Source organism: Staurois parvus, unplaced genomic scaffold (assembly GCF_062004578.1).
Source record: "Staurois parvus isolate SC_StPar_1 unplaced genomic scaffold, SC_StPar_1.0 ptg000402l, whole genome shotgun sequence".
NCBI lineage: Eukaryota > Metazoa > Chordata > Amphibia > Anura > Ranidae > Staurois > Staurois parvus.
Genome location: NW_028318198.1, coordinates 8,289,367 through 8,361,455, shown reverse-complemented (window position 1 = coordinate 8,361,455; position 72,089 = coordinate 8,289,367). Strand labels below are relative to the sequence as shown.

Below are 72,089 nucleotides of genomic sequence, written 5' to 3'. Positions count from 1 at the left end.
AGGGTCTGGGCAGGAGAAATCAGCAAGGTCAAGAGCAATCCGGGTCAATAACTTACAGTATACAGGTTCACAGGATCAGAAATGCAGGTAAGACCAGAAGGCAACGAAATGACAGCTCAGGGACCTTTAAATATCCCGCCCTGCGCTGCCATTGGTGCCCAGCGGGCGGCCGCGGCTTCTACTGCGCATGCGCGAACTCGAACGCCGCGGCCGGCCCGGACCTAGTGCCCGTGTACTGGGAGGAGCAGTGCGCCTGCGCCGGGACCATCGAGGGACGGATCGCGGGGATCCCTGACAGGTGCATTCCCCTCCCCTCTGAAGCATGCACACATCACTCCCATACTTAAAAAAGCCCTCCCTGGACCCCACCGACCCGAACAACCTTAGACCCATCTCCCTACTGCCATTTACATCCAAACTCCTTAAACGCTTAGTCTATACTCGCCTAAGCTCCCACCTCAATGGCAACAACCTCCTCGACCCCCTACAGTCCGGCTTCCGTCCCCTACACTCCACCGAAACCGCCTTACTCAAACTCACAAACGACCTGCTAACCGCCAAAGCCAATGGCCACTATTCAGTGCTCCTACTCCTCGACCTCTCCGCGGCGTTCGACACAGTCGACCACCCCCTCCTCCTCAAAAAACTACACTCCCTTGACCTCGGAGACTCCACTCTATCCAGGCTCTCATCCTACCTATCACAACGCTCCTTCAGCATTACCTATAGCACTACCACCTCCCCCCCACTCCCCCTCTCTGTTGGGGTCCCTCAAGGCTCTGTTCTTGGGCCCCTTCTCTTCTCCATCTACACCTCCTCCCTTGGCCAACTGATACACTCTCACGGCTTCAACTACCACCTCTATGCCGACGACACGCAAATCTATCTCTCGACCCCTCGCCTCACCTCTTCAGTCTCCGCCCGAATCACCAGCCTACTGAACGCCATATCAGATTGGCTGTTGCTCCACTTCCTTAAACTGAACCTCTCCAAAACCGAGATCCTAGTCTTCCCCCCAGCCCGCGCACCCCCCCCCCACTGACTTCTCCATCACATCCAACCATGCCACCATCAAGCCCACCCCGCAAGCCAGAGTACTTGGTGTCATACTAGACTCCAATCTATCCTTCCAGCCCCAAGTCCAATCGTTAACAAACTCATGCAGACTCCACCTCCGCAACATCGCCAAAATACGCCCATTCCTAACCCCAGAAACCACTAAACAACTCATCCACTCTCTCATCATATCACAACTCGATTACTGCAACTCCCTCCTCACTGACCTGCTTCACCACAGGCTATCCCCACTTCAGTCGATCCTGAATACGGCGGCCAGACTCATCAACCTTACCAACCGCTCCGTTTCCACCAGCCCCCCTCTGCCAATCCCTCCACTGGCTTCCGATTGCCCAATGGATCAAATTCAAACTGCTAACACTGACGTACAAAGCTGTTCATAATTTTGCCCCAAACTACATCACCGACCTAATATCCAAATACCACCTAAAACGCACTCTCCGCTCATCACAAGACCTCCTTCTCTCTAGTTCCCTGATCTCCTCCTCCATTGCCCGCCTCCAGGACTTCTCCAGGGCATCACCCATCCTCTGGAACTCCCTACCCCAATCCATCAGACTATCACCCACTCTCCTCTCCCTTAGGCGCACCCTAAAAACCCACCTCTTCAGGGAAGCCTACCCCACCCTCTGCTAACTGCCGATCTCCTCCACTCTTCCTACCACTCCATCCCCCACAGCTTTTCCTCCTGTACTACTATCCCCTCCCTCCTAGATTGTAATCTCCAAGGAGCAGGGCCCTTGCACCCCTCGTGTTTCGCACTGTATTGTTATTGTACTGTCTCATGTATTGACCCCCATTGTAATGTACAGCACTGAGCAAACTGTTGGCGCTATATACATACTGTATAATAATAACTTCCTGTGTCATTCCCAGGTATCCCTTGTGATTCTGATGTGCTTCCTGTTAAGTTCTTACTTTTTTGCCGCTGGTATCTGCAGGTGAAATAGTGCACTGTGATTACCTGCGTTTATGTACAGATAGCTGCAATAAACGGCCCTGGACGCAGACAAATTTATTTTTTCTAAATGCACATAACTGCACGTAATGAAACCGTTGCTAAAAGCAGCTTGTGAATGGGGCCATAGGAATGCATTGTCTGCATTTAGCTGTGGTAAATAAGTTCCTCTAACCACACCTTAAAGCTGAAATCTGACTGCCCCAGTGAACGGGGCCTTACTATGTAAAAAAAAAAAAACATCCCTTGGAAACACCTGCTTACATTGAAGTTACGCCAAGTGTGTGGTGGCTATAGCAAGAGCAGACAAAAAAAAAATAGGCTGGTCTAGCAGCTAACCTTGCAGAGGCTTCAGCTCATGGATGCCTCTATAGTGAATACAGCCCTGTCTTCTTTCATTATAAATAACAGATTACAGCAGGCGTATTGTGGTATAAAATTCTGTCAAAGCTTTTAGCAAAAAAAACAGTGGAATATTTCATTGAATTAGTGAAATTCACAAAACTGATTACTGTAACAGCACATCTCCTTCATCTCACAGGTATGTGATGACTTTATTCAAAATTGCTTCTACAATGGATGACAATTCACATTAGCATGTGAATGAGCCACTTAGTATAGGTATATGTATGCCCTGTATTATGAGCCTGTTTGCATACAATCTGTTCTCTGCCATTAGGAACACCAGGATAATAGAATAATATTTTTAAGCAAAATTAACTGAAGAAGACTATGACACCTTTTTATCAGTTCTGAAGAGCAGTATAATGTGAAAATAAATCTGTTTTCAAAATGTTTGCATTTCTGCTTATTAAAAGGATCACATATTAAATAAATGAATTAAGAGCATTGAATAATGGTTTGGAGATTTTCTAATTGCTTTGTCTATTTCTCACACATAATTTTCCTTTAACATCTAGGCGATCAATGAAATACATAATGAAAATTACATCTGCTGTAGAAACAAAACACCTTTCATTAGTATTGGGTAACTCCCTCTCTTAATGAGCACAGTCTTATACAGCAAGGAGTGAAGCTGCCAGATCTAAACTCAAAAGTGTATACCATGCACATAGCAGATCCACCATATACCTTTAGATCACAGCTGGAATTTCCCTGGAATCCTGAGACCTGCAGAAATCTATGATCCCTATACTGAAAGTCAAGCTCCATTCCTCCTGTGCCTCATTATTTGTGCAGTGCTGTGATTGGCAGCCTCATTTACCAATACTGGGTTGTCAAAGAAAAGAAGGAACTTGATTACTGTTTGAAAAACAGCATCCAGGTTTCAGGCACTCCAGCAGTTGTATGTTGTAGGCCTCTGAGGTTAGTGTGGTTGCTTTAGGCCAGTGGTGGGCAACCTTTTTTTTCAACTGAGCCAAATCTCGCCAAAACCACGATTGAAACTTATTTTGAGAGCCACATTTTTAAAACTGAAAATACATAGGATGGTACACTGTTTTTAGTTTCAATAAGTTTTTATAGTAATTCATCCCCCATATAGTAATTCATCCCCCATAGTAATTCATCCCCCATATAGTAATTCATCCCCCATATAGTAATTCATCCCCCATAGTAATTCATCCCCCATATAGTAATTCATCCCCCATAGTAATTCATCCCCCATATAGTAATTCATCCCCCATAGTAATTAATCCCCCATATAGTAATTCATCCCCCATATAGTAATTCATCCCCCATAGTAATTCATCCCCCATATAGTAATTTGTCCCCCATAGTAATTCATCCCCCATATAGTAATTCATCCCCCATAGTAATTCATCCCCCATATAGTAATTCATCCCCCATAGTAATTCATCCCCCATAGTAATTAATCCCCCATATAATAATTCATCCCCCATATAGTAATTCATCCCCCATAGTAATTCATCCCCCATATAGTAATTCATCCCCCATAGTAATTCATCCCCCATAGTAATTAATCCCCCCTATAGTAATTCATCCCCCATAGTAATTAATCCCCCATATAGTAATTCATCCCCCATAATAATTCATCCCCCATAGTAATTCATCCCCCATAGTAATTCATCCCCCATATAGTAATTCATCCCCCATAGTAATTAATCCCCCCTATAGTAATTCATCCCCCATAGTAATTCATCCCCCATATAGTAATTCATCCCCCATAGTAATTCATCCCCCCTATAGTAATTCATCCCCCATATTAATTCATCCCTCATATAGTAGTAGTAAGTAAGTAGCAAGTAGTAAGCCAAGTCCCCTCTGTGTCAATTCACTTACCTTTGCTCCGCGCGTTCCTCTCGCCGTAATCCCGCGCCGTTCCGGTCTTCAGGGCGGACTGTGAGAGGAGCCTAGCTCCTCTCACGTTCGTCACGCTGCCCCGCCTACACACATCCTGACAGCCAATCACTGGCTATCAGGATGTGAGTGGCAGCGAGACTGGCCAATCATTGCATTTGAGCGCGCTGCCCTGGCTGTTTTTTTTTGGATCACGCTGCAGAGTCCCTGCCGCCCGAGAGGAGGGAGGGGAGCGGGCGCCCGGCACACAAGAGCCGCATTAAAGCGTGTAAAGAGCCGCATGTGGCTCGCGAGCCGCGGCTTGCCGACCACTACTTTAGGCAATTACTGGTTTCCTTAAAACTATATTTTGTATTGTTAGGATGCCTCTCTCCTTTCTAGAATTTCACTTAAAAGGAACTTGGGAAGGGTTAGTCATATTTGTTATTCAATGAATAAAGCTGAAAGACCATTTATTTTGGTATGTAGGAAGTTTTATTCATTCTTTTCATTATTACAGTGTGTCCATAGGAAGACTATCATAAGTATTCAACATTCTTCCATTTTTTTTTTCCATTTCCATTTTTTCCATGAAATCATAGACTACTACCTCTGGCAGCAGTGTATTGGGAGTGAAACAAACCATTGTTCCTAGTTCCTGTGAGCAGAAATTCATAATCTTATAATGTGGAAGTATCAGAACGCCAGTCGTGACACACTTATGATGGGTATTTAGAATGTAACTATGAGCTTTTATTTGCCCTACATTGGGAAAGCACCAGTTCACTTTATTGCAGCAGTCCTCAGCAGCATATACTCATCTTCTACTCACTCTCCCACTAATTCATTTAGCTGCTGGGAGTGAAATAAAAATAAAACCCTTTGTAAGCAACAAGTCATCGGACTTTCCATGAGACAGAACACTTATTGGAGGGCGGCGGCTAATTCCAGATCTCCCACTGCCCACCGCTATTAAGCTCCGCATACAGCCCACTCAGCAGCCTAATTCCACCAGCGGTGATGCCGCAGAAGAAGGGGGACCCATAGCACTCCTCAGTCCACAAAAGCTTGGAAGGGCAGCATTGTCCCTTTCCTCACTGGGCCGCGGGCAGGAGATCCAGCCGGCGGCATTTTGGAGGAGCCTTCCCCTTCACCCCTGTCTGCAAATCCACCAGCAATCCTTGGAGAGGATGTGGACATGTAGGCCACACTACAGGGTGAGTCTCTATCTCCCTCACCATCCTCCCCTGCCCACACAGCGACATGGAAAAGCCCAGGACAACATTCTCCGCATCCCCAGGATCCTGGTTGGGACCTGAAACAATATCTTAGTGAACTCCCCACTAAGGCTGATCTTACAGTTTTCTTCCAACAGATTAAAGATACTTACAAAGCAGGCCTCCAAGAACTCAACGCTGATGCTATGTAGATAGGTTCAAGAGCTGAAGTCCTTGAAACACAACAAAGTGTGTCCCTGAACGCAATCCTTTCCCTGCAGAAGGGATTGGGTCAACAAGATCGCAAGCTTGAGGGTTTGCTTTCTCACTTTCCAAGTGTGCTGTCTGTCTTTATAAAAATTTGTGGAAAAACCCCTGATTTACCAATTGAAACAGAACATGCGCACAGAGCCCTAAGTCCTGTAAACCACACTACCAAGCCTAGAGATGTGATTTGTAAATTGCTGCATTACCAGGATAAAGAAGCTATCATGTGGGGTATGCGTAAGCGCACTTGTCTGGAATTTAAGGGTTTGCAGCTGTATTTTTTTCGCTGATTTATCCCGTCGCACTCTAAAGCTGAGGAAAACCTTACATCCTCTTTTGGTCTCTCTCTGCAATGCAGGCGCAACATACGGCTGGGGTTTCCCATTCAGGCTTACAGCTAATAAAGATGGGATCTTGGCCACTCTTCCTGACAAAGATGACTTGCCTCAATTTCTCCAAACTCTCCACCTGTCTGCAGTCGATTTCCCAGATTGGAGGGGCAGAGGGGTCTCTTTGTCTAACCAACTCCAAAAGGAATGGCTGGAACCACGTAGGAAGAGAAAGCAGATCCATAACCCTTCGGGCTCACCCAACTCCAAAGGCAACACTTAAACTTTAGCTTTTGGTTTTTGCTAGTTTTGTTTGTGCTCGATTGGTTCCAATACCCCCTTCTGAGGTTGAAATCCTTTATTGATCCCTTCTGGGCATAAGGTCTGGGTCCCTTTACTTTATACCCGAAAGCCTTATTTTTTTGGGCAAGACAGAATATTCTTTTTTTTTTTTGCTGTAGATCATTGGCTGTGTTACTTGTTTTAATCTTTTATGCCTTTATATTGCCGAGGGTGGTGGGCGGCTACGGCTGGAGTTGCCTCCCTGGCTATGGTTTACACGCTACCCCACTATAGGCTCACCCCGTTCTGTTTCACACGGGGTGCCCACCCTTTTGGGTTGTAGACCACACACTTCCATTGCTATCTGCCCGGAGGCCTGTTATCTACAGTTAGGTTGTATATGGTACTATATTGTAGTAGCTGTTTATAGACATTCTTTGCCTTCTGTTTTCTGTTCTTTCTTCCCTGGTCAATTGCTTACCTGCTTTTATAGGCTTAGCCGTTTTGATTTTTTTTTAAGGTACTATCATACAATTTCAGAGGTTTGAGCTCTTCTTTTAAACAGAGCAGGGCATGGAGGGAGGTGAAGCACAAGCCTTGATGCTACAGGAAACCCATTTTGTATTGGGTTCAGTTCCTAAGCTCCCCCTATATTTGTTCGACAGATGGTTCCAAAGCCCATCCCCTATCAAAAGAGCCAAAGGTGTGGCGATAGCCCTTCACAAGTCCTGCCCCTTTGTTTCTGAATCACACCTAGAAGATCCAGAGGGCAGATATGTGATGGTGATGGGCTCCCTCTATAGTAACCCGTTGGATAACATATACGCCCCAACTCTGGCCAGGTCCTTTTCAATGACAGGGTGATAGGGATTTTACAGAACTTCTCCTCAGGTCTGATGATCTTGGGCGGGGATTTCAATGTATGTCAAGACCCCCGGCTTGATTCCTCTTCAGGTAAATCCACACTATCCTTTTCAGCTAGGAAACATATTTCCAGATCCTTGCGAGACATGCGACTGGTGGACTGCTGGAGAGCTCTTCATGCCAACAACAAAGACTTTTCTTATTTTTCTCAGGTACATCAGTCATGTTCTCGGATTGATGTTCTACTGATTGATCAACCTCATTTAGATTTGGTCTTCTTTGCCAAGATCCATCCTATTACACCCCTGGATCATGCCCCGATTGAATTAGTCCTCCAGCCTCAACCTCGGTCCAGTCAGACATGGACTTGGCACCTTAATGAGAACCTTCCGGATAATGTTGTGGTAGCTGGTGAAATACGCAAGGTGCTACAGCAATATTTTGTAGATAACGAGGTTGAGGGGATCTCCGCGAGCGTTATTTGATAGGCTCACAAGGCCATCATCAGGGGTGCCTTCATTACTCAGGCTACACATTTAAAGAAGCAGTTGATTTCAACCTGACCAGCTTACTATCCCAGATTTCAGACATCTTCTATAGACACAAAAAATAGGTTGAACCCCCCAATTAGGGGTTCAACTTGCGGCATTGAGATTGCAACTGAAGTCACTCCTGGACACTCAATGCAAATGTAGACTCAGATATCTGGCTTACAGATATTATGACCAAGGACATAAACGTGGGAGACTGTTAGCTAGGGCACTTAGGAAGCGAATTTCAGGTTCCTTTGTCCAGCATGTTTGTAACTCCTTGGGTAAGAAGCTACATTTTCCATCCCATGTTGCCAAGTGCTTTCAAGATTTCTATCATTCTCTATATTATCTCAGAGTTTCGGAAGGGGAAGCTGATAAATCCAGATGCAAAGTGTCGATAGATGCTTATTTAGATGATATTTACTATCCGCGACTTCCGCCGGAGGCTATCTCTATACTGGAGAGAGATATCTCGTCAGGAGAAATTATATCCACCGTTAAAGACATGCCATCTGGGAAGAGACCAGGCCCAGATGGGTTTTCGCACCGATACTTCCTTCAGTATTCGGATCTCTTAGTCCCCCATATGGTGTCTTATTTTAATTCGCTTGCAAAGACAGGACGTATGCTGCCAGATGCTTTACGCGCCCACATCACTGTAATATCTAAGGAGAGAAAGGACCCCGCACATTGTCAAAACTATCGACCCATTTCTTTACTGAATTTGGATATTAAGATTTTAGTGAAAATCATGGCCAAATGACTAAAGGGTTCCTGGGTGATTTGGTCCATGCTGATCAAGTGGGGTTTATCCCTGGCCAGGAAGGTAGGGATAACTCCCAGAGGGCTATCTCTTCTGCACTGGATATCTATATCAAAACTCCCTTGTCTTGTCCTCTCCTCCGATGCCCAGAAAGCCTTTGATCATATTAATTGGGTATTTAAGTCACATATTTTACACAGACTGGGACTTGGGAGTAATATGCAATCATGGATAGGAGCCCTATACACCGGACCGATGGCCCAAGTGAAGGACAATCAGACCCTGTCCCAACCGTTTCCTGTTTCCAATGGTACACAGCAGGGATGTCCTCTATCTCCATTACTATTAGCCTTGATTATGGAGGCATTTATACGTCGGATTTGCTATAACCGGGATATTGTCGGAGTTAAAGTTGGATCCACAGAACATAAATTGGCTGTGTTTGTGGATGACGTCCTTTTTTTTTCTTAGCTCTCCCAGGACAACCCTGCCGAATCTTCTAAAGGAAATAGATCAATTTCATAATTTATCTAATTTTAAGATTAACTTAGGGAAGTCAGTTATTCTACCTCTGAATATTTTAAAGGCGGATAGACGCACTCTTGAACGTTGATTCCCCTTCTGATGGTAAGATTCTCCTCTCACTTATCTGGGTATAAAATTGCCTGCTGACCTGAAGAATCTCTATACGGCAAATTTTTCCCCACTCTTGCGTTCTGTCCAAGAGGAATTGCAATCCTGGGAGAAGGTGCAAACCACCTGCTTTGGTAGGATAAGCATATTGAAGATGATGATCCTCCCCAGATTTTTATTTTTTTCCAGACGGTCCCTATATGCTTGCCTAGGGCCTTTTTCCTTAAAGCTCAACAAGAGTTTATTAAGTTTGTGTGGCATGCAAAACCGCCATGCCTCCCATACCACCTCATGTGTCGTACGAAGGCTAGGGGAGGCCTGGACCTACCTGACCTTTCATTGTATTATTGTGCCACTGCCTTGCTTCATATTGCAAACTGGAATTTGCATGCCGCAGATAAACTGTGGGTTCCACTGGAAAAAACAATGGCAGGGAGGAACCTAGCACACGCTCCTTGGCTTCCTAAAACATTTAGAGGTCTGTCAGATGGGGTCTCACCTCTCTTTTCTGCAACACTTTTCATCTGGGATGGTTTACATGGTTTTACACTATTCCGTACTATGTAAGAGAATGGGAGTGGGAGCTGGGCATATCCCGCATATTTCAGGGTGTGTTGGGTAATTGCTGGAGAAGATGCGGGCAGCGAGGCACTTTCCTTCATTTATGGTGGTCTTGCCTATTGTTAGGCACCTTCTAGTCTGACATTCGAATGAGATCACACAATTCCAGATGGCAGATGATCCTTTAACTATGTTATTTGATTACACTGAGCAATTGGTTGGGAGGTATGAACAATTCTTGATGCCACACCTCCTCAATGTCGCTAAATGTCTTATCCCCATACATTGGAAATCTCCTGTGTTGCCTTCAGTCAAGGAGTGGCTGCAGAAGGTTCAGGACATCATGGAGGTGTAGGAGTAGAGGCATCAATGCACATACACTTATGGCAAGCTTTATAGATGCTGGGCCCCCTTGGCTTGATTTTCTAACCTCTGAAAGATATAGTTTAGTAGTAGTTATATCTCTTTTTGATGACCGGGTTTTTGTACTATGCACCTGCTAGAGACCTTTTGACCAAGGTGAATTGTCTATTGTTTCTTCTTTCTTCTCTCTTTACATTCCTACTCAGCTGGTGTGGGTATTCAGACAGTTCAACCAACATATCATTGTTTCTGTTTTCTGTTTTACTTATGCAGTGCCCTGTCTGATCCTGCTACTGGTCATATTATTGTTGTACTTTTGACCGGAACGTTATGGTCTTCTTTGTGGAATGTATGTTTGATCCTTTCATTTTTTCTTTTTCTTTGTTCATTTTTGTATTGTCTTGTGCAACATTGAAGCTAAAATAAAGATTAAAAAAAAAAAAACTTATTGGAGCACTGTCACATGGGGGAGTCACATGCTTCTCCATACCTGGTGCACCAAGTATTTCCTTTGGCTCCCAGTGCTAAGTGGAGCAGAAAAGAAGCAAGCATAAGGAATGCATATTTTGGGGTAGATGCGGGATAAAAAAATAATCTTTTTTTTTTGCCCGGGGACATGGGACTTTCATGTGTTGATGTGTTGGTGCATATCGATGTTGATTTGGAAGATAATATTGCTCTGAGAAGAGGATAAAAGGGTTTAAAGCAGAAGTCTGGTCAAAACCTAACTAAGCTAAAACTTACTCTTACCCCATTCTAAACCCTATGCTAACTACCATGTGAAAGAAAGATGTGTATACTTACCTAATCTAAAGGTGCCGTGGTGTAGTCACATGATTAGGCACAAGACCAGCTTCAATGTAGAGGAGGGACAGTGGACAATGGATACTCCACAGCAAGTCTATGGATGACATCAATGCCCAGGCTCTGCAAAAGTTGTCACCGCTCTCTCCATCCCCTGAAGCCAGCCACTGGGGGGATCACATGACTGAACCAAAGCACACTTAGATTAGGTAAGTATACACATCACTCCTTTACAGGATAGTTAGGATGGGGCTTAGAATGGGGATGGGAGTAGGTTTAAGCTTAGCTAGGTTTTGACTGCACTTCTACCATCAGGTTTAAGAAAAGGCTTGCATAATTTAAAAGTATCTAAAGGCAAATCTTTTTTTAGTTTTGGATAGAGTGGACAGAGATTAGAACACCTGTCACTCTTTATTGCTGTTTGTGCCCCCGTTAGGAAGATTCACCCTCTCTATTTGTCCTGTTTTTTCCATCATCATCAAAAGTGAAAGTAAATGAAAATCCTAACTTTTGGGTTGATACCAGAAAAGTAATAGAGAGGAAATCTTCCAATGGGGACATTAGTTCTGGTTACCCTGGTACAACCTGGGACACACTCTCTGTGAAGGGATTTCTTCTCACTTCCTGTTTTGGCTATGGGACAGGACGTGAAGGGAAATCTCCCCAATGGAACACAGATAGCAAAAAAATCTGATCCTTCCTTCCTTACTTAAAAAAAAGTTTTGCCCATAGTTCTACTTCAATGTAGGGCTTCATAAGCTCTATACATGGCCCTGGCTAGAGACAGCAGTAAAAATGTATTAGTATCGCTTTAAGTGTACATTGCTCTTATAACAAAAATTAAATCATATAAAAATAATATAAAATTAAAGTGCATAATACACAAACTCAAATAAATGTGAGAGTATTAATGGATGATTTTTATGTTTCTGTATGAAGCAGCTGGTTTAATAAAAAGATTTTACACTATCAGATCCATTTTTTTTCTCCTCAGATTTTATGATGATCCTGGTGATACTGTGAAGAAGAAGAGATGTATTCCTGGGTGTTTTATAACCCATTGGGGGATAAGAGCATATAGACCTACTGTTAAGTGAGAGGTCATGGTCATCTGGTGATCCAGTGTGGTGGTGGTGCACAGTGGTGAAGTGAAGCACAAAAGAAATAACTGTTTTAACCACTTGCCAAACGCCAACAGTACTGTGGACAGGCAGCATGTACAAGCAGAGCAACATACTGGTTGTTGCTCTGGCTGTACTAATACGTGCCCGCAAGGGTGTGCAGCGCCCCCCCCCCCCCCCCCACGACCGATGTGTGTCTGGATGCTATGCGATTACATAATCACAATGCTAGCAAAGCTTTTATGAATCAGTCTGATTCATAACAGCTTTGCTTCTCTTCCTGGTAAACTGTGATTGGCCTACAGCACCCTGTACCATGTGATTAGCTGTAGCCAATCACTGAACCCATTTATGACAGTTCAAGAAAGCATTGCATTGCAGGAGCAATAATCTTTATTTCTCCTGCAAAGCAAAGTGTATACAGAAAAAAAAAAATCCTTATCACCCCCCCCCCTTCCCCCCCCGCCAGAGTAGTACAATGTTACTATGGTAACATTGAACTACTCTGATGACAGTACTTACAAGAACAAAATGGTAAAAAATAAATATTGAGAAACCCATTGACGACTGCCCGTGCATAATATGTGGGTGAGCAACGGCTCTGAGCAAATCGGCATACCCATACATCACTTCTATTTCCAGGTTTGAGCACCCCCAATGCCCCTCCTGACGGTCCAGGAAGAGAAGAGAGAACACACTGTGAGTAAAAGAACTACATTTTATGCACACATTTTAGATTAGCACATTTAACCCTTTGATTGCCACTATTAACCTTTTGATCACCCCTGTCATCCAGTCAGTGCCATTAGTACAGTGTCAGTGTATAGAATTTTTCACTGATTATTGTATTACTGCCACTAGCAACATAAGATAATGTCAGGGTTAGTTAACACCCCTCCCAGCCAGGGTTAGCGTTAGATTGCCTGTACACTATCGCACTCATGCTATAGGTCGCTGATCACTGCCATTACTAGTATAGTGTTTGTACAGCTCAATATATTGTTTACGAACAGAACTATACTAGTGTCTTCTTAGTATAGTGTCCCCAAAAAGTGTTAGCAGGATCAGCCCTGTTCGCTGTCTGCACTAGCGTTTATCCCCTCCGCTGTTTTTAACAGAATATTTGTATCACATATTTATTTGTGGACCAAAAAATATATATGCACAACAATTCATTGCCACACACCCAAATTCAGCTCTTGCCAGATAATTTGCATGGAAACCTATCATGGTTTCCGAATTTAAAACATTTTTTGGACCTAACCCATGCCATGGGCATTACAAAAAAGAATGAATTGTGATCATATTGGTACACATACCCAATTCATCATATGCCCATGTTTTCTGCTCTTACATACAGTGTATCCAGGAAGTATTCACAGTGCTTAACTTTTGCCACATTTTGTTATGTTACAACCTTATTCCAAAATGGATTAAATTAATTTTTTCCCTCAACATTCTACAAACAATACCCTATAATGACAATTTTAAAAAAAGCTCGTTTTGAAATCTTTTCAATTTATTAAAAATAAAAAGCGAAAAAAAAAACCACATGTACATAAGTATTCACAGCCTTTGCTCAATACTTTGTTGAAGCACCTTTAGCACCAACTACAGCCTCAAGTTGTTTTGAGTATGATGCTACAAGCTTTGCACACCTATTTTTGGGCAATTTCTCCCATTCTTCTTTGCAGTACCTCTCAAGCTCCATCAGGTTGGATGGGGAAGTCGGTGCACAGCCATTTTCAGATCTCTCCAGAGATGTTCAATCGGGTTCAAGTCTGAGCTCTGGCTGGGCCACTCCAGGACTTTCACAGAGTTGGCCCATAGCCACTCCTTTGTTATGTGGGCTGTGTGCTTAGGGTCGTTGTCCTGTTGAAAGATGAACCATCGCTCCAGTCTAAGGTCCAGAACACTCTAGAACAGGTTTTCATCACGGATGTCTCTGTAAATTGCTGCATTAATCTTTCTTTAGATCCTGACAAGTCTCCCAGTTCCTGCTGCTGAAAAACATCGCCACAGCATGATGCTGCCACCACCATACATCACTGTAGTGATGGTATTGGCCAGGTGGTGAGCGGTGCCTGGTTTTCTCCAGACATTATGCTTGGCATTCAGGCCAAAGAGTTCAATCTTTGTTTCATCAGACCAGAGAGTTTTGTTCTCATAATGTGAGAGTCCCTCAGGTGCCTTTTGGCAAACTGCAGGTGGGCTGCCATTTGCCTTGTACTGAGGAGTGGCTTCTGTCTGGCCACTCTTCCATACAAGCCTGATTGGTGGAGTGCTGCAGAGATGGTTGTTCTTCTGGAAGGTTCTCCTCTCTCTACAGAGAAATGCTGGATCTCTTTCAGAGTGACCATTGGGTGTTTGGTTACCTCCCTGGCTGAGACCCTTCTCCCTCGATCGGTCATTTTGGCCAGACGGCCTGCTCTAGGAAGTTTCCTGTTGGTTCCAAACTTCTTCTATTTACAGATGATGGAGGCCACTGTGCTCAATGGGACCTTCAATGCTGCAGAATTTTTTTGTACCCTTCTCCAGATCTGTGCCTTGATACAATCCTGTCTCGGAGGTCTATGGACAATTCCTTAAACTTCATGGCTTGGTTTGTGCTTTGACATGCCATGTTAACTGTGGGACCTTATATAGGCAGGTTCATGCCTTTCCTAATCATGTCCAATCAACTGAATTTCCCACAAGTGGACTCCAATCAAGTTGTGGAAACATCTCAAGGATGATCAATGGGAACAGGATGCACCAGAGCTCAATTTTGAGTGTCATGGCAAAAGGTTTTGAATACTTATGTACATGTGGTTTTTTCATTTTTTACTTTTAATAAATTGCAAAGATTTCAAAATGAACTTCTTTCACATTGTCGTTATGGGGTATTGTTTGTAGAATGTTGAGGGAAAAAAAATGAAAAGAATCCATTTTGGAATAAGGCTGTAACATAACAAAATGTGGCAAAAGTTAAGCTCTGTGAACACTTTCTGGATGCAATGTATACCCAACATGGACCAGCAATGTACATACTGGCACATTGCTGGACTTTGAATAGTTATACCAGGATAATGCCTGCAGCTACAGACATTATTCTTCTATCAGCTGGTGGCCAGGTTTGTAAAAGCAATCCTAGTAGCTTAGTAGCCACATGGATCGCTTTTGCAAGCAGCTGGAAGGGATGTCCCCCCCCCCCCCGCACCTCCTTCCAAGGCTTTCTCAGGCTCTCCTGTTCTACTGGGGAACCCAAGAATGCAGCAGCTGACCATAGAGCTGATCAGAGACCGGAATGGCTCCAATCACCTATGGTCTATAGTCTAAGAAACTGGAAGCAACGAGCATTTATCATTTGGTTTTGCTGGATATAAACAGCACCATTTTTAAATAGGAAAAGCATCTGATCACACCGATCTTGGTGTGAACAGATGCTTTAAGGGCAGAGAAGAGATCTAGAGTCTAATAGAATCTAGGTTTCTCAGAAAAGTACCTGTCACTGGCTATTGCTCTCACAGGGGATATTTAAATTCCGTGTGATAACAATAAAAGTGATTTTAAAAAGAATGAAAGGGACAGTGTAAAAAAAAAAAAAAAAGCAAAAAAAAAAAATGAAGCCCATGCTCACGTGCAAAGGGGAATGCAAGCATCTGTCCTGTGTCAGTTTGTAAACAGAGATTGCACCATGCCTGTGAGGTATCACCATTAATGTCAGACCAAGGGCAGTAATTCTAGCACTATACCTTCTTTTTAAATCTAAAGTAGTAACCTGTAAAATGTCACCTATGGATATTAAAAATGTACGTAGTTTGTTGCCGTTGCATGGGTGTGAACAATTTTAAAGCATGTCATGTTTGGTATCTCTTTACTCTGTGTAACATCCTCTTTTCTATTGTATCAAATAATTGGGCAATATATTCTGTTTTTGTGCATTAAAATACTGTTTTTTTTACAAATAATTTAAGTTTGAAAAATGATTGCACAATTACTGTGTGACATAAAAAATTGCAACACCTACTGTTTTATTCTCTAGGGCCTCTGCTTTAAATAATATATAATGTTTGGGGGTTCAAAGTAATTTTCTAGCAAAAAAATGTTTTTTTCATGTAAACAAATGCCAGGACAGTTCAAAAACCCAAAATGACCCCTTTTTGGAAATTAGACACTCAAAAGTATTTTATAAGAGGCAAGGTGAGTATTTTTCAAATCTCATTTGTTGCCACAAGTGTTTGGAAAATGAAGAAAGAAAATTAAAATGCATTTTTTCTTTTTTTCTTTTTCAAAACCTTGTGACAAGAAATTATATCTAAAAAATACTCACCATGCCTCTTATCAAATTCCTTGGAGTGTCTACTTTCCAAAAATGGATCATTGAGGGGGTGTTTGTATTATCCTGGCATTTTAGGGCCTCTGAAATTATGATAGGTAGCAAGGAACTGACATGAGAAAATATACCCTTTTAAAGCCTGAAGGTGGTCATTGGATTTTGGGGTCCTGTATGTGGCTAGGCTGCCAAAAAGTCTCTCACATATGGTATCTCCATACTTGAGAGAAGTAGCAGAATGTGTTTTGAGGTGTTATTTCACATATACCCATGGCATGTGTGAGCAATATATAATTAAAGTGACAATTTTGTGTAAACAAAAAGAAATATTCTGTAATTTTACAGAAATTTGTGGCAAAAAAATAAATCTTCCATGGACTCAACATGCAAATTCCTTGGGGTGTCTACTTTCCAAGAAGGGGTAACAGGGGGCTTTTGTACTGCCCTGGCATTTTAGCACCTCAGGAAATTTGATAGGCAGTCAGAAAGTAAAAGCTGCACAAATTCCAATATATATACAGTAACATAGTTTGTAGATGCTATAACTTTCAAACAAACTAATACACATGTACTGTATTGGGATTTTTTGTAACAGACATATAGCAGAATACATTTTGGCCTAAATTAATTACTTAATTTGAGTTTATTGGATATTTTTTATAACAGAAAGTAAAAAAATATAGTTTTTTTTTTATTTTTAGTCTGTTTTCAATTATATCACAAACATGTAAAAATAAATAATGTATAAAAAAAGAAATAAATGTAAAAAAATAAATGAAAAACCCACTGGTTATCAAATACCACCAAAAAAAAAGATCTATTTGTGTGGAAAAAAAGGACATAAATGTTGTTTGGGTACTGTGTTGCATGATCATGCAATTACCAGTTGAAATAGCATAGTGCGGAATAGCAAAAACTGGCCTGGTCAGGAAGTGGGGAAAATCTTCCAGGGCTGAAGTGGTTAAAGAGCTGTTTATGGTGTAATTCATATGTCTATTTTGCACAATTTGCATGGAGCATTTTATATATTATACAGAAGAGGAGAAGTTGCACTTTGGACTTTTTTCAGCACTTTGATGAACAGTTATAATGAGTTTGTGTATTATGCACTTTAGTTTTATATAATTTTTACATGGTTTAATTTTAGATATATGTGTAGTAGTATTCATTTAAGCACAAATTTCTATGATATACATATCATATGATATACAGCTGCTGGAGTATAGGGTATTTTTAGCATGGGTGTTAATGGTTAAATGTATTGCTTGCATCAGTGAAGTACCTGTTTTTACTTTATAAAAGAGTTTTATGTTTTAAGAGCTGAACTCTCTCAAACACATTGTTCTATCTTTCTTATCTTCTTTAAGATTTTACAGTTGTTGGTAAAACTAGGCAGATAAAGTATTCCATATATTAAGTCAGTTTGGTGAGCGCCTCTCAGCTTTGATAATGTGTATTTTACAAGCAGTTGTCACCTAGGTTAAAAGTAGCAATTGTCATGCAATGCAGCTTGTGTCACAGCCTGTCATTTGTAGCTTGGAAGAGACTATTGTACAGAGATGTCTAACAAGATAAAATAACTCTCTCTATTAAGATTAAAGAGTTTAACATCGGCAGCTTCACCTACGCAGTGACAGGCTTTCATGTCTGTGTGTCGTATTTATGGCATTCCTGCTAATGTTTTCCTAAAGTCAATTATTAAATATGAATTCTCTGCTACACCAGAAAAAGAAGAATAAATTGAAATAAGTGTAATAAATGCCTCATCTTTTGCAGTTAAATCGCCGCATTTGATGTGCAAAGCTTTGAAGTTTCTCGGATATGATAGGGAGATGATACTCTTTGCTCTCTTATGAGATGCAGCAAATGTGTTTTTGTGTTTTAGTTTATTCAGTATGGCAATTTAGATAATTGTGTTATGATAATAAGCTGAGCAAAGGCTTATATAAATATAGATATAACTTATTCCTAAAGTCATTCTTTAACCCTTATGTAAATGGAGGACAAAACTGACCTCTTACAGTACAGTTCTAAAAAGTTATATTTATTTTACTATATACTTTTTCTTCAAAGTGAAATGCTATTCAAAACATTTTAGTGTGTTGAACTAAAAACACTGAGGATTTAATACTACTTAAAAGTCTGTTCACATCTTATTTAATGAAATGTCCTCTCACTTCCTTTCCCATTTTCCTTTGACCATTGCCTGTAGGACAGGAAGTGAGATAACACACAATCTGCCCCCTAAGCAAATAATAATTAAAACACATTTTTTCATCCTATGGATCAACTATAGTTTTAAAGATTTGAGTTTTTTTTTTTTGGGGGGGGGGGTTGCTTTGGTTAAACTTAAGTAACCTGTAAGGATTATTGTACCAGTGTACTTGACTTCTGACGCCATTTTAGCCACAACTCTGTCAAAACTTCAGTTTTAGGACCATTAAATTTTAACTTGTTCTATCGGATGTACGTTACAGAAAGTAATGCAATTGAACCCAATCCTTGTAATATGTCCCCCTTTAGATTGTAAGCTCAATGAGCAGGGCCCTCATATTCCTTCTGTACTGAAATGTATTGTAATTGTACTGTATCCTATATATTGTAAAGCGCTGCGCAAACTGTTGGCGCTATATAAATCCTGTATAATAATAATAATGTCTGTAATTTACAGGCTGACCTGCATACATGCTTGATTAGGCAACTACATAAGTGTAGGAAAGCACACAGGAGTTAAACAAAAGATGGGTCCTATGAAGCAGTACATCTATGCAGACCTGCTGGTATTGGAATGAATGGCAGTCCCAGCCTGGGCTCCCGCTGGACACGATGATCCTTGTTCTGGCATTTCTTGTTGTAACCTAAACTGTGGCTGTTAAATGCTGTAGAACTTTTTCCTTTGTTGCTGTTATGTTTTTCTTCTGCAGTATGGACAAGGTTAAATGGAATATTCATTGTAGCAGAAGTGCAGTAGCATTCTTTTGGGAGACCACTTTGTAATTCTTGTCTATGGAGTGTCTCCAGTGCAGGGGGCAACTGCAAACTGCAATCATGGCCGGGTGTGGATCATGCCTGGAAGACAGTGATTGGTTGATGCAACAGAACAAGGAGAAATGTGGTCAGCAGGCTGCTGAAAGGAAAGGAGAGAGGACAGTCTTAAAGCTGGAAAGATGTGGAAAAAGATTGGGATGCTGGCTAAACTGAACACTGCCATAGCTGACCATTGTGTTTTCTTCAAGAACCCCAAACTTGCTGGTCATTTTTTTTTCATAATTCTCTGGCCAGTATGACTGTTATAGCAAGTTAGGACTTTATTAATATACTTTTGCTAGGTAGAATACTGCAGGTGTTTAACTATATCTCTCAGAGTAACATTGTCTTATTGATTGTTTGTACAAGTACACTTGCTAATCCTCTTTTCTTTTAGGCTATGCTTGGCCTATGACATTCTTTGAAATACCTCAAGGTATGTCAGTAAATGCCAGGTGAGTGAGGTGTATCATCTTCAGGTGTGCAAAGAAATTACAAAATAATTAATCAGCTCCATCAGGGATAGCGCTACACTGTTATAGGGACTCTGTATCAGAGTTCTATAGGAAACCATAGCAGTTTCAATACACATTATGCAAGCATGGTGTTAGGATCCGCCAGGGGTGCCTCAGGCTGCCCACTGGACGGACCTACCCAGAGTGTGGAGTCTAAGCCCGGTCTGTGCTTTCGCCAGGGCCCCTGATGGTGGGGATGGACTTGTAACAGACCAGGGCCAGGTCACGACCTCTGAGCAGGCCCACCAGTGGCAGAGGGAGCCTCCAGGGATGTATGCAGGTACCGGGAGAGCCAGATGTGAAGAGGACGGCGGGACCTAGCAGGATGGTCACGAGCCGTGGTTCCGTGGGGTAAGCGAGGTACCGAATCGGCAGGCGAAGAGTAGTCAGGTCACACACAGGGTCAGCAGGATAAGTCAGTCCGCAGAATGGTCAGACAAGCCGGGGGTCAGGATAGGAGAAGGCAGAGTAGTCAGGGCAATCCGGGTCAAGGCACAGGAGAAGGCAGCGTAGTCAGGGCAATCCGGGTCAAATCACAGGAGAAGGCAGCGTAGTCAGGGCAATCAGGGTCACTAAAACAGGTACAGGAACTCAGGATCACAGATAGACCTTGCGGCAATCTGTGACAGTGCAGGGCATCTTTAAATAGTGCGCCCTGCACTGTCATTGGCCGGCCAGGACGCGCCCCCAGGCTGTCATTGGCCGCCCGAGGCGCACCTGCGGCTCCTACTGCACATGCGCGGCGTCCTGTCAGCCGCGGCCCGCCGGGACCTAGTGGCTACGTCCCAGCGTGATCTGCCGCCAGTGCGCATGCACCGGGAGAGGAGCCGCGATCCCTGACACATGGCTAACTATTTTCACCATCAAGAAACCTGTCCTGAGTAGTACTATGCAGTAATTGCTAGAAAGCATGCATGTAGACAGAAAGTGACTGCAAAGAGGCTAATTTAGATCAGCAACACAGAGATGCATCAAAGTATAAAAAAGGGTAAAATAAGTAAATAAGAAAGGCAGTTCTTTATGTTATGCACTGCTTTACCAATCTAAATGCTATTCAGTTAGGAATTACATCTTCTTTAAGGCTAGGGGTCAGGGCTAGGGTTGAATCAAGGTTAGGTTCAGCATTAGAGTTTAGTTTAAGGTTAAGGGTGAGGTTTTAGGAGGAAGAGCATTGGGTAAAATGTCAGGGCTGAGGTTAAGCACTATATTCTCTCTTCACTTACTGAATGCACACCTCTGACAGTCCTAGAGTCTCATCAGTAGTGATGTTTTCCAGTAAATCATGCCCATTGAGAGTCATATTGCCAGTTTATCATGACTCAGAGGGAAGCATCTTCCTAGTCTATGGCAAGCACTGACCAAAGTGGAAGAAATCATAAGAAAATCTTAAATCAGAATACGTACTGTAGGTAGACAGGGGAAGCATAACTCAATTTGGAAAGACGTTGCAGCCAATTTCCCTGTGATGCCAACAATAGTACAAGGTGGTCCAGTAGGAAGTATAGATTAAAATCACTTCAGGATATCAAGATGAATAGTCTATGAAATACAAAATATATATTCCCCAATGTGTCACCGGTCTCCTTATACAATATCATAAAACACCACAGTTTATTTTAAGCATATTACAAATATGATAAATATCATGCAATTCAGATAAAAATGTGATGGATTGAAACCCAGGTTTTGATATATATTATAAATGTGATTCTATTTATGAGCAATTTCATTACTTTTAATAATGAATAAAAACACCTAATTATATAACATAAAACATTTAAGTGCCTGATGAATATATTACTATTAAATACAAATAAATCACTATACAAAGCAGAGGATTATATATCAATTCACCACAACAAATGAATAAACTAGTAAATGCCACAGGCAAAAATGGAAATGATAAAGCCCATACAGAGATTCATAAAAGACAATCTAAATAAATATCTTCAAAATGTCACTGAGTCAATGCTTATATGAGACAAACATTGAGAAGATATACTCAATGTCTTATCAATATGTAATTATACTAAAGATATAAATAAATTTACAAATTGTGGACATTGAAATGATGATCACTGATGATGATCTATAGATACACTATATTGTCAAAAGCATTGGGACGCCAGCTTTTACACGCACATGAACTTTAATGACATCCCAGTCTTAGTTCGTAAAGTTAAATATTGAGTTGGCCCGCCCTTTGCAGCTATAACAGCTTTACCTCTTATGGGAAGGCTGTCCACAAGGTTTAGGAGTGTGTCTATGGGAATGTTTGTCCATTCTTCCAGGAGAGCATTTGTGAGGTCAGGCACTTCGAACAAGAAGGCCTGGCTCACAGTTTCCTCTCTAATTTATCCCAAAGGTATTCTGTCTGGTTGAGGCCAGAACTCTGTGCAGGCCAGTCAAGTTCCTCCACCCCAAACTCGCTCATCCATGTCTTTATGGACCTTGCTTTGTGCACTGGTGCGCAGTCATGTTGGAAAAGGAAGAGGCCATCCCCAAACTGTTCCCACAAAGTTGGGAGCATGAAATTGTCCAAAATGTCTTGGTATGCTGACGCCTTAAGAGTTCCTTTCGCTGGAACTAAGGGATCAATCCCAGCTCCTGAAAAACAACCACACACCATAATCCCCTCTCCACAAAACTCTACACTTGGCACAATGCAGTCAGACAAGTACCGTTCTCCTGGCACCCACCAAACCCAGACACGTCCATCGGATTGCCAAACAGAAAAGTGTGATTCATCACTCCAGAGAACAAGTCTTGACTGCTCTAGAGTCCAGTGGCATTGTGCTTTACACCACTGCATCCGATGCTTTGCATTGCACTTGGTGATGTAAGGTTTGGATGCAGCTGTTAGGCCATGGAAACACATTCCATGAGGCTCTATACGTACTGTTGTGCTATTCTGAAGTCCACATGAACTTTGGAGGTCTTTAGCTATTGACTTTTCAGACAGCTGGCGACTTCTGCATACTGTGTGCTTCAGCATGCGCTGACCCCGCTCAGTCATTTTACATGGCCTACCACTTGGTGGCTAAGCTGATGTTGTTCCCAGTTGCTTCCACTTTGTTATAATACCACTAACAGTCAACAGTGAAATATAGTAGCAAGGAAATTTCACAGATGGACTTATTGCACAGGTGGCAACCTATCACGGTATCACACTTGAATTCACTGAACTCCTGAGAGCGAATCATTCTTTCACAAATCTTTGTAGAAGCAGTCTGTATGCCTAGGTGCTTAATTTTATACACACAGTGATCATGGAAGTGATTGGAACCCCTGAATCCAATGATTTAGAGGGGTGTCCCAATACTTTTGGCAATATAGTGTATATTCTAATAATCTGTCAGTCCCATAATCTGTCAAAACTGCATATGTGAAAGTTCAATTCATTCAAGGTGCACAAACAAATATTGAGGATCAATGTTGTTTTGCTGAAAAATGCTTTTTCAGCGGGGTGTGGTATGTACTAAGTCTTTTTTTTGTACTTTGAGTAATTTTGCCCACACAGCCACATCATTTATTCACAGCAATCTGTGAAATGAATAAACTACAAGTCCTATAAGACTACAAGAAGTCTTGTAGTTCTCAATGAACTAGAAGGGCTCTGATGAGCACTCTTCTAGTTCATTGACACTTCCTCCAGAGTTCTAACAGAAAGCCCATACAGAGATACAGAGAGGTAAGAAAGCTCGAATAAGTGTCTGCAGAAGCTTGACACTGCATCTGTGATCCTCTCATCGCATGTGCAATGCTTTGCAGGCTCCTTGGGGAAAAATAATAAATGCACATTTTTTCTGCAAAAATATGTTTATTTTTTTCCCAAAAGGTAAATTACACACTAATATTCAGCTAGGCACATATTCTGCTAGGCAAGAAATGGTTCCAGAGAGTTACCAGTTACCAGTAGCCCCCCCCCCCCCAACCTTGTTTGCTCCTTTAAGGACCTGTTAATATTTTTTCGATTGTGTGTAGTTGTTCCCTTTTCCACTTTGTTTTCTTTTTTTTTATCACAATGCAGCTGCACTCTGTTCAACAGAAGGGCCCTTGGGACCTTCTGGACTTTCACAAATACAAGGAAGGAGAATCAGTGGGAAAAATCCTGGCACAGATCACAAGCTCACAAATTAACTGCAAAACAGCTTTTTAGTTCAGGGACATAATTTTTTACTCCATTTACTAGTAACGTTAACAACTCTCAGGTAATTGAGACTGAGTTCAGCTGTCAAATATAGCAAAATAACAAAAGAAGCTTCAACCAAAAGGACTTTCCCCTGTTTAATATTAAGATGTAGTTGCCCCAGTGCATGGCTGACTGGTGGAGAGGGATGAGAGAAATTGAGAGCTTTTGCTTGGCAGAAAAATTGGTCAAATTAGGCAAAATGTTGCCAATTCAGTGAAATGTAGGTGGGAAATGTTGTTTGGCCCGAGGGCCAATACTGTAATGATTTCACATTTGTAGCCTGCATATTTAGAAAATTGCTTGTTTGTTACCAATGTGTGATCAGTTTAACCTTTTTTTGCTTATACATTGTAAAATCAATGCTGTTTAGAGTCAGAGCTGTCCATATTATTAGTCTTTAATCCCCAGCAGGCTTCTGACTATCAAAGTACATTACATTACACCTTGGGTTACATACATGCACCCACTAATACACCTTTATTTTGCCATGACAAACTGCATGCACTGCAGTTATTGCTCAGATCTTACTGCAATGCTCATAGTGTGAAACTTTTTGCTCTGTCCCCAATCTCAGGCTCACTAATTTCTAGAAGTGGCTTGGGGAGCATCACAGGGCTTGCAATGCAACACAGGAAGATTTTTTTTAACAGTATTTTATATTTGTTTTTTTAAGTAAACTTATGTAAGCAATGCCACATGGCAAAACTAAAGGCCAGTTTTGACAAAATATGGAAAAAAACGCAAAACTAAAATATTATTACAAATTATAGATTGTTAAGTGGGAAAACAAACAATGAGAATACATTACTGGACTCCACATAACCTCAGAAATGTGCTATATCAGCCAGTATAAATTATTTCAATAGCTAGTTTTAATCAAAGGTGCTTACTGCAAAAAGAGCTCTGCTGATTACCAAAAACTATTTATTTTTCCTAAACCTGTTTTACAATAGGAACTTTGATTAAACACAACCAGCAAATGTGTGCACTATAATAATTAGCATATGTAATACATTAATAACTCTCAACCAGGCAATGCATTATAAATCCTCAGCTCTGTCTTTGGGCTGTCTGAATATCAGAATAAATTCAATTAAATATATTTTGCCCCAAGTAAAATGAAATGACAGCCAGTTATCCAGCTACACACCACTGTTCCTAATATAATTCTCAGCAGACTGGGGGTTGCTTTTTATGGCTTTTAAAAATGATATATGCTATTGGGTAGAACAGTTTATGGAAAACGTTCAGGTATAAAAAGTTGGAATATTTTGCTGTAACGAATGCATTTAGATTTTATAAATGTTTGATGCAAAGATATTTTTGTTAGGAGAGCTTCTAAAGGGGTTGTCTTAAGACCACATATTTAAATTAGATCAAAAACCACTCTCTAAATAAAATTATATAACCACAATTCCCCACAGCACCATCAACACCTTTACCCCAAAAGATGCACAAAAATTAATAAGCAGAAGATGCTATAAAATAAGTCCTCAATAATAAATATACGCATATTTAAATTAAGAGATACTATAAGTCCTTTCTGATTTCGTCGGTGGAATTGGGTGAAGGTGTTAGCTCAATATATTAGTCTAGAAACTCTGTCTTTACATTATACATGCACATTCAAGTTCATCTTTTGTTATATTTTCTATACTGTAATCCATGGAAAAATATTACATGCAGGATGAAACTGATGCCTGATATTCTATATGTGATCAGATTGTGGGCAATCCCACACAGCTGTGCCAGTTTGAAAAGTTACAACTGCTGTGGGGACAAAGAACTGTTCAGGTGTTACATGTTACACCCAAAATACAAGTGCAACATGTTGCTAAAGTGGGAATTATCCTTTAAGGCAGCATGCTCATTATGAATGGGCTGCCAACACACAACAGATCAAAAAACATGATCCTTGGTATATGCATTGTGGTGTCCTGCAGTGCATCTTGCAGTACACTCTTTTTGCAACATCCATTGGGGTTCCATTTTCAATGAATGGCATGGAAAAACAATGTATTGCGCATTAGCTCATGTTTCTGCAACACACACCTTTGGAAACATGTTACATGTTTCACCCATTTTCAGGGTGGAACATGTAACATGTTCCCAATGCTACAGCTGTTGCCCGACCACCCCCCCTCTCTGTAACAGAAGTACAGGGATAAGTTCCCCATACGATCTATCACTTTCTAAAAATAGCGCAGTCGTACATGGCTTCATTCACAATGTCCTACTAGTGGCTGTCAGCTTGTGCTTCTCAATGAACTACCACGGCGCTGTGGAGCGCCATGGTAGTTCATTGAATCTTCCTGTCAGTAAACTGTATCTGTATGCATTTACTGACAGGTCTGCAGGTGACTTGCATGACACCAGTGATCTGCAAATTGCTGGTGCAATGCAATGCTTGCCTGTAGACAAAAATAAGAAATGCTAATTTTTTTTGTGCATTTATTAATTTTGGTCAAAAGGTGAGCTTATTCTTTAACCACTTGGCAATCGCGCTATAGCCAGATGATGGCTACAGCACGGTTGTCCAGCTCTGGCAGGGCGTCATATTACATCCTTTCAGAACGTGCCCTCCTGTGCGCCCCCAGCGGCACGCACCCGGCGATCTCCATGATCGCCCTGTCCTACGGACACAGCTGATCAAGTGATGAGATAAAAGGCCAATCACAGCTGCCTTTTACCACCTGATCAGCTGTGTCCAATCACACAGCAGATCACTGGGTATATGTAGTTGCCGGTTATCGGCTGCATTGTCACAGTGTAAGGAAAATACTGCCGATAAATTGTCAGAGAACAGATCTGCACTGATCATCAGTGCCCTGATGATCAGTGCCCCTCACCAGTGCCCAGCAGTGCCACCCATCAGTGCCACCCACCTGTGCCTAGCAGTGCCACCCACCTGTGCCCAGCAGTGCCACCCATCAGTGCTGCCCAGCAGTGCCACTCATCAGTGCCCAGCAGTGCTGCCAGTCAGTGCCCAGCAGTGCCGTCAATCATTTGCTGTCAGTCAATGCCACCCATTAATGCCCATCAGTGCCACCTATCAGTGCCTATCAGTGCAGCATTATCAGTGTCACCTCATCAGTGCCAGCTCATCAGTGCCAGCTCATCAGTGCCGCCTATCAGTGCTGCCTGTCAGAGCCGCCTATCAGTGCCCATCAATGCTGCTTATCAGTGCAGCCTTATCAATGCACATCAGTGAAGGAGAAAAATTACCTGTTTGAAAAATTTTATAATAGAAACAAAGAAAAACTTTTTTTTTTTTGCTCTTTCTGTGTTTATAGCGCAAAAAATAAAACATCCAGTGACAATTGAATACCACCAAAATAAATCTCTGTTTGTGTGAAAAAAAATGATAAAAATTTCATATGGGTACAGTGTTGCATGACCGTGAAATTGTCATTCAAAGTGCGATAGCGCTGAAAGCTGAACATTGGCCTGGGCAGGAAGGGGGTGTAAATGCCCGGTAGGCAAGTGGTTAATATACTCTGACACAGGGCTCAGCACCACATGGTGCGCTCCCAGCACAAAGACTGGAGTGTCAGTGAAAGCCCCAGGTCCCGTTCTAACAATTGGGACCTGGAACTCCTGATTCTGGGTCACTTGATCGCTGTGAAAACCTCTGATTGGATATCACAGCAATCAGTCACTGTGAAGCCTGCCCCCTTTGTTTTCTCTCTCTGAGGCCTCTATCTGTCCTTTCAGAAAGAAAAAAAAAGTGTTTGTAAAAATAAATAAATAAATTATATAATTAAAATAAATAAATAAAAATACCTAGATCAAGGTGTGATCTAGGTCAGTGCCAGGGTTAGTGTTTGGGTCAAGGTCAGGGTCAAAGTCATGGGTCAGGGTTAGTATTTTTATTTTTTTTGTCAGATTTTTTTGTAATTTTTAAATTAGTATCAGTGTCAGTTAGTGGCAGGATATAAAAAAATCAAACTGCACACTATTGTTTCTGGGCCGTACTACGAGTACAAACAACAACTAACATACACATATGTGGTATCACTGTGATTATCAGCAGCAGGAGAAATAACTTTGGGTTGTTCTTTGGTGGTTGGTTATGATAGTAGCAAGAAATATACAACTGATTTAAAAAAAAAATGTTTTTATTATTTTGGGTCAGTTTTCCATTGATAATAAAAAAAATCAGGAGATACCCATTATGATTTACCACCTAATGAAAGCCCAATTTATCCTGAAAAATAAAAAAAAGGTAAAATCCACCTGGATGCACAAAGTGTCAAGGTCCTACCTTTCCTCAGACCTTGTGCTGCTCCATGTGCTGGCATCCATCTTAGGTGTCTGCAAAGCATTGTGGGATCCTTTATGCTTTCAGCCTCTGAGGCTCCTCCCTCAGGAGGTGGTGGCTTATCACATATAAGTCTGCTGTTTGTGGCTGTCCATTGCATTTGTGTCCTGTCTGTTGCACAACAGCAAGCTGCTGTTTAGCTACTCATTGCTTTCCTGGATACCGACTCGGCTTTGGCTAAGACTCCTCCTGGCTCCTGATCCCAGCTCTGGCGACCATTCTTCCTGGCTCCTGATCCCGGCTCTGGCGACGATTCTTCCTGGCTCTTGACCCCGGCTTTGGCTATGATTTCCGCTGTTGGATTTGCATAGACTCTTGTCTTATTTTTATATTAATAAACCTACCTTTAATTGCACCTCCTTGTGTGTCTGGCTCCTCGCTCCCTGACACTACACGAATGCCACGAATCCTGACGGTGCAGGTGCACCCCCGCTCCCTAAGTTGGTTGCCAGACTTGATCAGCAGGATCTCTTGTTGGCTCAGTTCGCTCAGGCGTTGCAAACGCTGATTGCACGCACAGCACACCTTGCTCCTGGTGCTATTAGGCCGGTTGTCACTCCTGTGGTTGCTCCCGTTGTTGCTCCGGTTGTTGCGCCTACCTCCGCATCTGCTGCCACACCTGCGGTGCCCAGAGGTATGACTGGTTCAGCCCCCCTTCCACAGTGCTTTGGGGGTGAGCCGAGTCAGTGTTGGGGTTTCCTTAACCAAGTGGGCATATATTTTGAATTGATACCCCACGCTTTTCCTACTGAGAGGTCAAAGGTGGGCTTCCTAATCTCGCTGCTCTCGGACAAGGCCTTGGCCTGGGCAAATCCCTTATGGGAGAACAATAACCCTGTGATTCACGAGTTTGCCGGTTTTGTTGCCTCCTTCCGTACGGTATTTGATGTGCCTGCTTGCTCTCCCTCTGCTGTTAAGCTGCTCATGTCCATGCATCAGGGTTCACGAACCGTTGCCGAGTACGCCATAGAATTTTGTACCCTGGCGGCAGAGGTGGATTGGAACAATGAGGCTCTGGTGGCTGCTTTCTCTCATGGTCTCTCAGATGCGTTGAAGGACGAGATTGCAGCCAAAGAACTGCCTGTGGAGCTCGAAGAACTCATTTCCTTCCTAATCCTGATTGACACCAGGCTCAGGGAGAGTCCTTAACTTAAAGAGCGTCTGCGGAGGCCTCCTAACCGATTGGCGCCTACGTTTTCTGTCCCACCCGTTCCTCCTTCTCCTCCCATGCCTCCTTGGGATGGCTTGTCTGGTGGTGAGCCCATGCAGCTGGGGTTTGCTCGCCTTTCCGAGGGGAAGCGGGCCTCTCGGCGTCGGGAGGGTCGCTGCCTGTACTGTGGTCTCGGTGGGCATTTTTGGCAGTCCTGTCCGGTCTGTCCGGGAAATGCTCGCACCTGAGATCCTGTCGGGGGGCAGATCTTGGATGGAGTTTCCTCGTCCCTGGTTTCCCGCAAAGATAAACCGCTAATCACCATTGTCCTCTCTTGGGCGGAAGGCTTGGTGACGGCCCAAGCATTGGTAGACTCTGGTGCTGGCGGGTTGTTTATGGACAGTTTGTTTGCTGCCCAGTACTCCATTCCTCTGCAGGCTTGAGTTACTGCATTGGTCCTCGAGGCGATAGATGGCAGGCCCCTGCAACCGCCGCAGGTTACCCACGAGACCCTGCCGGTGGAAGTAGCTATTGGGGCTGTTCACAGGGAGTTGGCCTGTTTCCAGGTAATTTCTTCCCCGCACTATTCCAAGGTTTTGGGATATCCCAGGCTTCAGAAGCGCAATCCAACCTTTGATTGGCGGTCGGCCGAGATTCTCTCGTGGTCTCCACAGTGTGGGGCCGGTTGCATCCGTGGACCTGTTAAGGTGTTGTGTGCCTCCTCAGACCCACTGACTATGGGGAGTACTTGGACGTGTTTGACAAGGTGCGCTCCGGTGCTCTGCCTCCTCATTGTCCATACGATTGTGCCATAACCTTACAACCCGCTGCCACGCCTCCACGTGGCAGGGTGTATTCTCTTTTGGTTGCGGAGAATCAGGCCATGGAGGAGTATGTTGCGGATGCGCTTTCCCGGGGGCACATTCGCAAGTCTACTTCCCCAGCAGGAGCTGGATTTTTCTTCGTGAAAAAGAAGGGCGGTGAATTGAGGCCTTGCATTGATTTTAGGGGTCTCAATCAAATCACGATTAAGAATGCTTACCCAATTCCGTTGATTGACCGCCTCAAGGGAGCAATGGTCTTTACTAAACTCGACCTTAGGGCTGCGTACAACCTCGTACGGATCAAGGAGGGCGACGAGTGGAAGAACACGTTCAACACCAGAACCGGCCACTATGAATCCCTGGTTATGCCCTTCGGGTTGTGTAACACGCCCGCGGTCTTTCAGGAGTTCATTAATGAAGTCTTTTGTGACTTGTTGCAGCAGTGTGTGGTGGTTTACTTGAACGACATCCTGGTTTACTCTGCGTCCATGGAATCTTATATCCAGGATGTTAAGCGGGTGCTGCAACGATTACGTGAGAACGAGCTTTTCTGTAAGCTCGAGAAGTGTGAATTTCACTGATCCCAGGTTGCCTTTTTGGGCTACATCATTTCCGCTGTGGGATTTTCCATGGACCCTCAGAAGGTTTCGGCAGTTCTGCAGTGGCCTCGTCCCAGTGGTCTTCGGTTCATTCAGCGCTTTTTGGGATTCGACAACTATTATCGGAAGTTTATCAGGAACTTCTCCACGCTGGCCAAGCCTCTCTCAGATCTGACCTAGAAGGGCAGTAATCCCCACGACTGGTCATCCGAGGCCATATTAGCTTTCGAAGCTCTGAAATCCGCCTTCGCTTTGGCTCTGATACTGTCTCATCCCAACCCTGGGTTGCCTTTTGTCCTCGAGGTTGATGCATCTGAGACGGGAGTAGGTGCCCTCCTGTCTCAGTGTCGGTCGACCGATGGACTCCTACTTCCCTGTGGGATCTACTCCAGGAAGCTTACCAGATTGGAGACAGGGAGTTGTTGGCCATTATTCAGGCTCTCAAGGAATGGAGGCACCTGCTCGAGGGTTCTGCAGTTACGGTTCTCATTCTCACTGACCACCAGATACTGACGTATCTCTCGGAAGCTAAGAGGTTGATGCCCCGTCAGGCCAGATGGGCTCTGTTCTTGTCGCGTTTTAACTATGTGGTCTCCTATTTTCCTGGCTCCAAGAATGTCAGGGCTGATGCCTTGTCGTGGCAATACTCTGAGCTGTCCAGGGAGGACTCTGAGCCGACCTCGGTCATACCTCCGGATCAGATCCTGGCTGCCATTCGTACCAGCCTGACTTCTCCCCTTGGGGAGCAGATTTTGGCGGCTCAAACTGATCCTCCCTCTGAGAGACCGGCTGGTAGATGTTTCATACCTGAGGAATTGCGCATTCGCTTGCTGCGTACCTACCATAATTCCAAGACCGCTGGTCATCCAGGGAGGAACCAGTTGTCCTGGGTCGTTTCTCGTTTATTCTGGTGGCCATCTCTCCGTTCCGACATCGCCTCATATGTAGCGGCATGTTGTCTATGCCCAAAATAAATCTCCTCGGCATCTTCCATTGGGCTTTCTGCAACCCATTGCCAATGGGGAGCGTCCCTGGTTACACCTCGGCATGGATTTTATTGTAGACCTCCCTGCGTCTCGAGGCCATATGGTCATTCTTTTGGTCATTGATCGTTTCTCCAAGATGTGCCATAGTGTTCCATTCAAGAAATTGACGACTGCGCAAGAACTGGCTACGGTTTTCGCCAGGGAGATCTTTCACTTACATGGGTTGCCCAAGGTGATTGTCTCGGACCGTGGGAGCCAGTTTGTGTCCAGGTTCTGGTGCGCCTTCTGCTCCCAGTTGGGTATCAAGCTCTCCTTCTCTTCGGCCTACCACCCGCAGTCCAATGGGGCTGCGGAACGTTCCAACCAGGCCCTGGAACAATTCCTTTGCTGCTATATCTCTGACCATCAAGACAATTGGGTCGATCTCCTGCCATGGGCAGAGTTTGCGAGGAACTCGGCTGTCAACTCCTCCTCTGGGATGTCTCCTTTCATGGCCAACTATGGGTTCCAACCCGCTGTATTGCCTGAGTTGTTCTTCCTGGCTCTTGACCCCGGCTTTGGCTACAATTTCCACTGTTGGACTTGCATAGACTCGTCTTATTTTTATATTAATAAACCTACCTTTAATTGCACCTCCTTGTGTGTCTGGCTCCTCGCTCCCTGACACAAAGTAGTTGTGATGATATATACTGTTTTGCTAACACATGTCAAAGTTGCAAATTGTCCTTAGGCGTGAATGGGTTAATGTTGAAAAAAATCAATGATATCCTTGGAAAGCATTCTTCTTTGAGTCCAGGGCAACAAGCCCTTGATGTTCTGAGCTTCCAAGAAGTGAGTTAAATGACACTAGGCATCATTCAACTTGAAAGGGGAACAACACTAAATTGTTGAGTGGGTACGTTTGTGGGAGACAGCATCAGAAAGGAGATTAGTACTGAAGCCAGATCTTTTACTTTAAACTTAAGTGGCAACTGCACTGACATCATTGCACCAACTTTTTCCCTAAATTAGCAACTGAATATTACATTTGTAGGCCAAACCTAGACCAAGACTTCACGAGAAATTAAAAAGAAATGGATCAAGTGTATTATCATGCAGCTTGTATGCAGTGCAGATGTTGTGTCTGCGGGGTTGATTTACTAAAAGTAAATAGGCCATTTACTTTGCAAGGGACTTAGTGAATGTGACGAAATTTCGCTTTTCAAAGATTACCCAATCACATGCAAGGAAAAAAAACAGTATTTTTGCTTGTGCATGACTGAATGATGAAAGTCAGCAGAGGGTCTCCTCATTCACATAGTTCAGGAGAAGATTTCCTCATGAAGTGCAACTTTCCTTGCACAGTGAGTAATCTATTTGCCTTTATTAAATCAGCCCTATTGTCTTAGCTATAGTAGGTATCTCCCATTTTGAACTAGTGATTTCTGCCTACAAGCTAAACTTTAGATCAACATTCTTTTCTTTTTAAAAAGAAGTGTGTGTAATAAAAATGAAAGAATTTGTTTAGCCAACTGCCTAATCATTCAGTATAGGAAAAAATTACTACTGACAAGACTGTTAATGAGACGGGTTCTTTATATCATCATAAGAAAATCAATTGTATCAGAATATCTAAATGTAAAAACACTAGGTTACAGAAGTGAAAATTGCCATTTTCCTTCTACATTGACAAAAACATTATGTTAATGAGGAAAGTGATTCATCTACTTACACAAGCTATGAACATCACTTCACACCCACGGCATCTTACACTCACTCCAAGGTTTACCAGTGCACGACCAAATATATTTTTTAAATATCAATTAGTCAGCACGCAGTTCACACATTCAAAACACTTAAAAAAAACAAGCTTTCTTTCTCATGCTTTATAACACACCACCTCCATTCTCATAGCTTCTGGTGAAATGACTTACACATAGGAAATGCAAAGTAGTCAGTGTGAGTTAAAAAACGATGTTTAAGAAAGTCTGAATACAGCCTTGTAGTCTGTATTTACTCTCACACCAGTTGTATCACATATTTTATGTACTGAGGGCTGCTATAAAACCTGCTATAAAATATCTTGCAATTTCATTAAATGAGTGCCAATTAACCTTTTGAGGGCAATTGAAGATATTACCTATTTTGTAGGGAAGCAATTTGATATGTACCTGTTATTTAACTGGTGTGAGCAAGTCCGCTTGGTGGGGGTGAGAAGTACAAGGTATGCCTTCAACTAGAACTTTTAACAGGTAACATCTCCCTAAACATTTAACCCTTGACCTTACCTTAGCCCTTACATAACCTTGAAAAATAACTCTTTATTCTCAGCCTGAATCCTAACACCTAGCCTAACATCTAATACCTAAAAGCAATATTTTCAAAAAAAGCTGATTGAGAAAGAAAATGTTTAAAGCAAACCTTGCACCACGCTAAAAAAAATTCATAATCTCATTACCTTTGGTATGAGCCCAGAAAATCCAGTATTGTCTGAAAGGAATTGACTCTCGTTCCTTTCTGCACTGACTCCCGTCAGCCCCCTGGCATTGGCCAACAATTACCCTCAGATCTGGAGTTCACCTGAGACACAAAGGAAATTGCAGACAGACACAAGGTAGTATCTCAGAATGAACTGAATTTATTCTTGCGTGTTTAAACTTATATATGAAACTTAAAACAATGCATAGAAATATAAGAACCAATCAATTGACAGGTATGCATTTAACCAATTAGAATATTACATACGTCAGTCATGCCCAATCAGTTGGCATATATGTTAATTATTAGTATATACGTCAAGCTTGAACTTTTGAACAATACAGAAAGCAGACAGTTCCTCTTTACCGTTGGCTTATAATTATTAATACTCTTTCAACAGGATGTAGCCCACCACAGACTTTCAGTCTTAGGCTAGCTAAGGAAAAAGGGGAAGTTACACCTGGACAAAAAAGAGGAACTTCCTAACTCCTGACAAATTACCGTTTAAGACAAGAAAGTCAATTCTTTTAAAATACTGACTTAAGATGGATACTGATTCTTAAGATGGAAGAAGTTTGGCTCAGAGAGAGACAAGATGGTGGGACATCAAACTTAGGGGCTAATCCCTTCAAACCCCCTCTTAGGTCACACACGTGACCTTACACCTTAGTCACAGGTTGGTACCTGGGGCCCTTAGTAGGTAATCAGGGTTCCCCATATACCAAAAAAGGTTTCAAATAAACTGACCAGTGGATTTTCTACTCCTGAGCTTTCAGCTAATTCTTCAAACAATATTTGGAGGTTGTGAAGGGCTCTAATAATACTTCCATCAGAAACAATGTTATGGGGAATAAGAGTACAACCGCAGGAGTTAAACATTTTACATACTTTCCCTTTATCAGCTAATAACATATCAAAAACAGTATGGTTCTACCAAACTTTTGTTAACCATAGCCAATGTAGTTAACCCAATTTACATTCCCGCTAAACTGTACCCATATAATACAGACAAATTCTGTAACAACATTACCATGTTCAAATCAGGCAAAATTTCCTGATACTGGTTTAGAGACTTAAAAGTAAATTATGTAATCTGGTAACAGGGAATTTTCTTAACCAAATCAGTACATTCCTTCTCAGTGATATTATCTTTGTACACTCTAATTAGATAGAACATATTAGTTTCTTTTTCCTGAAAAAGGGAACCAGTCTCAATGCCTAATCTATCTTTTGATTGCATCATTACTCCTGTATTTTCCTAGCCCCCAGGGCGAGCTGCCTACGGCAGGGGCAGGAAAAGGAACTGGTGACGGTTGTTCTCCGAAAATACTATTCCTAGCGGATTGGAAATGGCTAGTAACAAAACAATAGACAATGGGATCCATACAACTATTAAAACTACTCAAAGTTACTGTGACATGGTACACAATGAGGATGACATCCCGAGACACCTCACTGCGGACACAGAAAACCACTTGACTAACATGAATGGGAGTGAAACAGACTGTGAAGATGACCAGCACCATTATGAGGAGCTGTACCGCCTTCACCCGTCTCTCTCGGCTTTGGTTCATTTGTATTGACTTGGACAAAGTCCACATGATCCGCAGGGTGTAGAAAACAACAATCACCAAAGGAACAAAATACTCAAAACCTGTCAGCATAAGTAGCTGGAAAAAACAACGTTTGTGGTTAATCGTTGTGGTCAGTATGATGAAAGTTACAATCACAGCAAATATCCAAATCAAAACACAGATGCATTTGGCATAACTGGGATTTCTCCATCTGCGTGAGGCTTTGGCTTGCACAATGGCCAGGTAGCGATCAACACAGATGCAGGTCAGGAAAAGAATACTACAGTACATGTTCACAGAGTACGTAAAACTGTGAACATAATAGCAGATATGACAGGTCTCTACATTACGGTAATACATAACAATTCGTGCTGGTAGAGAGAGACCCACTAAAAGGTCTGTCACTACCAAGTTAATGGTGTAAATAACAGAGGGTGTCCTTACTTTGGTCTGAAAACAGAACACATAAAGGGCCAAACTGTTCAGTATTATGCCCATCAAAAAAATAAAAGAGTTGATAATTAGCAACGCCACCCAAAGGCCATAGAACCTTTGATGCAAGGTTTCACCTGGGTTGGCTTGTTGAGGGATTTGGAATTGTTTGTCATTTGCTATAGATTCATTCAGTTCAAGTTCTCTGGATGGGTTGAAGTTTCCAGGGCTGACGAAGCACTCCATGTGGTTCAGATCAATCTCTCAGGACTTCTCTGGCTGCTTCTTCTGTATCTGTGTCTTTGTCTTGCTTCTTAGGGGTATGGTTTACTCTTTTCACACATCTGGCATGGATCCAGGCCTTGGAATCCTCAGTCAGAACAGCGGTCCTAGTGACAGCGATCACGGAAACGAGTTGGTTCCTGTGAAAAAAAAGAGAAAAGTGCCAGCAACATTTCTTTCAACCTTGTCCAAACTTTCAATAAACTTTCTCACATATTCTTCCTGAATCAATCCTAAATCCCCTCTTTCTACCATGAGTGGCTGTCTGGCCCAGGGAGTGGGAAAGAGCCTATCCATTAAAACCTAAAAAAGGGGGGGGTAACCTGTCTTCTTAGAAGGAATCATCCTTATCTCTATACCTGAACTCTGAGGGACATTTCCACCTAGCGGCTAAACATATCCACAATTACCCAAAAATATTCCTGTCCTTTTCCTACTTTTGGCATGTGTGTAAAATCTACCTGTGGGCGGATAAAAAATGTTAATGTCTTGCCTTGTGAGGATTGTTCCTAATGTATGTAATGCATCTAGACACATATGATTTTACCATAAAGGGGGGCCAGGGATGAAAAAAAATCCAGCAGTTCACATGTAACCTGCCATCCCCTGTGACCTATCCCATAATACTGTGAGCTGTGACCTACCCCATGATACTGTAAGATGAACAGAGGTGCACTAGCTTCTAGAATACATGGTCTCCCCTCTTGTGACACAAAGTCCAGTTAGTGGAACTTTGGTCACACTAACTACATTCCCCTTAATATCTTTAGAAGTAGCAAATGTACTGCAATATTTGATCTAACAGTGACATTTAAAATTGGAGCAGGGTCTAAAGTGGGAGGAATATATTTTATTCTCAACTTGGGGTTTAACAACAGTATAACCTCATATTCACTAAATGGTGGTGTGTAAGGTGGTCTCATGTCCAAGAGTAAATGACATAGCCATTTGAATCACCATCACAAATAATAGCAAACTTCTGAGACACACAGGCATGCCTTGAACCTGTACCAGAACCATCTCTGATCAAAAACAAAACAAAAGGGCGGAGTGTACCTCCATGCTCCCCAAGCCAGGATTCCTGACATAGTTTTACAATTTTCCCTAACATACAGATAAAACATTTGATCATATGCGGGCAGACCAAGACCAGGGGCTATTACCATAGCATGTTTCAAATACACAAAAACATTACACATTTCAATTAACCATTTCTCAAGATCTGACATTTCTGAACCTGTGGTTTGTCTCAAAATACTGTCATAGTAGGAACAGTCAGGTATCCATTGGCGGCAGCAACCAATCATGTCAAGAAAGGTAAGCATGTCTTTCTTGGTCAATGGGCGGGGCAGACCCATAAGAGCCGCAGCTCTCTTTGTGACTGAATTTCCTATCACCTTTTGTGAGGACAAAACCAAGGTATTCAACAGTTTCTTAACACCATTATGACTTTGCTTAGACACTTTATGATCACATATAAGATACACACTCCACCTGGCTGGCTGTCCGCACTGAAACCAACTAAACCATGGCTAGGAGTTCATGGCTTGGGGCCTGGAGGACTACAGTATAATCCTGGAGAAATTCACTCCAGATAAAACTTTTACTTCTAAAGTTAAAGGCAAAAATTAGCCATGTCTCCTTAACAACAGGAATTTGCTAAAAAAAAACAATTTGTCAAATCAATCACTTGTAAAAAAAAACAACTCGGCATCAGGTGGGATGGAGGAAATGAGTATTGGTACGTCAGGTACTATTGGGACAATGAGAATTACAAGAACATTTATAGCCCTCAGGTCCTGCACAAATCTGTAAGAACCGTCTGGCTTCTTAACTAGATTTATTGGGCTGTTGTATGGTGAAATCACCTTTCCAAGGATTCTTGCCTTGAAACAAATGCTCCACCATGGGCACTATTCTTACCTCCTGTATTTTAAACAAAAGGGCCTTATTTATGAAACACAGTGTGGCCTTGTATTGGAATGCAGGAAATGAATCCCACATACAAGGAACTTTCTGCTCAAACTTTATATTGTTCCAGCAGAGAGTGAGGGGTCATATTTCAATAAACACTGTCATAACAGGGACAGTTGGTATCCCGGCAGATTAAGCTACAATACCTCCTTTCCCAGAGTTTTAGATTAATACTAAGCTTTCCCAAGAGAACAAATCAACTGGACAATTGGGTATGATTTTGAATAAATGCTCTAGCAGCAAAACAAAAAAACTGAAAAAGGTGGTGCTTTAAAAATGTCGGTGGGTTTCCCACCTGTTCTTATAGAGAGTTTTCCACTTTTTCAGCGAATTCTCTCCACATACTGTTTCAGGTGGTGAACTCGGGATGTCTGTTACATCCAGACTATCACTCTCCCTTAATACCAGGGAACCTGAACCCGAGGATTCTTCAAAAAATAAATCCTCCTCAGTAATTGGAGTGACAATTCTCCCTGCGACTTCATGTGTGGCAGGAGTTTGAACTACACTCTGAGAATCCTCGGGAGTTTCAACTGTAGAAGGCTGTGTGGCAGAAATCTGAACTGCACTAGTTATTTGGTGTGTCTGTGCAGATATTAATACTGGTGATGTGGGAGGTGCAGTGGGAATAGGATTCTGGACTACATAATGGTTGGTTAGGAAATCAACAATTTCCTCTGTAAGGGTGGGATAACCGTACGGTGGAGGGAGTAACATGAGAGGGTGTGTGGATCTGTCTATTTCTGACTCTAATGAATGTATTCTTGCTGCATCATTATTTCTAACTTCGGCCTTCTTTTGCCGCTTATTTTTCCTATAAAACCAAAGTGGAGCAAACATCACCCAATTCTGTCCACCTCTGGCCATATATCTTGGGTCCCACATGGGGTCTCCCTCGTACCATGGGAATGACTGTTTTTCTCCCAGACAGAGTCCCCTGACCATATCCATATGAAAAACATCATTATCACCACTATAGGGAAATGGATCCACACTGCCCATTACTTCACTCCATTCTGCTAATCTATCTACCCAGGGGTGAATTAAAGAATAATCTGTCCCACAGATACAGGCTACATAATCTATACACGATTCACCAACATTTGGGAGAGGGGGCTTATTCCTACTCTGACTTCTCCCCATATCTTACACTTGAATATATCTGTATCACAAATCTGTCCTATAGGCTGTAATGACAATTTATCCTATAAAAATGCCTGGACCTAAGATACTTTCTCTAGTCTTTCTCTAGTGACTGATAAAAGTGAAGATTATAACCTGGGTGTACAATACTTTCTAATAATATTCTGCCAATCTTTTCTAACTTACAACACAATTTAAACAAAACATTTGCATAGGCACCCAACTCGGCGTTACCACGCAATCACCTCACCCAGATCATCAACCAATAAGGCTTATCTGGGTGGGGTGGGGCATGTCACACGGAAATTGACAATACCTTCAGTGACCACTGGCCCATACACTTTACCACCTGGGCACTTGTGTCACACAAACAAATTATCTTATACTTCTATGCGATAGGAAGAAAAGCAAAGGTTTGCAGGGCAATACTGGTCAACCCCGGGCTTTTTTCCTGGTTTCTTCTCAGAGAAACTCTTTTCAATCTCTTCTCATAAGAGACTGTGCAGTTCCCAAAACTGCTCCTGGTCTTTTCCAAAAGACCTTGTGCTTCCCACAGCACTTTTGCGCCTGGCCACTGGCGTCTTAAGACGCTGAGTCCAGTGCTTACCTAAGGGCATGAGATTTCAATCAGAGCTTTACCGGCAAGACAGACTAATTGACAAAAATGACAAAAAATCTTACCTACCCGAAAAGATGATTATCTCATCCCGGACACGAGCCCCCAATTGAAAGGAATTGACTCTCGTTCCTTTCTGCACTGACTCCCGTCAGCCCCCTGGCATTGGCCAACAATTACCCTCAGATCTGGAGTTCACCTGAGACACAAAGGAAATTGCAGACAGACACAAGGTAGTATCTCAGAATGAACTGAATTTATTCTTGCGTGTTTAAACTTATATATGAAACTTAAAACAATGCATAGAAATATAAGAACCAATCAATTGACAGGTATGCATTTAACCAATTAGAATATTACATACGTCAGTCATGCCCAATCAGTTGGCATATATGTTAATTATTAGTATATACGTCAAGCTTGAACTTTTGAACAATACAGAAAGCAGACAGTTCCTCTTTACCGTTGGCTTATAATTATTAATACTCTTTCAACAGGATGTAGCCCACCACAGACTTTCAGTCTTAGGCTAGCTAAGGAAAAAGGGGAAGTTACACCTGGACAAAAAAGAGGAACTTCCTAACTCCTGACAAATTACCGTTTAAGACAAGAAAGTCAATTCTTTTAAAATACTGACTTAAGATGGATACTGATTCTTAAGATGGAAGAAGTTTGGCTCAGAGAGAGACAAGATGGTGGGACATCAAACTTAGGGCTAATCCCTTCATTGTCCACCTACCACTCTCCTAATTTAGGCCTCGTCCAACAGCAGCATATTGTTTTTCACATCTTCAGGGTTTGGCTTTCTCTTCCTGATTTTTGAGATCTTGCACATGGGCCTACAAAGATCCATTACCGTGTCAAAAATTGCCTCCTGAGATATATGATTTAAGTATCCCAGGTGTAAGTGGGAGGACAATGTATACATCACCTTTACCTAGACAAGGAATGAGGAAGTGGGAAGGTATTTCTATATGGTAGGAAAAAAATTATTTGGCCTCTATAAGAAAATTTGGCCTTTCAGTAATGGGGAGGGGAAGAATCAGGATATGAGACAAACTTATTTTTGTTGAAAAGTCCACTTTATTGTTTGCCTCTCTAAAAGCAGTCCCTTGGATGGCAGAACAGACAATAAGAACGAACACACATTTTAGTCTTTACCTACTTATGCCCCCCCTCCCCCCCCCAAAAAAAAGAGATTTTGTAACACTAAAAAGAAAATATGTGCGTGGCATATGCAGGGTACATTTATTACAGTAAAATTTTACTTGTTGTTCCATCCAACACAGAGGACTTGTTTGTATCAGCACTATTACTAGAGGAGTATGCAGTGTTCTCTTGCAGTGGGTCGCTAAGTCAGTTCCTGTGCCAAGGCCTACAGTTAAAGTCAATGATAGTGGGTCTGAGACCCCAACAACGATCCTTTTCACTATATTTCACAGGTTCCTCATTAAGGATAGCCTTAGGGCCACATTAGGAATCACATTTTACACATTTAAAGTAGGGTATTCAAAATATAGTGATTCCAGGTCTAGTTCACAGGGGTCTTACTGAACACCCAAGGACCATGAGACAAGGGTCTTTGGTTGCATTGTATAATAATATTGTATGATACATTATGGGCTGACATCCTCAAATTTGGATACGTTGGTGGCATATTGCAAACTTAACAAAAGTAACTTTCATAATTTTTAGTGTTTCCATTAGTGAAGTAAAGACTGTATAAGTCTGTGGACCCTTTCCTTACTACCATTTGTTGTTTCTGAGATAGTCAACAAGCACCGACACTTCCACATGGGAGGAAGGGGAGAGAGCTACATGATCCTCCATACCTGACAGTATCATGTATTTTTTTTTCTCCTACAGATTGAATGGAGTTGGTGGGGAATGAAGGAATGGTATGTGCTGCCATGCTGCCAGGGAGGGGAGTATCTTTGACCTGTATAGGCAAAGCACATGCTTGCTTTAAGGACTGACATTATTGTTGATGTTAAAATTAAACATTCTTATTAAGTATGCTAATAAAATGCAAAAGGTTCAATTCACAAAGCTTTACACAAGGATAAGAATCTTTTCTTTTAGCCACGTGACTGTAATTTTCTTATCTTATTGTACTAAGCTGAAAAAACTCATTTTTTAAAATACAGATCTTTATCTTGGCGTTATTAGCTTTGTCATTTCAGCTTAAAATGTTTAAACTAGATATGTAAAGTAATAGTCATTTATTGCACAAATACACAAATCAGTCTGGTCTTTTGGATGAAACATAACAATCACATTTATAGAAAATGTTCCCATGTATTTTTGTGTTTATATATATATATTTGTGATACATCATTTCTTTCTGCAGAGTACAGTATTCATAAGTCAGGCCCATGTTTTGGTGTTTTCAATTCAATAATCAAGATTCATAAAAATGGGTGAAAACATTATGTGACCCTATAGCTCCATCAAAAGTTAACACAACAAAGCCATTTCCAACAAGCATTTTTCTGTCTCATTTTTTAATTCACATGGAGGTTCTGCTGAGTTTTAAAATCCACAATATCCAATTTCCAGCATTGTTTCCTGTAAAATCTAATATTACCAGTTGCTAAACTGCTTCAGCATCTTCCTGCTTACTCTCCGTACCTACCCACAGACTAGATTTATTAAATTAATTGAGATGATGAATGACTGTACAGTGACTGTTGACTGTTCTTAGCACTGTAGAAAAACACAATTCTGTGCAGTGTTACTGCCAAGACACAAATACGTTAAAATACAGCAGAATGTCATCTCTCATATATCTGTATATATTAAAGTCATGCGCTGTTATGGGTTCTCACAGTTATCTGTTTCACATGATGGGCTGTCCAATGGTTTGAAGTGGTGCAAGAAGAAATATTCTGGTCATGCAAAAGCATATTAGGATTGAAACATGGTTTACCCAAAGTAAAAGCATTAAAAACATGAATGGAGTGCTGCAGTCCTAGATATGCATTGTGAATGGTCATATGAGTTGTAATACCACCGAAGTAATAGTATTATGGTACATGGTACATACGGCAGCTGACGCTTGTCCCTTACACAGATACCTTCCGCTGTTTTCCATGAGATGACTGAGCAGCTTCAAGTAAGTTTGGTGTCAATTTATTTATTGCGGTATGTTTTATGTTCTTATGTCAGTGATCCCATAGATTAGAGAATAAAAACACACCTGATGGGGGTGCCTATAGCTTGCTATACATGATTAGAGTTTTCAAAGTGTTCATTTGATTTTCTAATCTTAATGGGGTATTAGGGTCCTGATCTCAACCTGGGACCTCTGCAGTGTCTAGCCGTAGCTCTTCTCACTGTGCCATCTGCAATGCTGGACTGCTCCCTGCCTGGTCTCTTGGACAACCTTGCCATGGATCTTATTTCTAGCGAACCTTGAAATTATTGCTCCTCCCAGGAACTTCCGGATTTAAGCCATGTCTCTGCACTTTCTGATTGCCAGGTCATTATGCTCTTCAGTCTATATATTGCTCCTTGCATATATGCTGCAGTCCTTATATTCACTACCACTCATTATTGACCCTTGGCTTGTTCACCGACTATGCTTCTGTTTGATCCCTTCCAGCTATTATTTGTTACCGACCTTTGGCTTGTTTAATGACTATGCTTCTGCTTGATCTCTACCTGCTACATCTGCTATAGACCACAGCTTGCTCACCTCCTGGTGGGGTGATCCTGAACGCTGCAACCTGGTACTAGCACACAGCAAAACCCATCTCCACAATCAGGAGCACTACCTACTAGTGTTTAAACCCAGCACCTCGGGTGAGCCCATGTCATCTGTTAGGGGAATCTGCTTGTATATTTCGTGATACTCTCTATTGCTACAGCCACTGGCTTCCAAGCCTGATCCCAGACCATGATATGGGAACAAATTGTTTTGACCATAGTGATAAGAAAATTGAAGGAAAAGGATTGAAACGTTTTTTGCTTCTCATCTGAACAAATTCTAACTCTCAATGTGGTCCTCTGTTGGGAAAATCTTACTTATTGTAATGCACACAACACTAAGAAAAGAACAATAAAAACAAAGGTTTCTGTGTAATGTATAGGTAGATTTTAATATACTGTTTATATACTACTGCCAAATATATGTATATACTGTATATACGGTGGGGAAAATAATTATTTGATACTCTGCAGATTTTGTAAGTTTGCCCACTTACAAAGAAATGAAGGGTCTATAATTTTTTATCATAGATGTATTTTAAATGATAGAGACAGAATATCAACCCAAAATCCAGAAAAAAACACATGATGCAAATGTTATAAATTGAGTTGCAGTTCAGTGAGTAAAAAAAGTATTTAATTTACAAGCAAACCGTGACCTAGTACTTGGTGGAGAAACCCTTGTTTCTCCGATTTTCACACATCTCAAGAGGGATTTTGGTCCATTCTTCTTTACAGATCTTCTCTAAATCCTTAAGGTTTCTTGGTTTTTGCTTGGCAGCTCAAAGTTTCAGCTCCACCCATAACTTTTCTTTAGGTATAAGGTGTGGAGACTGGCTAGGCCACTCCATGACCTTAATGTGCTTCTTCTTTAGCCACTCCTTTGTTGCCTTGGCGGTATGTTTTGTGTCATTGTCATGCTGGAAGACCTATCCACGACCCATCTTCAGTGTTCTGGCTGAGGGAACAAGGTTGTCATCCAAGATTTTACAATGCATGGCCCCAACCATTGGCCCCTCAATGGTGCAAAGTTGGCCTGTTCCTTTAGCAGAGAAACAACTCCAAAGCATAATATTTCCACCTCCATATTTGACTATAGGGATGGTGTACTTAGGTTCATAGTCAGCATTTTTCTTTCTTCAAACACGGAGCATCCAGTTAATGCCATAGAGCTCAATTTTGGTCTCATCTGACGACAGCACTTTCTCCCAGTCCTTTTCTGAATCATTTAGATGTTCATTGTCAAACTTCAGATGGGCTTGTACATGTGCCTTCTTGAGGAGGGGGACCTTGCGGGGGCTGCAAGATTTCAATCCATGCCAGATTATTGTGTTAACAATGGTTTGTTTGGTGACTATGGTCTCAACTGCCTTGAGATCATTTACAAGCTGCTCCCATGTAGTTCTGGGCTGATTCCTCACTTTTCTCATGATCATCTTTACCCCATGATAAGAACTCTTGCATTGAGCTCCAGACAGAGTGATTGATGGTTATTTTTAATTTCTTCCATTTGCAAATAATCGCTCCTACTGTTGTCTCCTTCTCACCAAGCTTATTGCTGATGGTCTTGTAGCCCATTCAAACCTTGTGTACGTCTACAGTCTTGTCTCTGATGTCCTTTGACAGCTCTTTGGTCATTTGCCTATGATGGTGAGGTTTGAATGGAAGAAAGAGATTCTGTGCACATGTGTCTTTCATACACATAACGAGTTGTCGTTAGGAGCATCTTCTTAAATTGACAGGACTTATCTGTGTACCACATGGGAGCCAGAATTATTGTTGGTTGGTAGGGGATCAAATACTTATTTTACTCACTGAACTGAAACTCAATTTATAACATTTGTATAATGTGTTTTTTTGGGGATTTTTTGGTTGATATTGTGTCTCTGTCATTTAAAATACACCTATGATAAAAATTATAGACCCTTCATTTCTTTGTAAGTGGGTAAACGTACAAAATCTGAAGGAATTCAAATAATTATTTTAACGTGTATATATATTGAGATAATGAAAAGCGAGATAATTGAGGGATGCTATGTATCACCTTGCATTTTTTCATATGTAGGAAACTAAGGTTAAATCCTGTCTAGGATTTCCAGGGCACCTTGGCAGTGTAGAATCCAAGCCAGGTTTTGCTTTCCACTTGTGACCAGCAGCAGGAGGTATAAATAAGGTAGGACCGGAGCAGAGGTTGCTGTGTCCTGGAACTCAGGGAAACTAAGCCTGAGAGAGCTACATGTGGAAATTGCTCTCTAAGAGAAACAAAAAGGTTTGCCAAATACTTGTTTTTTTGTTGGTGACAGGGAGAAGCTCTTCGCCTGTGAGAGAGGAATATGTAGCTAGTGCCTGGATGGCAAGGATTTATTTTCTGTTTTATTTTGTTTGTTCTCTGTGAAGCCTTTTAAGGCCAATCCAATCTCTGATTGAATAAAGTGGAGATTATAATATTTCTACCCCCCAACATCCTATTAGAGAATGCCTTGTATTCATTACAAAATCAAGGCATTCTAGGAATGGCAGTGGTGCCCAAAACGAGGGGTAGAGGTTTTTTCACATAATGGTAGTAGGTGCTTTGTTAAGCCCAGCCTTAGTTTTGCTAATGTGACCTCTTCCTTCTCCATCCCTCCTCTACATATGCCTTCCTATACTCCTTCTCTTTCTCCTTCAGCTTATCCTCCTCCTTTCTCTGTTCCCTACTCCATCACCTTTTTCTCCTTTTCTCCTTCCAACTCCTACTTCCTCTACTTCTTCTCCCCTTCTATATTTTATTTTTTCAAGATAGAAATAGCAATACACACTATGTAAAAATATTGACTTCTGAGAAGGATGTTGCAAGGGGGGACCCGATTTGACTTTGTGGGGCTGTCACATTTTGTGGGAGACTCATTTCAGTCCTCCTTTTTTGTGACTCTTTCTGGAGTTACAAGATAAAGTGTAGGCATAAAAAAATATTAAGGATAACAGCTCACATCTATAGGCTGCCTACCCTTCTCCAAAATCAGCAATATTATCCCATGGCAATAAGGAGTATGTTCCCTTCAGGTGACTTGCTCAGGTAGTTGAATGTCAGGTAAATGGATGCTAAGAAAATAGAAGAGAGAAAGCTTCCCACAGTGCAGAGGACCTTCATAATTAGATAAAATACAAAAGAATATAATTCACAAAAAACAGCGGGCTTCAGGAGCCCATAAACAGGTTATCTTATAGAGACTGGGTGTGCCAATATGGCTGCTTCCACAGAAAATGATGTCACCACACTTTCATCCAACATGTTACATCACATACCATGTGACTTCAGCAGGGATTTATTTATTTCAGGTACTTATATAGTGCCGTCAATTTATGGAGCGCTTTACACATATATATTGTACATTCACATCAGTCCCTAACTCTCAAGGGGTGCACAATCTAAGGTCCCTAACTTACATTCATACATACACATATTAGGGCCAATTTAGACAGGATCCACTTAACCCACCAGCATGTCTTTGGAGTATGGGAGGAAGCCAGAGTACCCGGAGGAAACCCATGCAGGCATAGGGAGAACATGCAAACTCCAGGCAGGTGGTGCCATGGCTGGGAATCGAACCAATGACCCTAGTACTACCAGGTGGAAGTGCTAACCATTTAGCCAATGTGCTGCCCAATGGGATCTTCCATATCTTGCCATGGGAATCTATTGAACATGATGGAATGATTGTGGATACTGTCTGAGCGCTTTTTGACCTGTATAGTATATAGGTCATAAGGAGGAGGTGAGCGTGCACGCCTGGTGGTAGATGAGCACTGTAGTGGATTTCTTTGAAGATTCACTATGAGGATTTATATTGCTGAAGTGGGACTATGCCACCTTTCTGAATCTTGCACTATTGATTGAATTTTATTTTCATTACACCTTTTGAGTCATTTACCCTGCACAGGTTCTCTTTGTGAGTTTGATGGTCAGCCAGATGTTTACATTTTATACTTTACTTTATTCATGATTTATTATGATTTGAGATTGCTTGCAGTCATTCTTTATTGTGATATTATTAATTTATTCACTATTTTGCTTGCTTCTTTGAGGGGTTTGTTGGGTTTAATGGTCAGCTGGATGTTTTCTTTTCTTTTATTTGTGATATATTGGCATATTTTTTGGTGATATAATTTATTTGTTTATTATCATATGAAGTGCCAGCTGACTTGAAGGGCCGGCGAGTAATTACTTATTTGTTTACTCATTATTATTTATCTTTTTTGTTTATTTTATACATTGATGCACCTGTGGGATTAACATTCATTTACATTGTATCTATTTATCACTGAAGTTCTTATGGGTATTTGGCACCAATTTATGTGTGTTTGAAAAGCTAGGGGTTTTGATGTGATTTTGTTTAGGTATTTAGCAGTGCTGCACTATATATATATATACAGTATATACACTATATTGCCAAAAGTTTTAGGACGCCTGCTTTTACATGTACATGAACTTTAATGGCATCCCAATCTTAGTCTGCAGGGTTCAATATTGCAGCTTTGCAGCTATAACAGCTTCAACTCTTCTGGGAAGGCACTGATGTTGGACAAGAATGTTTGGCTTGCAGTCTCCGCTCTAATTCATTCCAAAGGTGTTCTATTGGGTTGAGTTCAGGACTCTGTGCAGGCCAGTCAAATTCCTCCACCCCAAACTCGCTCATCCATGTCTTTATGGAGCTTGCTTTGTGCACTGGTGCGCAGTCATGTAGAACCAGGAAGGGGCCATCCCCAAATCGTTCCCGCAAAGTTGGGAGCATGAAATTGTCCAAGATGTCTTGGTATGCTGATATCTTAAGAGTTCCCTTCACTGGAACTAAAGGGCCAAGAACAACCCCCTAAAATCAACCCCATACCATAATCCCATGTGGCACAAACTTTACGTTTGGCACAATGCAGTCAGGCAAGTCGTGTTCTCCTGTCAACCACTAAACCCAGACACATCCAACAGATTGCCAGACAGAGAAGCATGATTTGTTACTCCAGAGAACACATCTCCACTGCTCTAGAGTCCAGTGGCAGTGTGCTTTACACCACTGCATCCAATGCTTTGCATTGCACTTGGTAATGTAAGGCTTGGATGCAGCTGAAACCCATTCCATGAAGCTCTCTACGCACTGTTGTTGTAATCTGAAGGCCACACGAAGTTTGGAGGTCTTTAGCTTTTGGCTCTGTAGACAGTTGGAGACGTCTGCACACTGTGCGCTTCAGCAGGCACTGACCCTGCTCAGTCATTTTACTTGGCCTACCACTTGGTGGCTGAGTTGCTGTTGTTCCCAGTTGCTTCCACTTTGTTATAATACCACTAACAGTTGACCATGGAATATTTAGCAGCAAGGAAATTTCACGGATGGAATTATTGCACAGGTGGCAACCTCTCACGGTACCACACTTGAATTCACTGAACTCCTGAGAGTGAACCATTCTTTCACAAATGTTTGTAGAAGCAGTCTGCATGTCTAGGTACTTGATTTTATACACCTGTGGCCATGGAGGTGATTGAAACACCTGAATCCAATGATTTGGAGGGGTGTCCCAATACTTTTGGCAATATAGTGTATATTTACATTGCTCAAAAAAAATAAAGGAACACTTTAAAAACACATTAGATCTCAATGGGGAAAAATATCATGCTGGATATCTATACTGAGATGGACTGGGTAATGTGTCCAAATCTGGACCAGGGCATCACTGAGCTTCTGCGGAGTCTGAAGTGCAACTTGGTGGCGTCAGATGGACTGAAACATAATATCCTAGAGGTGTTCCATTGGATTTAGGTCAGGCGAGCATGGGGGCCATTCAATGGTATCAATTCCTTCATCCTCCAGGAACTGCCTGCATACTCTCGCTAAATGAAGCAGGGCATTGTCGTGCACCAGGAGGAACCCAGGACCCACTGTACCAGCATAGGGTCTGACAATGGGTCCAAGGATTTCATCCCGATACCTAATGGCAGTCAGGATGCCATTGTCTAGCCTGTAGATGTCTGTGCATCCCTCCATGGATATGCCTCCCCAGACCAGCACTGACCCACCACCAAAACGGTCATGCTGAACGATGTTACAGGCTGCATAACATTCTCCACGGCTTCTACAGACCCTTTCACGTCTGTCACATGTGCTTAGGGAGAACCTGCTCTCATCTGTGAACAGCACAGGGTGCCAGTGGTGGACCTGCCAATTCTGCTGTTCAATGGCAAATGCCAATCGAGCTCTATGGTGCCGTGCAGTGAGCACAGGGCTCATTAGAGGAAGTCAGGCTCTCAGGCCACCCTCATGAAGTCTGTTTCTGATTGATTGGTCAGAGACATTCCCACCAGTGTACTGCTGTAGGTCATTTCGTAGGGCTCTGGCAGTGCTCATCCTGTTCCTTCTTGCACTAAGGAGCAGATACTGGTCCTGATGATGGGTTAAGGACCTTCTATGGCCCTGTCCAGCACTCCCAGAGTAACTGCCTGTCTCCTGGAATCTTTTCCATCTCTTGACACTGTGCTGGGAGATGCAGCAAACCTTCTGACAATGGCATGTATTGATGTGCCATCCTAGAGGAGTTGGACTGCCTGTGCAACCTCTGTAGGGTCCAGGTATTGCCTCATGCTACCAGTAGTGACACTGACTCTAGCCAAATGCAAAACTAGTGAAAAACAGTCAGACCAATGAGTAGAGAAAAATATGTCAGTGACCTCCACCTGTAAAACCATTCCGTTTTTTGGGGGTCGTCTCATTTTTGCCCCAGTTGAAAGTGATTAACAACCCCGTCTGCTACTTAACTGACCAGGTCAATATCCCAGGAGTTTAATTGACTTCATGCTATACTCTGATTAAAAAGTGTTCCTTTAATTTTTTTGAGCAGTGCATTTTATTCTACTTTCTGTATGTAGGTACTGGCAGCAGCACAGGTTACCTAGTGGAGTGTTTTTGGCAGTGCATGAGTATTTTTCTTTTTATTTGACATATATGCAAGTTATGTTTTTGTAAAAATGCTGAAAATTATTTAAAAAAAACTTGTAACAAGTGGAAAATAGAGGCACCACCTGGGGACTTAAAAACAGATCCACTAACTCCAGCCTTCAAAATATTGAACCTATGCAGCTAATACTCCATGGATTGCATGAAAGCATACCTTCCTCATAGGTTGTATGTTGTAGTGTTTCTAAACCTCATATAGGTTTTTTTTTTCTTCGATATAAGACCTCTAAAGGTACTATTAGTTGTTCCTAAAGAACTCTTTACATTTTACAATAACTGAAGCATCCAAATCATTTCTGTAAGGCTGGCCAGCTATAGAGAAAGGAAGTGTTAAACTGTGCCTGAAATTTGACAATAATTGAATCAACATTTAATGTCGTATAAACTGTTTAGCCACTTGCTGTCCAGGGCAATTTTTTTAATTTTTCACACATATTAAAATCAGTATTTTTCACTAGAAAATTTGTTTGAACCCCAAACAGTATACATTTGCTGACAGCAGAGACCCTGGAGAATAAAATGGTGGCTGTTGAAATTTGTTTATGTTATACAATATTTATCAAATGCAAATTTTCTGGATAAAATGCACAAAAAAGATGTGCTAGGATGTGATTTAAAGCAGACATGCCTGGAGGGAGCTTCGTCCATACTTGTCCTATCCTGCTGATTCCTTAAGGACCAGACCATCACCTGTGAGGGAATTTTCAGAGTGCCTGCCTATCCAGTCGGATGCTTGTAAAATACAATTTCAATGCCTTCAGCTCAGTTCAGGTGAGTGCCAGTCCCTCCCCCCCCCCCCCCCCCCACACACACACACCATCTTGACTCCTCTTTCCCCATACTGCACCTGCAGCAGACAGGCTACAGTGGTCATGTCAGCTCCTCACAGCAACCCAGAACCTCAGAAAACTGCTGCCTCATTGATTCTTTCCCCACCTTACTTACCTTGTTGATCGCTGGGATTTTTTGGGATTGTTCTATTTTTTTTTTCTGTTATCTCTATTGGGGCTTTCAATGACACAGACTTTACAGTATATGCCAGATGTTTAGTTACCAGAGAGGTGCATTTATTACCCTGCTCTCACCAATCCCCCTCCTACATGTGTATGTAAGGGGCCTAAATTCAAAAATCAAGAGAGCTCTGGTTTTCCAATACTTGAAGCAATACAAGCCCCACTTAATCTTCTTACAAGAAAATCACCTTACTGTCAGCAAAGTCTTGACATTACATAAACCTAGGAGTCAGTGGGTTCTCCCTGCTTCATATTCTGAGCATACAAGAGGTGTCACTATACTCATTAGTAAAGCTTTGGCATGTTCTATTCAGTTGGTAGTCACAGGCCCAGCAGGTAGGTATGCAGCTGTGGTTTTACTTATTAGAGGAATTACCTACCCATTTGATACCTTGTATATTCCTCCACCCTTTGATCAAAAAGTTATTTGATAAGGTACTGGCACTGCAGCCTCATAGAGCTAATAAATGCTGAGATTTTAATGCAATTTTTGACACCTCAGTTGCCACTATCAATGGACCTGCCCTCCCAACCTGGGTCTCCACATCTCGGTAGAAGCTCTAAGCCTCACTAACCTCTGACGCTTGGAAGTATTCTACTTGTATTTGTTTATAGACCTGGCTCTAAGGTGCCCTTCTGTCTTTTCTCAATTTTCTACGTCTGTCTACCTGCCGGAGGGATTACAGACCATTGCCCCTTGCAACTTACATTCTCCTTTGCTGGTAGTAGGGCCCACCCCTGGCTGGCTCTGAGACCCTGATATGGACATCCAAGTTAAAGATCACATTAAGTTCTATTGGGAAATATAGATACGGTGAACCTCCAAATGGAATGGGATGCCTTTAAGGCCTCCATTAAGGGTCAATCCATGTCTTTGATCAAACACTTTAGATGTGACTCCAATGATGCCCTTCTGGACCTGCCAGACTCTTTATCTCCCAGATTAAGCCTCCCCACCCTGAGGTCCTATGATGCGCTGCAATCACTTTTTTATAGAGATTTTCTGGGCCCCGTATTCCCTTACTCGCACCATTAGGGCTACAATTAGGGCATGGAAAAGGGCTATGGTGTTACATTCAATATTCCATTGTGGATCAATACAACCCTTACTCAGTTTTTTCGGGTATCAGAGCCAGTTTTTTCGGGTCTCAGAGCCAATCATCTTGGCAGTTAGGGGAAATAAGAAACTGGGTGAAATAGTAATTAATGACTGTCTCCAGTCATTATCTGTACTGATAGCTAAATATTCATTACTCAAGTGGTATTTTTTTCGTAATTTATAACTGCACAATGCTTTTGTATCATAATTTGGATCAGTCCCCATAACTCTTTAAGAAACCAATCTCGACTGAATGCTTCGCATTGATTCTCTCACTAAGGCCCATTCAGTATTGTACCAAGCCATGCGCCCACCTGTTTGGGATTGTTCCTTCCAATATGTTACCTTTGCAAAATATTGATTGATTCAATTTAAAATTTTTTCAATTTGAAATTGTTCAGCACTTTTATCTTATGCCAGATAAAGTGGGAAAATGTATGTCTACTGCTTTTACAGCATATTGGTGATGCACCAGCCCATGGGCAGACTTTCTTCTCATTTTCTGGACCTGTCCATAACCAAAGATGTCTGACCAAATGTGATAAAGTCTGGTCCCAGTAGCTGAACAATCCTGATTCAGTGACCGAGCTCTAAAGTAATATTTTTCAAGGGACCCCCCGGGTGATCGCGGGATCTGCCCTTTGCACATCTCCCTGAAGTGCCCAGGTCTCGATCTGTCATCTGCTCCTTGGGGAATAAACCTCTCTTTTTACCTCATTCTTCATCCTCTCCTGTTTTACAACTGCTGGTTATTTTTCCATCTGCCATTGTGTTCTCGATGGTCTTCTAATGTGTGCTCCTTTTATGAGGAATGGGTTACCTACCCTTAATTTATCCATTGCTATATCTACTCCAATATAAGAGTTAGAACCTATATATACAGAGGGGCCTTGATGAGGTAATGCAACTTCCACATATTTTTGAAAATGTGTGCAACTAAAACTTCTGCTTTTAATACAAAATGTTAGACAGTTATATTTGTTTTGTTTGCAGGCTATTTGGTATATATGCTAGGAATACTTTTGTTTGTGCAGTATATTCTGTTGGGTTTCCCTCTGTGTTTTAGGCTTCTACTGCCAAAAGTAATAACTTTTCTTTACCTTGTTGCACTTGGTATAGTACTGCCCCTTGCCTCCGGTGACTTGCATTGGTTTTTAGGAGAGAAAGGCTGAGTAAGGTTGGCATGAGCCAGTACAGGTACAGTAACCATTTTTCGTCTTTAACCACTTGACCTCCAGAGGATTTACCCCCCTTAATGACCAGGCCTCTTTTTGCTACTCGGCGCTGCACTAATTCAACTGATAATTGCACGGTCAATGCTGCACCCAAACGAAATTTACGTCCTTTTTTTCACACAAATAGAGCTTTCTTTCGGTGGTATTTGATCACCTGTGCGCTTTTTATTTTTCACGCTATAAATAAAAAAATGCCAAAAATTTGAAGAAAAACAATATTTTTTACTTTCAGCTATAAAAAATATATAGTAAACTCAAAGTTGGTTATAAATGTAGGCCAAAATGTATTCTGCTACATGTTTTTGGTAAAAAAAATCCCAATAAGTGTATATTGATTGCTTTGTGTGAAAGTTATAGCGTCTACAAACTATGGTATAGATACTGCTACACTGAGCAGACTAGATACTGAGCCATAGGGAGCAGAAATATTTGCCAAAAGACCTGCATAACAAGGTAATGGAACTTTATAAAGATGGAAAAGAATATAAACGGATATCCAAGGCCTGGAATATGTCAATCAGTGCTGTTCAATAACTTATTAGGAAGTGGAAAATTCAGGGATCTCTTGATACAAAGCCAAGGTCAGGTAGACCAAGAAAAATTGCAGCCAGAACTGCCAGAAGAATTATTTGGGATACAAAGAAAAACCCACAGGCAACTTCAGAAGAAATACAGGCTGCTCTGGAATGTTTTTTCTTAATATATTTAATTTTTTTTATTTTGACACGGTTTCTATTTTTATCACAACATCCCTTGTGACAGCAATAGGCAGTGATAGGTAGTCTTTATGGAGAGATCTGGGGTCTATTAGACCCCTTATGTCTCATTTGCCCTTAAAAGCATCTGATCACACCTACAGTAGATTGCTTTCCGTATTTAAAAATGGCGCTGTTTACATCCAGGAAACCGGAAGTGATGAAAATGCCAGTTCCCTATACCATAGAACTCATTGGGGACCTTCCAGTTCTTGAAAAGCTCTATGGTCCACTGGCTCTAGTTCCAGGTTTTCTGGTGGTCCGGAGAACCTGGAGAGGTAATGGCGGACTGCGGGAGGGGAAAGGTGACCCCTCCCACCATCTGTAGCAGCAATCCAGCTGGTAATACATCCTGGTATACCACTTGAAGTACCTCCATATGTGATTAAAACACTCAAATAAAAGTATACATAGCATGTATCTTGAAAAACACACAGGGGGAACATGCACGAAGCAGACCAAGATAGCCACAATTTGATTCAGCTCTGGCTCCCCCTGCTTCCACTGCCTCCTCTCCCTCTGGCTAGAAGGCGCCCATCGAGTCCCCACTGGTCTCTGCATGTATCGTAAGGTGTGGGGATGCGATCGGTGGCCATGGCTCCTCCAGATCAGGTCCGATCTAAGAAGCAGGTGGGTCCTAAACCACAGCGCCAGCTACCTTCCAAAATGGTGTTGGCCCCCCTGCAGATGAGACCACGAGGCAGTCCTTAGGAGACTCAGATGATTCAGTTGACAGTTTTTCACAGTTCCCCTCTGCCCTGCAGCCATCCTGCACGGATCAAGATTCGGTTCTGTTGAGTAAGATTCAAGGGATTGTTTGGGAGGAACTTGGCGAGATTTCTCTCACGTTATCAGCAGATTTACTCAAAGAACTTATAAATGTGGGTGAGAGGGCTTCTCTGTAGTAACATAATCCATTCTGTGTTCTAGAAGTTTTGGATGGCCACGAGGGTGATATAGAGAATCTACAGGCAGAATTACACTCATTCTCTTAAGAATCAAGTGGAAGAGGCAGAGAATAGAGCTTGTTGCAGTAATATTCGTATCAGGGGCCTACCTGAGACTATTACAGATCTACATGGCTCTGTATTAGCCCTATTACAAGAGCTAATTCCTGATGTTCTAGTGGATCATTTGGAGATAGATAAGATACATAGAGCCCTAGGCCGCAGACGACCTGAAGGCCCACCTTGGGACATAATTTTGAAAATCCATTATTATAAGACAAAGGAACAGGTGATGTGAATAGCTAGAGAAATTAAGACCCTTTCATTTCAGAGTCACCCCTATCAGATTTACTCTGACCTCTCCCAAACTACTATCTTGAAAAGGAGATCTTTGAAGCTACGTATATCTCCAGATCCTTCAGGACAATCATATTCGTTATCGCTGGGGGTTCCCCTTCAAACTGTCCTTTATGAACAAGGGGTCTCAGTATGCCTTTAATCCACCTGATCTTAAACGCTGTCTGATGGAGCTTAATCTCCTAGATCCCACCTCTACTTCACCATTTTCTTCAATTAATTCATTAACACATCTACCTCGATTACTTTGCAGCTCGAGAAAGTCTTCCAATTGAGAAGCTGACAGAAGATCCCAAGCAATAGCCCGGCTTCACTCTCAGAACTTCCAACCGGTTGGAACAGGCTGATCTGCATGTTTTTTTACTATTGGTTTGTTTATCTCTTTGCCATCCCAGTTGCCTCTTTTTGAAAATTTGGCAGCTGGGTGGACCTTCCCTTTTGATTTTATGTAGGTGCTGGGGGAGTGGGGGGGGGGAGTGGTGGTTTGTTGATTTTTGTTTTTGCTGTTTTTTTTTTCTCCTACTCAGATCAAAGCCCTCAATTGGGTTAGTTTGGGTGATGCTGTGTTGGTTTATTTGTTTGGGGAGCCTCTAGGTTGATGGTCGCATTGAGCCTTATTGCGCATGCGTCGGTTGACTTTTGGCCCCCCGATGGTGTGCTTCCTTGGATGGGATGGCGGTCCCGTGGTCTCATCCTGGTAACATAGTTCTCAGTGTTTGTTGTTGCGAGAAGCCAGCTCCTGGGAGCAGGCAACTTCTTCTGCTCATTGCTGGGATATGGGGTATTATTCTGCCCATTCCTCTACATACTGTTTGCTATAGGTGTTAGTGGCTGGGCACTATTGTTTGACCGCCTGTTCACTTTATGTCTCCCCTTGACAAGTTGTTGCATTTATTACTATGTTATTGTGTCTTTCTGTTTCATCCTCATGTGCCTAGTTTCCATGTATGTAACTGTCTTCCTCTTCTTCTGAGGGTTCTATTTGTGGTTTGATATGTGCGGTGGGGGTGTCATCCCTACATGCCACCCTCTTTTTTTTTTTTTATTAATATTTTATTACATTTTTACATTTCATCCATTTCATCAGTAAAAGTCAAAGAATAAAATCTCTTATTAAACTGTTATCATCAACAAATACAAAATTACAAAACTTCCCATTCCCCCCACCCTATCCCAATCACTACATCCCCTTCCCTCCCCCCAACTACCAACACCACCCCCCTCCCTCCCTCTCCACTCTGCTTCTCTCCCCCCTCATTGAGAGTCCTAGGGCTTTCTTCCTCTTCTATTTCATTAACTTAAGCTTCTTAAACTCCTCCCATTTTTTCCATTTCTCACGAAAACATTGTATTTTATCCTCATCTATATGGTACAGTTCCTCCATTCTTTATATCTGATCCACCTTTCTTATCCAATCCAATGCTTTTGGTACTTCTTGTTCCCTCCAAAATTTGGGGATCAAACTCTTTGCTGCGTTAATATACTGCAATAACCCAGAATTTTTGTATTTTTTAACCGTTAGCTCTGTTCCATGTAGGAGACATATCCCTGGGTCTTTTGGTATTTTTATCCCCATTACTTCCTGTATTTGGTGTATTATTTCCTCCCAGTATTCCTGAATTTTATAACACCCCCACCAAATATGTACCACCGTGCCCTGTTCCCCACATCCCCGCCAACATAAAGGTGAAATGTCCCTATTTTGTTTGTGAACTATATTTGGTGTCATGTACCACCTCACTAAACATTTGTAATTCATCTCTACATCCGTGTGTTAACTTATAAATCTTTATTTGCTTATCTTCCTCTATCCTAAAACCTAATTCTTTTTCCCATTTCTCCATATAAGTAGGGATCGTGTTTGTCAGCCTCGTAATAATTTTATATATTTTTGAAGTCCCATGTTTCCCATCACCCCGTGTACTAAATAAATGTTCAAATGGGTTCTATTTTTCTTTTTTCCTTAAGGGCCTAGGGAGTTTTCCCATGAAATGCTTCAGTTGACAATACTGCCACTCATCAACTTTAGCAAATAGCTCAGTCCTCCTTTTCATTTCCTCTAAGAGACAAATTTCCTCACTTTTCATTATATCTCTAAATTGTGCATCTCCCTTCTTTATCCATTTCCCTGCAATATTTTCATTCCCCGATGGGAAGAAATCTGTATTTACAACGGGCATCAATATTAAGTTGAATTCCCATCCCATTTGCTTGTGCATTGTATCCCAAATTTTCAAAACATTTCATGTAAATGTACTTGTGCTATCTATCAGTCCACGACAGTGAGGTGGTAACCATATTATCCTACTCAAATGTGTTTTACTTAATGTATTTTCTATATTTATCCAACTTTTCCCTTTTGCATTATGTGTCCAATCAAAAATTTGTGATAACAATACTGAGTTATAATATCTTTTAAAATCAGGACACTCAATCCCCCATTCTCTTTGTCTCTAGTTAAAACTTCGTAACTTATTCTAGGTTTTTTTATTCCTCCAAATATACTTTATCATAATTTTTTTCATTATTCTAAAATACAATCCTGGCAGCTTTATTCAGATCATTTGGAATTTATATAAAATCTTTGGAACTATTACCATTTTTATCAGGTTTATTCATCCTATCCAAGATGTACCACCTGTCCCTAATTTTCTCACTTCATCCTTGATTTCATTAAATAATGGGATATAATTTGCCCTTTATAAACTCTTTGAGGATACAGTTAAATTTATTCCCAAATATTTTAGTTCTTTTTCCATCCAAAGAAAGAAAGAGAAAGAAAACTCTTTTTGCAAAGCCTTTTTCTCTCTTATTGGAAGATTTATATTCAAGATCTCCGTTTTTGGTTGGATTGATTTTTAAATTAGACAACTCCCCATATTTCTTCAGTGTTTTCATTAAATTTGGGTAATGTTATCCTAGGGTTACTTACATAAAACGACAAATCATCAGCATACGCCGCTACTTTATGCTCTGTCTCTCCTATCCAGATTCCCTTTTATATCTATGTTTTTCCTTATTGTTGCTAAAAGGGATTCTAGGGACAGGACAAATAGCAAAGGTGACAATGGGCATCCTTGTCTGGTCCCGTTATACATCCTAAAACTCCCTGATATTTCTCCATTAACCTTTATTGCGGCAGATGGTTGACTATACAATTTCGTTATCCATATTCTCATTCTGGGGCCTATCCCTAGAGCCTTCAATGTATCCAGCATATACCCCCAATCTAATCTATCAAACGCCTTCTCAGCGTCCACCGACAGTAGCAAAACAGGAAATTTTTCTCTTTTACTTTTTTGTATAAGAAATAGTGATCTTAATCCATTATCCCTACCCTCTCTCCCAGGGACAAACCCCACTTGATCCCTATGGATCCACTCCAGCATTAAATCCTTTAACCTATTTGCTAATACTTTTGCATATAGTTTAGTATCTATATTTAATAAGGATATCGGTTTATAACTGTAACACTGAGTATTATCTTTCCCTTCTTTCGGTATTATTGTAATAAGAGCTTGTAGGGATTCCTTTCTCATTTCCATCTCCCCTCCCAATGCATTCATATATAAACTCAATTTAAGTATTAATTGATCTTTAAATTTTTTATAATATCTCACAGTGTACCCATCAGGTCGCAGACTTTTCCCTGCTTTAGTGCTCTTCCATGCAATTTTAATTTCTTCTATTGTTATTGATTTCTCAAGGGATATTAACTGATCTTCTCTCAGTTTTGGTAGACCCGCCTCTTTTAAATATACCTGTCTTTTTTAAAAATTTTTCTTCCTCTTCTCTTGTGGACCGCTGAGGAATCATGTTATATAACTTACTATAATAATTAGAGATGAGCGAATCGAACCAGGCGAAGTGGAATTCGATACGAATTTCAGGAAAAATTCGATTCGCGTCGAATCCGAATATTTGCCTACTTCGGGTGCGCGAATCGGATTTTTCCCGATCAGCCGGCAAAAGTGTCCCTGCAGAGAGCTCCGCTATTTCTGACAGTTCTCTGACAGTTCCTTCACATGTACAGCGGTTGAAACATTGTATCTATTTGTTTCCATTTAGGATACAGATGTTTTTATTCGGAAACAGATGTTTCAACCGCTGTACATGTGAAGGAGCTGTCAGAGAACTGTCAGAAATAGAGGAACTCTGCAGATACACTTTTTGCCGGTTTGGAATTATTCTTATTTTCATCCTACTTCTTCTTCTTCTTCCTCTTCATCCTCATCCTCTTCTTCTTCTTCTGAGGATGAGGATGAAGAAGAAGAAGAAGAAGAAGTAGGATGAAAATAAGAATAATTCCAAGCCGGCAAAAAGTGTATCTGCAGAGCTCCTCTATTCTGCAGATACACTTAGAGGAGCTCTGCAGATACACTTTTTGCCGGCTTGGAATTAATCTTATTTTCATCCTACTTCTTCTTCATCCTCATCCTCATCCTCAGAAGAAGAAGAAGAGGATGAGGATGAGGATGAAGAAGAAGAAGTAGGATGAAAATAAGAATAATTCCAAGCTGGCAAAAAGTGTATCTGCAGAGCTCCGCTAAGTGTATCTGCAGAGCTCCGCTATTTCTGACAGTTCTGTGACATTCACTCCATACAGCGGTTGAAACATTGTATCTATTTGTTTCCATTTATGGAAACAAATAGATACAATGTTTCAACCGCTGTATGGAGTGAATGTTGTTGAAACCGCTGTATGGAGTGAATGTCACAGAACTGTCAGAAATAGCCTATTTCTGACAGTTCTGTGACATTCACTCCATACAGCGGTTGAAACATTGTATCTATTTGTTTCCATAAATGGAACCATTTATGGAAACAAATAGATACAATGTTTCAACCGCTGTATGGAGGGAATGTCACAGAACTGTCAGAAATAGGCTATTTCTGACAGTTCTGTGACATTCACTCCATACAGCGGTTGAAACATTGTATCTATTTGTTTCCATAAATGGAACCATTTATGGAAACAAATAGATACAATGTTTCAACCGCTGTATGGAGGGAATGTCACAGAACTGTCAGAAATAGGCTATTTCTGACAGTTCTGTGACATTCACTCCATACAGCGGTTGAAACATTGTATCTATTTGTTTCCATAAATGGAACCATTTATGGAAACAAATAGATACAATGTTTCAACCGCTGTATGGAGGGAATGTCACAGAACTGTCAGAAATAGGCTATTTCTGACAGTTCTGCGACATTCCCTCCATACAGCGGTTGAAACATTGTATCTATTTGTTTCCATAAATGGAACCATTTATGGAAACAAATAGATACAATGTTTCAACCGCTGTATGGAGGGAATGTCACAGAACTGTCAGAAATAGCCTATTTCTGACAGTTCTGTGACATTCACTCCATACAGCGGTTGAAACATTGTATCTATTTGTTTCCATAAATGGAACCATTTATGGAAACAAATAGATACAATGTTTCAACCGCTGTATGGAGGGAATGTCACAGAACTGTCAGAAATAGGCTATTTCTGACAGTTCCGTGACATTCCCTCCATACAGCGGTTGAAACCGCTGTATGGAGTGAATGTCACAGAACTGTCAGAAATAGGCTATTTCTGACAGTTCTGTGACATTCACTCCATACAGCGGTTGAAACATTGTATCTATTTGTTTCCATAAATGGAACCATTTATGGAAACAAATAGATACAATGTTTCAACCGCTTTATGGAGGGAATGTCACAGAACTGTCAGAAATAGCGGAGCTCTGCAGATACACTTAGCGGAGCTCTGCAGATACACTTTTTGCCGGCTTGGAATTCTTCTTATTTTCATCCTACTTCTTCTTCTTCTTCTTCATCCTCATCCTCAGAAGAAGAAGAAGAGGATGAGGATGAAGAAGAAGAAGAAGTAGGATGAAAATAAGAAGAATTCCAAGCCGGCAAAAAGTGTATCTGCAGAGCTCCACTAAGTGTATCTGCAGACCTCCGCTAAGAAATAGCAGAGCTCTGCAGATACACTTTTTGCCGGCTTGGAATTCTCCTTCTTCTCATCTTTCTTCTTCTTCTCATCCTTCTTCTTCTTCTCATCCTTCTTCTTCTTCTCATCCTTCTCCTTCTTCTCATCCTTCTCCTTCTTCTCATCCTTCTTCTTCTTCTTCTCATCCTTCTCCTTCTTCTCATCCTTCTTCTACTCATCCTTCTCCTTCTTCTCATCCTTCTTCTCATCCTTCTCCTTCTTCTCATCCTTCTTCTCATCCTTCTCCTTCTTCTCATCCTTCTCCTTCTTCTCATCCTTCTCCTTCTCCTTCTTCTCATCCTTCTCCTTCTTCTCATCCTTCTCCTTCTCTTTCTTCTCATCATTCTCCTTCTTCTCATCCTTCTCCTTCTCCTTCTTCTCATCCTTCTCCTTCTTCTCATCCTTCTCCTTCTTCTCATCCTTCTCCTTCTTCTCATCCATCTTCTCATCCTTCTCCTTCTTCTCATCCTTCTTCTCATCCTTCTCCTTCTTCTCATCCTTCTCCTTCTTCTCATCCTTCTTCTCATCCTTCTCCTTCTTCTCATCCTTCTTCTCATCCTTCTCCTTCTTCTCATCCTTCTTCTCATCCTTCTTCTCATCCTTCTCCTTCTTCTCATCCTTCTCCTTCTTCTCATCCTTCTCCTTCTTCTCATCCTTCTCCTTCTCCTTCTTCTCATCCTTCTCCTTCTTCTCATCCTTCTCCTTCTCCTTCTTCTCATCCTTCTCCTTCTTCTCATCCTTCTTCTCATCCTTCTCCTTCTTCTCATCCCTCTTCTCATCCTTCTCCTTCTCCTTCTTCTCATCCTTCTCCTTCTTCTCATCCTTCTCCTTCTCCTTCCTCATCTCCAAGGGCATTTAAATTAAAGGTACAGTGTTCTGCACTAATTTAAAGGCTCTCTGAAGCCTAGAAACCCTTTTTATAAGTTAACTTCGTAGCGAATTAATTCGCATCGAATCAAATTTCTTCCTGAAATTCGGCGAATCGGCCGAATCGAATTTTTGATTAATTAGCTCATCTCTAATAATAATCTTCGAATACTTTTGCAATGCTCTTAGTAGAATGCCTTAGTTCTCCAACATTATCTCTTATTTTTTCTATATAGTTCCTACCTTTCTTTTTTCTTTGAGCTCTCATTAAATATTTTCCTGGTCTATCTCTTTTCTTCCTCCATTAAATTATTTAATTTTTCCCATTTTTCTATTACACTCTGCTTTATCTCTTTTGTTATTTTCTTTTTATGTATCTGTTCTAATTCAAATAATTCTCTAAGGAGTGTGTTTATTTTTTCTTTCCTTTCTTTTTTTTTTCACCCCAATTGCTATTAAGATTCCTCTAATGTAGGCCTTATGGGCTTCCCACACTGTTGCCACAGACACCTCTTCAGTCTCATTTCTTTGACATTATTGCTCTATTTCTTTTTTAATCCTTTGTTCCGTCTCCTGATCCTGAAGAAGTGTTTCATTTAATCTCCACGTGTTTATTTTTTTTGTTCTCTTCCCCATATCAATCTCATTGTGACAGGTGCATGATCTGATAATGTTATAACTTCTATCTTTGCTATCACTAGAGACTCTATAAGTCTGTGATCTAGCATTATATAATCCAGTCTTGAATACATCTCGTGCGCATGAGAGTAAAATGTATAGTCTCTATCTTTCAGATTTTTAATTCTCCAACTGTCCACCAACTGACATTGTTGTATCATTTTCCCTAATACTTTCAGGTGTTTATTACCGTCTGTCAGCACAGATGACGTCGTATCCATCAGAGGATCTATGCAACAATTAAAATCCCCTGCCACAATTAATTTGCCTTTTTTAAAATCTAATAGCTTCCTCAATATGTTTTTTAAATAGACCTCAGATTTTTTATTAGGACAGTATATATTTGCCAGTGGACATTCCACTTCCTGTAATTTCCCCTTTAAGAATAAGAATCTCCCCTCCGGGTCCTCCATTTTTTCCTCTACTTTAAACCCTATATGTTTCGCAAACCCTATTGCTACACCTTTAGCGTGTTTGGTTGGGGAGTCTGCATAAAACCATATTGGGTAGTGCTTAGAATATAATTTCATGTTTGTTTCCTGCATTAAATAGGTTTCCTGTATAAACACTACCTCAATTAATCTTTTTTGTATTTCCCTAAATATCTTGAATCTTTTCTCTGGGCTATTTAACCCCTTGACATTAGGTCATAAAACTAACCTCCTCTCCTCCATTGCTATTATATTCTTCCATTCTTTTCCTAGGTTTCTCCCAGATTATCTTATCTCCTACCTTTATGCTGAGTGTTACTCCCACCTCCCCCCCCCTTCTTACCCTCCCCCTCCCCCTTTAGGCTTGTAGTTTGCCTACAAATCATTTGTGGTCCTAACCCCACCATTGATTCAACCTTAAGGTGGAGTTCTGACGATAAACATCTCTCCATTTCCATAACACCTCCTCCATGTTCCTCCACATTTCAGTATCTGAGACAAAAAAAAGACACTAGACTGGACTGGTGGAGGATACGGGGAAAAAGGGAGAGCCAACTGAGATAGAGAGAGGAGAAAAGAAAAAAAAATATCTCCTATTCCTCTCCTCACTTTAAAAATTCCTTTCTTTCTTCCCTCTCCTCCTCCCCTCCTCCCCACCACATCCCCCACCCCATTTTTTCATTCTCTATTCCTCCTTAAAGCTATCTATCCCCTCCCTTTATACATAACTCTCATCTCCCCTTCCTCTTCTTCCCACCCAGGAATAGCTATGTTTTGCAAATCAAGTCTCTCACAAAAGTCTCTCAAGTCTTCAGGGAACCTCAGTCTTGCCGATGGACCGTTTTCCCACCCAATTAAACATGCTGGGAATCCCCAGCTATATCGAACATTCTGCTTTTTCATCTGTTCCAATAGTTGTTTCAACAATTTCCTTCTCATTAATGTTTCCACCGCCAAATCAGCAAAATCTGTAAATTTATTTCTCCATATTTAATTATTGCTCTTCCTTTTATCTTTTTCCAAAGCTCATCTTTTTCTTGATAATTATGAAACTGAACAATTACATCTATCGATCTACCTTCTTGTTGAGTTCTTCCAATTCTATATACAACCATTTTAATTGACTCTGTTGTAGATCTATCCATTATACTATTCAACACTTTCACTATTGTTCCCCTCGGATCTTCTCCTTGAGCAAATTCTGGTAAGCCTCTTATCCTTATTAGAGATGAGCGAATCGAACTTGGCGAAGTGGAATTCGTTTCGAATATTAGGAAAATTTCGATTCGCGACGAATCCGAAAATTAGCAGACTTCGGATGCGCGAATCAAAATTTTTCCAAAAATGGCGGCGACATGTGCGGCGACGGAGCGGGGATCTCTGGGAAGGCGCGCAGACAAGGCGCGCTGACCCATAATGCATTCATTCATGACATGTGATCGCATTAGCCAATCAGCAGCCAGCCAGCCAGCACTGTGTAATGGTCGAGCTATAAATTGCGGCCATTTTAGAATTCTCCATTTGCCTCCAGTCATTCAAGAGAGGCAGACCTCGCTGTATTGAGGGAGAGAGTTAGGGACACAGAAACGTTACTTAGGGCCACAGAAACGTTACTTAGGGCCACAGAATCGTTACTTAGGGCCACAGAAACGTTACTTAGGGCCACAGAAACGTTACTTAGGGCCACAGAATCGTTACTTAGGGACACAGAAACGTTACTTAGGGACACAGAATTGTTACTCAGGGACAGACACAGAATTGTTACTGAGGGACACAGAATTGTTACTGAGGGACACAGAATTGTTACTCAGGGACAGACACAGAATTGTTACTCAGGGACAGACACAGAATTGTTACTCAGGGACAGACACAGAATTGTTACTCAGGGACAGACACAGAATTGTTACTCAGGGACAGACACAGAATTGTTACTCAGGGACAGAGACAGAATTGTTACTGAGGGACACAGAGTTGTTACTGAGAGACACAGAATTGTTACTGAGGGACACAGAATTGTTACTCAGGGACAGACACAGAATTGTTACTGAGGGACACAGAATTGTTACTGAGGGACACAGAATTGTTACTGAGGGAAGGGACACAGAATTGTTACTCAGGGACAGACACAGAATTGTTACTCAGGGACAGACACAGAATTGTTACTGAGGGACAGACACAGAATTGTTACTGAGGGACACAGAATTGTTACTGAGGGACACAGAATTGTTACTCAGGGACAGACACAGAATTGTTACTGAGGGACACAGAATTGTTACTGAGGGACACAGAATTGTTACTGAGGGACACAGAATTGATACTCAGGGACAGACACAGAATTGTTACTCAGGGACAGACACAGAATTGTTACTCAGGGACAGACACAGAATTGTTACTGAGGGACACAGAATTGTTACTGAGGGAGACAGAATTGTTACTCAGGGACAGACACAGAATTGTTACTCAGGGACAGACACTGAATTGTTACTCAGGGACAGACACAGAATTGTTACTCAGGGACAGACACAGAATTGTTACTCAGGGACACAGAATTGTTACTGAGGGACACAGAATTGTTACTGAGGGACACAGAATTGTTACTCAGGGACAGACACAGAATTGTTACTCAGGGACAGACACAGAATTGTTACTGAGGGACACAGAATTGTTACTGAGGGACACAGAATTGTTACTCAGGGACAGACACAGAATTGTTACTGAGGGACACAGAATTGTTACTGAGGGACACAGAATTGTTACTCAGGGACAGACACAGAATTGTTACTCAGGGACAGACACAGAATTGTTACTGAGGGACACAGAATTGTTACTGAGGGACACAGAATTGTTACTCAGGGACAGACACAGAATTGTTACTCAGGGACAGACACAGAATTGTTACTCAGGGACAGACACAGAATTGTTACTCAGGGACAGACACAGAATTGTTACTGAGGGACACAGAATTGTTACTGAGGGGCACAAAATTGTTACTGAGGGACACAGAATTGTTACTCAGGGACAGACACAGAATTGTTACTCAGGGACAGACACAGAATTGTTACTGAGGGACACAGATTTGTTACTCAGGGACACAGAATTGTTACTGAGGGACACAGAATTGTTACTCAGGGACAGACACAGAATTGTTACTCAGGGACAGACACAGAATTGTTACTCAGGGACAAACACAGAATTGTTACTCAGGGACAGACACAGAATTGTTACTGAGGGACACAGAATTGTTACTGAGGGAGACAGAATTGTTACTCAGGGACAGACACAGAATTGTTACTCAGGGACAGACACAGAATTGTTACTCAGGGACAGACACAGAATTGTTACTCAGGGACACAGAATTGTTACTGAGGGACACAGAATTGTTACTGAGGGACACAGAATTGTTACTGAGGGACACAGAATTGATACTCAGGGACAGACACAGAATTGTTACTCAGGGACAGACACAGAATTGTTACTCAGGGACAGACACAGAATTGTTACTGAGGGACACAGAATTGTTACTGAGGGAGACAGAATTGTTACTCAGGGACAGACACAGAATTGTTACTCAGGGACAGACACAGAATTGTTACTCAGGGACAGACACAGAATTGTTACTCAGGGACAGACACAGAATTGTTACTCAGGGACACAGAATTGTTACTGAGGGACACAGAATTGTTACTGAGGGACACAGAATTGTTACTCAGGGACAGACACAGAATTGTTACTCAGGGACAGACACAGAATTGTTACTGAGGGACACAGAATTGTTACTGAGGGACACAGAATTGTTACTCAGGGACAGACACAGAATTGTTACTGAGGGACACAGAATTGTTACTGAGGGACACAGAATTGTTACTCAGGGACAGACACAGAATTGTTACTCAGGGACAGACACAGAATTGTTACTGAGGGACACAGAATTGTTACTGAGGGACACAGAATTGTTACTCAGGGACAGACACAGAATTGTTACTCAGGGACAGACACAGAATTGTTACTCAGGGACAGACACAGAATTGTTACTCAGGGACAGACACAGAATTGTTACTGAGGGACACAGAATTGTTACTGAGGGGCACAGAATTGTTACTGAGGGACACAGAATTGTTACTCAGGGACAGAAACAGAATTGTTACTCAGGGACAGACACAGAATTGTTACTGAGGGACACAGATTTGTTACTCAGGGACACAGAATTGTTACTGAGGGACACAGAATTGTTACTCAGGGACAGACACAGAATTGTTACTCAGGGACAGACACAGAATTGTTACTCAGGGACAAACACAGAATTGTTACTCAGGGACAGACACAGAATTGTTACTGAGGGACACAGAATTGTTACTGAGGGAGACAGAATTGTTACTCAGGGACAGACACAGAATTGTTACTCAGGGACAGACACAGAATTGTTATTCAGGGACAGACACAGAATTGTTACTCAGGGACACAGAATTGTTACTGAGGGACACAGAATTGTTACTGAGGGACACAGAATTGTTACTCAGGGACAGACACAGAATTGTTACTCAGGGACAGACACAGAATTGTTACTGAGGGACACAGAATTGTTACTCAGGGACACAGAATTGTTACTCAGGGACAGACACAGAATTGTTACTCAGGGACACAGAATTGTTACTGAGGGACACAGAAATGTTACTCAGGGACAGACACAGAATTGTTACTCAGGGACAGACACAGAATTGTTACTCAGGGACAGACACAGAATTGTTACTGAGGGACACAGAATTGTTACTGAGGGACACAGAATTGTTACTCAGGGACAGACACAGAATTGTTACTCAGGGACAGACACAGAATTGTTACTGAGGGACACAGAATTGTTACTCAGGGACACAGAATTGTTACTGAGGGACACATAATTGTTACTCAGGGACAGACACAGAATTGTTACTCAGGGGCAGACACAGAATTGTTACTCAGGGACAATTACAGAATTGTTACTCAGGGACAGACACAGAATTGTTACTGAGGGACACAGAATTGTTACTGAGGGACACAGAATTGTTACTCAGGGACAGACACAGAATTGTTACTCAGGGACAGACACAGAATTGTTACTGAGGGACACAGAATTGTTACTGAGGGACACAGAATTGTTACTGAGGGACACAGAATTGTTACTCAGGGACAGACACAGAATTGTTACTCAGGGACAGACACAGAATTGTTACTGAGGGACACAGAATTGTTACTCAGGGACACAGAATTGTTACTGAGGGACACAGAATTGTTACTCAGGGACAGACACAGAATTGTTACTCAGGGACAGACACAGAATTGTTACTGAGGGACACAGAATTGTTACTGAGGGACACAGAATTGTTACTCAGGGACAGACACAGAATTGTTACTCAGGGACAGACACAGAATTGTTACTCAGGGACAGACACAGAATTGTTACTCAGGGACACAGAATTGTTACTGAGGGACACAGAATTGTTACTGAGGGACACAGAATTGTTACTCAGGGACAGACACAGAATTGTTACTGAGGGACACAGAATTGTTACTGAGGGACACAGAATTGTTACTCAGGGACAGACACAGAATTGTTACTCAGGGACAGACACAGAATTGTTACTCAGGGACAGACACAGAATTGTTACTGAGGGACACAGAATTGTTACTGAGGGACACAGAATTGTTACTGAGGGACACAGAATTGTTACTGAGGGACACAGAATTGTTACTCAGGGACAGACACAGAATTGTTACTGAGGGACACAGAATTGTTACTGAGGGACACAGAATTCTTACTGAGGGACACAGAATTGTTACTCAGGGACAGACACAGAATTGTTACTCAGGGACAGACACAGAATTGTTACTGAGGGACACAGAATTGTTACTGAGGGACACAGAATTGTTACTCAGGGACACAGAATCGTTGAATTAAAGAGTATGTCAGACAACATGCAGAGGAGTGGCAGAGGAGGCAATGTTTTAGGAGCGAGCAGACGTGGCAGCAGAGGAAGGGGTCGAGGCAGCACTAGTCGCAGCCAGAGGCCAGTGCTCCCGGTGTCACCCAGCGGTCGTGTCTCCACCGACAACCCTGCCGTCATCGATTGGTTGGCTCGGTCGTCTTCCTCTTCCCAGGTCACCTCTGACACCTACAGCCAACGGTCGGTGGGTACGTCAGACACAACCGTTAGTTGGCATGGCCCGGGAGCAAGCCCACTGAAATCACGTGTCCTCTACCTGCCCCTGTCCTTTGGTGTTCCCTCACCAAGCGAAGTATCGCATGCTGTGGGCTCAGCCCCACTGTACAGTGAGGAAGAGCTAACAGAGGGCGGTCAGGAACGGGGGGAGACATCCCCCTCTTCAGCAGCCAGGCGAAGAAGTACTGGCGAGGAGAGTGGCTCGGTAGCCGGTCTAGAGACAGGTCTGTCTCCTGACCCACACGCAGCCGAGGGGGCTAGTAGTGAGGCGGAGACCCTAATTGATGATGATGAGGCTGATCGCACTTGGCAGCCTCGTCGTCATCAGGCTATTGCTTCCGCATCATCAGGAGAAGAGGGTGGCAGCTTGGCAGCGAGCAAAACAGTCGGTGGTTTGGCCAGGAGGCAGCAGGGTCGCAGCAGTGTCAGTGGAGGCAAACGGCCACGGAGTAGAGCACCAGCTCCACTGCAGTCTACCACCACGGCCAGTAGTGGTGCCGGTGTGCACGGAGGAAGTAGCAGTCAGCCAGTGAGGAGTATCGGGGGCAAAGTTTCTTACTCGGCGGTGTGGCAATTTTTCGTCAAGCCGCCCGAGGAATTAAACGTAGCCGTATGTCGACTATGTGGCCAGAAAGTCAAGCGTGGCCAGGGGGCCCATGTTGGGACTACAGCGTTGCGTCAGCATATGCAGCGTCGCCATTTGGTGGCCTGGGAAAACCGTGATAAAGATACGGCGGTTCTGCCTGCCCCAGCCCCCGCTCCATCACCCGCTCCGTTACTTGCTCCGTCACCCGACGTCAATCGCCCTCTATCAGCCAGTCAAGGCTCCAACACCTCTGCTGAGGGGAGTTGTCGCTCGTTGGCATCTTCCGCTCGTTCAGATGCTCCTTCTCCTGCTACTCCTCTTCACGGATTCCGTCAGCAGTCTTTCTTGGAATCCGTTTCCAAGAGACAACAGTTTGCGAGCACGAACCCGACGGTGCAAAAGCTGAACGTCCTCCTGTCCAAGTTGCTGGTGCTGCAGTCCCTCCCTTTCCAAGTGGTGGACTCAGCACCTTTCCGAGAAATGATGGCTTGTGCCACGCCGCGGTGGAGAGTGCCAAGCCGGCATTTCTTTGCCAAAAAGGCAATGCCAGCCCTGCATTCACATGTAGAAGAGATGGTGGGCCAGTCTTTGAGCATGTCGGTCTCTGCCAAAGTGCACGGCAGCGCCGACGTGTGGAGCTGTAACTACGGTCATGGACAGTACATGTCATTTACGGCCCACTGGGTGAACGTGGTGCCGGCACAGCCGCACCAGCAACTTGGACAGGTCACGTCGCTTTTGCCTCCACGTTTGCACGTCCTTGGTCCACAAAAGATGTCCGCCTCTACCACCTCTTCTTCCGCCGTGTCCTCAGC

The 72,089-nt window shown here is 42.0% G+C and overlaps 1 protein-coding gene across 1 annotated transcript; it reads right to left on the bottom strand.

Moving 5' to 3' along the window:
- Positions 1-34,557: 34,557 nt before the first annotated feature.
- On the bottom strand, positions 34,558-40,242 carry LOC149455156 (G protein-coupled receptor 20-like). Its single transcript, XM_089686608.1, has one exon. It carries the CDS (start codon positions 36,667-36,669, stop codon positions 35,641-35,643), a length of 1,029 nt encoding a protein of 342 aa, XP_089542734.1. The 5' UTR covers positions 36,670-40,242; the 3' UTR covers positions 34,558-35,640.
- Between the last annotated feature and the right edge of the window lie 31,847 nt (positions 40,243-72,089).

Coding starts and splice junctions, on each gene's coding strand:
- LOC149455156 (XM_089686608.1), bottom strand. CDS start 36,669: ATGGAGTGCTTCGTCAGCCCTGGAAACTTCAACCCATCCAGAGAACTT.